Raw genomic sequence first — 72089 nt, 5'->3', positions numbered from 1 at the left:
CATAAGGTTTTTGGGCTCATAAATAAATAACCAGGCTATATTTTGCAGTCTCCGTTACCTGTTGCAAATGATGTATTATTACTGTTATTTATCCTTTTAGTTTAGCCTATTCTATCAATTAAGAGTTTACAAAGGAATAAATATGTGACTTGTGAGGGCTATGACTCCCCCTCGACCAAATCAGCAGATTGTTGTAATTAAAAAGCATGGTGTCCTATAGGCTAGTCCAGTGGTTCTCAACCTTTTCAGGCCGTGACCCCCAAAAAGAATCATATTTGAACTGGGGACCTTCCCAAAATAATCATATTTGAACTGGGGACCTTCCCAAAATAATCATATTTGAACTGGGGACCTTCCCAAAATAATCATATTTGAACTGGGGACCTTCCCAAAATAATCATATTTGAACTGGGGACCCTCCCAAAATAATCATATTTGAACTGGGCACCCTCCCAAAATAAAATCATATTTGAACTGGGGACCCCAGTTGGAATTGTAGGAGGACGTTTAGTTTGACTCACAATGTTTGCCTCTTTCTTATATTATTTGACAATATGGCCATGCATGTGGGGACCCCCCTGGGTGACCCCCCCAGTTTGAGAACCACTGGGCTAGCAAGTCACAAAGAGCCACAAACAAACAGAATTAGACCCTTAACAACACACTTGTTGCTTGGATGTGGTGGTCAGGGAGGAATGGTCCCCAAACCCCAGTTCATCCAGAAGCCCATCCAGGAGTTGGGCATCGGAACGTTCCAGAACATCGCCACGGTGCTGCAGACGGCCTCCGTCTATGACGCCCTCTCCATCTTCGTAGCCAGGAGGGTCTCTGCGCTCCCCGTGGTGGACGAACAGGGTATGGCACGCTGTTGAAACCAATGTCCTGTTCTAAATATAGGACTTTCATTGGGAGTGTTCGTTTTTTCATTGAGAGTGAACCAACGTTACCAAATGGACCACAGGGGTCCATTTGGTAATGTTTGTTTGTCTCTCAGAGTCAAACGGACACTGTATAGTAATCGTTATGAATACAAGAACGGTCGCCGCAAAACACGCTCGGCCCGGGTCAAATCCGGCCACCTCGGAACGGTCGCCACCAGGTATTCCTAAACATAACTTTATTCCTAAACTTAACCTCAGTAAAACTATGTCTAAACCTAACCTTATTCCTAAACATAACCTCAGTAAAACTATGTCTAAACCTAACCTTATTCCTAAACATAACCTCAGTAAAACTATGTCTAAACCTAACCTTATTCCTAACCTTAACCTCAGTAAAACTATGTCTAAACCTAACCTTATTCCTAAACTTAACCTCAGTAAAACCATGTCTAAACCTAACCTTATTCCTAAACATAACCTCAGTAAAACTATGCCTAAACCTAACCTTATTCCTAAACTTAACCTCAGTAAAACTATGCCTAAACCTAACCTTATTCCTAAACTTAACCTCAGTAAAACTATGTCTAAACCTAACCTTATTCCTAACCTTAACCTCAGTAAAACTATGTCTAAACCTAACCTTATTCCTAACCTTAACCTCAGTAAAACTATGTCTAAACCTAACCTTATTCCTAACCTTAACCTCAGTAAAACTATGTCTAAACCTAACCTTATTCCTAAACGTAACCTCAGTAAAACTATGTCTAAACCTAACCTTATTCCTAAACGTAACCTCAGTAAAACTATGTCTAAACCTAACCTTATTCCTAAACGTAACCTCAGTAAAACTATGTCTAAACCTAACCTTATTCCTAAACGTAACCTCAGTAAAACTATGTCTAAACCTAACATTATTCCTAAACGTAACCTCAGTAAAACTATGTCTAAACCTAACCTTATTCCTAAACGTAACCTCAGTAAAACTATGTCTAAACCTAATATTATTCCTAAACGTAACCTCAGTAAAACTATGTCTAAACCTAACCTTATTCCTAACCTTAACCTCAGTAAAACTATGTCTAAACCTAACCTTATTCCTAAACATAACCTCAGTAAAACTATGCCTAAACCTAACCTTATTCCTAACCTTAACCTCAGTAAAACTATGTCTAAACCTAACCTTATTCCTAACCTTAACCTCAGTAAAACTATGTCTAAACCTAACCTTATTCCTAAACTTATAACCTCAGTAAAACTATGCCTAAACTAACCTTATTCCTAAACGTGTAACCTCAGTAAAACTATGCCTAAACCTAACCTCATTCCTAAACTTATAACCTCAGTAAAACTATGTCTAAATAGCCTGGTTCCAGCCGAATCTGCCTTTGCAAAATCGCATCGCACTTTAGCCCTCGGCAGATTAGGTCTGGCCCCCCTCCATAGAGATTCCATTTCTCTCCCTCCGCAGTGGTGTGGAGCCAACCAGGGCCCAGTATCCAAATGTGGGCGGGCTTATCACCTTATTTGGAGCAATGACGTACAAGGAAGCACTGCTCTGATTAGTTCGTGAACAAGGAAGCACTGCTCTGATTGGTTTAGGTCTAACCAATGGAGTCCGTTTGGATCTTTTTGTAACCGCCCCTTGGAATTTTTTTTATCGTTGATAGGGACCAGACTAATATCCACGCAGTGTGTCGTGTGATATTGTCTGGCCACACGAGGCTAATGTCTAAACCTAACCTTATTCCTAAACTTAACCTCAGCAAAACTATGTCTAAACCTAACCTTATTCCTAAACTTATAACCTCAGTAAAACTATGTCTAAACCTAACCTTATTCCTAAACTTATAACCTCAGTAAAACTATGTCTAAACCTAACCTTATTCCTAAACGTAACCTCAGTAAAACTATGTCTAAACCTAACCTCATTCCTAAACTTATAACCTCAGTAAAACTATGTCTAAACCTAACCTTATTCCTAAACGTAACCTCAGTAAAACTATGTCTAAACCTAACCTTATTCCTAAACTTATAACCTCAGTAAAACTATGTCTAAACCTAACCTTATTCCTAAACGTACCCTCAGTAAAACTATGTCTAAACCTAACCTTATTCCTAAACGTAACCTCAGTAAAACTATGTCTAAACCTAACCTTATTCCTAAACTTATAACCTCAGTAAAACTATGTCTAAACCTAACCTTATTCCTAAACTTAACCTCACTAAAACTATGTCTAAACCTAACCTTATTCCTAACCTTAACCTCAGTAAAACTATGTCTAAACTAACCTTATTCCTAAACTTATAACCTCAGTAAAACTATGCCTAAACCTAACCTCATTCCTAAACTTATAACCTCAGTAAAACTATGTCTAAACCTAACCTTATTCCTAAACTTAACCTCACTAAAACTATGTCTAAACCTAACCTTATTCCTAACCTTAACCTCAGTAAAACTATGCCTAAACCTAACCTTATTCCTAAACTTAACCTCACTAAAACTATGTCTAAACCTAACCTTATTCCTAACCTTAACCTCAGTAAAACTATGTCTAAACCTAACCTTATTCCTAAACTTAACCTCAGTAAAACTATGTCTAAACCTAACCTTATTCCTAACCTTAACCTCAGTAAAACTATGCCTAAACCTAACCTTATTCCTAAACTTATAACCTCAGTAAAACTATGCCTAAACCTAACCTTATTCCTAAACTTATAACCTCAGTAAAACTATGTCTAAACCTAACCTTATTCCTAACCTTAGCCTCAGTAAAACTATGTCTAAACCTAACCTTATTCCTAACCTTAACCTCAGTAAAACTATGCCTAAACCTAACCTTATTCCTAAACTTATAACCTCAGTAAAACTATGCCTAAACCTAACCTTATTCCTAACCTTAACCTCAGTACAACTATGTCTAAACCTAACCTTATTCCTAAACTTATAACCTCAGTAAAACTATGTCTAAACCTAACCTTATTCCTAACCTTAACCTCAGTAAAACTATGTCTAAACCTAACCTTATTCCTAAACGTAACCTCAGTAAAACTATGTCTAAACCTAACCTTATTCCTAAACTTATAACCTCAGTAAAACTATGTCTAAACCTAACCTTATTCATAAACGTAACCTCAGTAAAACTATGTCTAAACCTAACCTTATTCCTAAACTTATAACCTCAGTAAAACTATGTCTAAACCTAACCTTATTCCTAACCTTAACCTCAGTAAAACTATGTCTAAACCTAACCTTATTCCTAACTTTAACCTCAGTAAAACTAATACAAGAATCCAAGAACCGATGGGGACCAGTGGTCCGCTAAGAAAAGGGGGGGGAGTGTGTTTTGTGGCGAGCTTTCCAGTTACCATTGTTACAGTACAAGATGTATACTTATAGATGTTGTCTATATCAGTGGTTCTCAAACTTTTTCATGTCAAGGACCCCCAAAATGATTTGTATTTGGCCGCGGACCCCCATCTCAAAATATGTTGTTCCAGGGACCCCCCAGAAGCAAAGATTTGAGTTACAAATGTTAGCTTTAAAAACATATATATTCAAAGATTTGCACAAATGTTCACTATTAAAAAAAAAATAGCAGATCTACAAGCTCATAGCGTGGCACTCGGTGCCACGCTATGAGCTTGTAGATCTGCTATTTTTGAATAGCCCAAAGAATAAAATATGGATTATGGGGTTGAAATGATTGTGACGCTTTATTAACCAATTTAGCTGGGGACCCCCTGGTACCCATCACCCCAAGGACCCCTGGGGGTCCCCAGACCCCACTTTGAGAACCAATGGTCTATAAGTATAATGTTTTGTTCAGATAACTTATACTTTCCAAATGCTGTCTCCTCCCTCAGGCAAAGTGGTGGCTCTGTACTCCAGGTTTGATGTGATTGTAAGTAATTATTTTTATATATACAGTAACTTAATCTATTAAGCCGCCTCTGTCGGGTGGAAACCTGAGATGTCCAAAACGAAATCATCAAAAGTAGCAGATCTACAAGCTTGAAACGTGGTGCGAAGCGACGCGTTTCGAGCTTGTAGATCTGCTACTTGTGATGCTTTTTGTGTGATGCTGTAGCATGATCATGTAGGACAGAGGTGATGCAACTTTGATGATGGAGAGGGAGAGGGCCACTATATTTCCACTCCAGGAGGCCATATTGTATATTGTTGCTGTCTTGCAGAAACCTCTTATCTCCATATTTTAACTTAATTTATCTTGTAAATTAATGTCCTACTTCGTCATTCTAATGTCACTCAAAAGTAGCAAAAATAGCGTTTGAGCTTCGGCTATTTTTGCTATTTTCGAATTGGAAAAGTAACGTTTTTTATTTGATTTCAAATGCATAAGTTATACTTATGTTAACTTTATGAACTTAAATACAAATACACTGGACATAAAAAAAGACTAACATTGTAACACTAGTCATTAAGCTACTAACATAGACTGAAGTAATTAAAGCGGGTCATGTTTGGAATTGTAACAGCTGAAATCAATAATATATCAGTATTCTGATATATTATTGATTTCAAGGTGGGGGCCACGTGTGGGCCCCGGGCCGCCAGTTGTCCCATGTAAAGACTTTGGGAACCAAACTGTGATGGACCGTGTAACTGTACCTCTGCCCTGTGTGGCGAGTGAGCCCCGAACAAGCAGCGTTCTCATGTAAACGTTGAATGGACAGAACCTGGCGGCACAGAAGACCTACGACAACCTGGACATGAGCATGCAGGAGGCCGTGCGGAGGAGGACGTGCTTCGTGGAAGGAGTCATCAAGTGCTACCCCGACGAGGCCCTGGAGACGGTGTTAGAACGCATCGTCAAGGCTGAGGTAGCCTACTGTATGCATCTTACCATAATGTATTCTATGTGTCTAACCCTAACCCAATGAGGGCCTGCAGACGGTCTTAACACATTCCATGCCAGAGTTTAATCTCATAATGTACTCACCAGTGCCAGCGTTTTATTGTTGTTTTTTTGTTTTTTTCATGTCGCCACAGACCTCGCTAAATAAGTTAAAAGTGCGCGTTCATTTGGTTCTAAGCACACAGCGGATCTGTGAGAAACGGCCAGCGAAAATAGTTTCCAAATGCGAGCCGCCATCTTGAAGATACAGTGGATCAACGCTAAACAGTGATCAGCGAGGAGAAAAACAACAACCGAGAAAATCGAGTTTTAAACAGGATCCCAGACAGGAAGCGGATACGATCGAAAAAAACGGAACCCGAATAATTCTGTTTCCGACCGGAAACCGGAAACGGAAATGGATCAAAAAAATTCTGAAAGTGCACCTGGGGCAATTTCAATGGGAATCGGCGGTTCGCGTAGATCTACGCGACTGGCACGCTGCGGCTTTAAATAGGTTCGCGTAGATCTACGCGACTGGCATTCAATGTGTTAAAGGAGGAGTTCACCCAAAAAATGACTTATTTTCCATCAATTGCACACCCCATGAAGCCTTGAATTCATGGATTTATTTTGGTTTTTGTGGCATTCCTAAGACAATAATTTGATGACCGGGTGTGTATCCGGTAGGAGACACAAATAATCTACTTTGTGTCTCCTACCGGATACATTAGCCAGTAGGAGACGGGAATCAAATGATTAGCTTAGGAATGCCACAAAAACAAAAACTAAATCCATGGATTCAAGGCTTCATGGGGTGTGCAATTGATAGAAAATAAGTAATTTTTTTGGGTGAACTACTCCTTTAAGGTCGTAACACACGGCAAGCGGTTCACGCGGGCGGCACCGCTCGGACCAGCGGTGATCGCGCCGCGATCCTTGTTGTTTTTTTGTCCTCCTGCGCGGTGCGGTGAAAAGAAAAGCTCATCACAATCCAGCTCTTGCCGCCCGCGCGCGTGTGCACAAACGAGCACGCGCGTGAGAATTTCACCGGGCCGCGCCTCACCCGCCTCACCGCCGCCCCTCAACTTCTCCGCACGTCCCAAATAATCGCCCGCCTCTCATTGAAAATGAATTACATAAAGAGGGCACGGTGGCGCAGTCGGTAGCGCTGTCGCCTCACAGCTAGAAGGTCCTGGGTTCGATTCCCGCCGGGGACGCTGTGGGTGCTGGGGGCGTGTCTTCTCCTCCGCGTCATCAGTGCCCATACCCTAGGTGGGGTTGGTGAAAGGGCCTACTCTGTGTGGAGTTTGCATGTTCTCCCCGTGTCTCCTAGGGTAGTTAATACCCTCACAAAAACATGTAGTAATCCTGGTCTCTATACCGCCTCCCCCATGACAGCCGGGGCGCCTGATGGAGGGGAAGGGAACTGGTTGGAATAACGTGTTCCTTCCACGCGCTACGTCCTACCAGGGAAACTCTCCCCTGTCAGGTGACAAGAAGGTCAGTTGGCTCTCATGCATTGAAGGATGCATGAGCTCGGCCCTGGCCTCCCTAGGCTGGTGAGGGGAGTGTAGTGCCCAGGATCACTTAGAAAATTGGCACCGGGTGAAAAATAAGGGTTACAAAATCATGGGATAAAAAAAAAAAAAAAAAAGAAAGAAAATGAATTACATAGCCGCGTTGGCCGCTTGCCGTGTGAAAGGACCTTTAGACTGCAAAAGCTCAAAGCTGAGGGTACGCATCTTAAAAGGATCCCCTGGCTGGATCCCATTATATGCCTTGATGCATTGTAATTGCCCTCTATAACTACATTTTAAATGTATAACACCTTAAATTTATTTTAGAAACGGTTCACCCATTGATACCTGGAACGCATCTGTGTCACTTTAGATGTCTTTGGCTATTCAAAAATAGCAGATATACAAGCTCATAGCGCGGCACCGAGTGCCGCGCTACGAGCTTGTAGATCTGCTATTTTTGAAACGTCTTTTCTTTTCTTTTTTTTCAAAAAACTGTTAGGATTTAGATTTTTTTAAAGAATCGTCTCAGATCTTAACTCTCTCAGTGCCAGACCCAGAGTTATCCCGAGTTTTAGGGTTATACCCTCAGTGCCAGAACGAGAAATCCCGAGTTTAAAAAAAAAAAATAAAAAAAAAGGTTTTTTTTTTTTTTTGAAAAAAGTGTTCAGAACCCAAGATATCATTATCTGAAGATTTGCAGCTCCATCCACTCTTTGTTTAACCTATAACTGAAAAAGGCTGTATCTCGCTTCCTAAGCACTTTTTTTTTACTTTGAAAAAAAAAAAGAAAAAAGTTGGCATGGTTCGCAATATTTTTTTTTTTTCATTGGCACTGAGAGAGTTAATGGGTTAATCTTTTACTCAAGGGGGACAACAGCCGTCGCAACTAAGTTAATGATGTCATCTGTCCATGTGTGGTCCAGCCCTATGGAATACAACACACATGGAACAAGTTGACAAGGAACCATGTAGATTAGCAACAGTATTATGGTGCTAGTAAAGGGCCCCATGGCCCCAGTCAGAATTGTAATCCAGCCTACGCGGGGTGCTCTAATGTCCGTGCGTTGCTTCCCCCATGCAGGTCCATCGGCTGGTTCTGGTGGACAGGACGGACATGGTGAAAGGCATCGTCTCTCTGTCTGACCTGCTGCAGGCCATGGTCCTGAGCCCTGCAGGTATAGACGCCCTCCTGTCCTAACACCCAGGCCGTGGTCCTGACCCCTGACCCCTCCTGTCCTAACACCCAGGACATGGTCCTGACCTCTGACCCCTCCTGTCCTAACACCCAGGCCATGGTCCTGACCCCTGACCCCTCCTGTCCTAACACCCAGGCCATGGTCCTGACCCCTGACCCCTCCTGTCCTAACACCCAGGCCATGGTCCTGACCCCTGACCCCTCCTGTCCTAACACCCAGGCCATGGTCCTGACCCCTGACCCCTCCTGTCCTAACACCCAGGCCGTGGTCCTGACCCCTGACCCCTCCTGTCCTAACACCCAGGCCATGGTCCTGACCCCTGACCCCTCCTGTCCTAACACCCAGGCCGTGGTCCTGACCCCTGACCCCTCCTGTCCTAACACCCAGGACATGGTCCTGACCCCTGACCCCTCCTGTCCTAACACCCAGGCCATGGTCCTGACCCCTGACCCCTCCTGTCCTAACACCCAGGCCATGGTCCTGACCCCTGACCCCTCCTGTCCTAACACCCAGGCCATGGTCCTGACCCCTGACCCCTCCTGTCCTAACACCCAGACCATGGTCCTGACCCCTGACCCCTCCTGTCCTAACACCCAGGGACACGCTGTCTCGTCTCCTGCCACTCTTCCCCAGGCCTGAGCCCCAGTCCTGGAACCCAGGCAGGTACAGAATACATCTCGTTTCTAGCTTGTAGATCTGCAACTTTTGATGCTTTTGTGTGACGCTGTAGTATGATCAAGTAGGGCGTTAATTTACGGGAAAAAAAACACAAAGAATATGGAGATAGGTTTGTAACAACTAGAGGCCATAATAACCAGCAGCAGCTGCTACTGGATATTATGCACCTGTTGTGTCACCACTGTAGTTCCTGCTGCCACTTCCTATACAAGCTGCACCCCCTAGTGGCCACACTCACACACACACACACAAATAAACACACACACACACACACACACACACACACACACACACAAATAAACACACACACAAATAAACAAAAAAAATTGGTCTTTAAAGGAGTAGTTCACCCAAAAAATTATTTATTTTCTATCAATTGCACACCACATGAAGCCTTGAATTTTTGTCGCATTCCTAAGCTAATAATTTGATTCCTGTCTCCTACCGGCTAATGTATCCGGTAGGAGACACAAAGTAGATTATTTGTGTCTCCTACCGGAAATACACCCAGTCATCAAATTATTGGCTTAGGACTGCGACAAAAACAAAAACAAGGCTTCATGGGGTGTGCAATTGATAGAAAATAAGTACTTTTTTGGGTGAACTCCTCCTTTAAAGGAATTGATTTTTTGTTAGTTTTTGTCTCATTCCTGAGACAATAATTTGATGACCGGTGGTCTCTCCGGTAGGAGACACAAAGAGTCTCCTTTGAGTGTCCTACCGGATACATTAGCATCTTTCCGCCGGTCATCAAATTATTGTCTCAGGAATGTGACAAAGACTAAACCAATTACATGAATTCAATGCTTCCTTTAATGTTGATGTTTTTGCTGCTTGATTACCTGATGTGTTTTGTAGGCCTACATATAAACAGGGGCGTCAATTGTGTATGGCAAGATGGCAGGTGCATACTGAAAAAATAAATAATAATAATAATAATACAAAAATTAAAAAATTCTGAATAGTGGCCTAATGCAGGTGTAAGACCATTGTGTTTGTATTGTGTTATAGGTACAATGCATAGTTTTCTATGCATTTCCTGGGTTTTGGTGGGTTTGACCCCCAAAATGTTGTTCCGCCGCTCGACTTTGCCGCGCGCCCAGGATAGGTGTCCCTTATTTCAATCTCTGGGAGTTGGCAACCCTAACCTTGCCGTACCTTACCGTAGCTTTTGCTGATTATCAAGATTATCAGTTAATAAAGAAAATGCTTGCCACAAATCAGACAATGCACACGAATACGCAATATCATGCATGTATATACAGACACCATGCATAGACTTATGAAATCCTGTCTGAGAATTAATATGACAAACGTCCAATATTGTATGTAAATAAGCAATGTTATGTTGAAAACATGTAAATGTTCTTTGTCCATTATTCTTTGTCTGTGTTCTAGAAACAGAAGACGGTGGAGCTGAACTGAACCATCACAAGAACAGAAGCTGGATGAATTGTACCCTCGTTCATGAAGTCCTTTGTCATCATTAACAACGCATTAAGACCGACAAGCGAACGCATCTGTGTCATTTTAAGACGTCTTTGGCTATTCAAAGATAGCAGATATACAAGCTCATAGCGCGGCACAGAGTGCCACGCTATGAGCTTGTAGATCTGCTTTTTTTTTATTTTTTTAATTGTGTGCAAATCTTTGAATATATATATATATATATGTATATCATTTTTTAACTCAAATCTTTGCTTCTGGGGGTCCCTGGAACCAAATATTTTGAGATGGGGCGGTCCGCGGCCAAATACATAGTTTTGGGGGTTCCTTGACATGAAAAAGGTTTGAGCACCACTGATATTATAGCAGCATACGTTTTTCTTTTTAAAAAACACTGTTAAGATTTAGAAGACATGTGTAGAATCCCCATGAAGTAATAAGATTTGAGTTACAAATATTCGCTTAAAAATATATACCGGTATACAAATTATATTCAAAGATTTTCACACATTTTCACGTTTTTTTATTTTTCAAAAATAGCAGATCTACAAGCTCATAGCGCGGCACTCGCTATGAGCTTGTAGATCTGCTATTTTTTGAATAGCCAAAGGAATCTAAAAATGACACACAGACGTGTTCCTGGTCTTAATGGGTTTAAAAAAAGTAACATTGATAGTTTTGTCTGATAATGAGCTAAAGATTCATGGATATATATATATATATATATATATATATATATATATATATATAGTCTGTAATGGTTCCTAATGGTCCATAGGCAGCTACATTTGATCAAATTGATCAACATGTTTACTTGGTGTTGTATAATAAACATTTATATTAAAGGTTGTACGCATTGGACTGGTCTTTTCCATAGTAAACTGCAGTAACTAAGTATACATTTACTCAAGTACTGTAGGCTAGCCTACTTAAGTAAAGTTTTGAGGTATTTTTTACTTTACCGGAGTATTTCCAATTGTCTATACTTTCACTTCTACTCTTCACTACATCTCCGAGGCAAATATTGTACTTTTTACTCCACTACAATTATTTGAAAACTTTAGTCACTAGTTACTTTGTAGATTTGGATTATTATTACAAAACATACATTAACCACTTCAGCCCTATAAACATTTAGGCACAAAAGATTTTTATACATTTGAAAACTTGTGAAATGGAACATTTGCTTTTGCATAATGAGTACTTTCTACTTTTGTTACTTTAAGTTCATTTTGATATCAATACTTTAGTACTTTTACTCAAGTCAATTTTGACTTCCGGACTTTTACTTGTAACAGAGTATTTGTACATTGCAATATTGATACTTTTACTTAAAACAAATTTGACTACTTTTTCCACCACTGGTAAACTGTAGCCTTACATAACATTCCATCTATAGGCCACTAGGTGGCGTAAGTCAGCTGTTCTCCTCTGTCTAGCATGAAGACAGTAAACAAGGAAACACGTGACAGCTCTGTTCCTTCCATCCCATAGCCCAGAGGGACAGTGTTTGACAGCTCTGTTCCTTCCATCCCATTGCCCAGAGGGACAATGTTTGGATTGGTTCTGGCAGCTGAGCAAACACGACAGAACAAATAATACAATACATGAATGAGTATAAAACATTTATGTGAGGCATAATAATTGTACATATGTTTAATAGCATATGTCTGTTATATTATTGTTTAGGTTAACACAACACATGATGGAAGGAATCTCTATTAACTCCAATATTAATTTGTGAATTTTAGCTCATCAGACCTACACTAGCCTCGATCTCTAGGCTTTTATTGTTTAGTTTTGCTAAAAAATAAAAAGACCTACACTAAATAAAAGAATTACAATAATAATCATACTATTAATAGCCTAATAATAAACTTTATTTTATAGCACCCAATTTCATACAAAACATGCAGCTCAAAGTGAAGGAGGTTTAAAATAAAATTAATAATAATAAAATAACAATGATAACCATAATAAAAGGGATAAAAAGCAAGTAAGACTAAAAGCAAGACAAAAAGTAAAGTACTATGCGTTAATATTATGTTCTACATCTCTGCTATGGCGTCGCCCCGGACAACCAGCCGGCCAATCACAACGCCGGGGAGGAGACCGACCTGCCGGGCTATGGGGCGTAACCTCTGTACCTTCTGTAGCGTAATCCGTGACGAGAGGGGCTCGTCAGCGGGGTTGCCATGTCCGCTTATTATAAGCGACTTTTCTGTGAACTTGCCTGTAAATATTGGTAGTTTTTTTTTGGGGGGGGGGGCTTGTTTCTAAAGTTTAGTTGTTTTTTTGGGCTTCTTTATAAAGTGTAGTTGTTGTAAACATTTTCATGTCAAGGAAGATTATGTATTTGTCTCTATAACGGCTATCTGAAAATGTTTTGTGCCAGGGAGCCCCCTGTACCAGATCTGTGTTGTTTGAATGTTTCAAAAATCTTCTCAAGTATTTCACATTTCCTTTCAAGATTTTTTGAAAATAGCAAATCTACAAAGCTCACAACGCGTCATGTTGTGAGCTTGTAGATCTGCTATTTTCAAAGTATACAGTATGCTTTAAAGTGCTCATAATGGCCTATAGTATTAGTGCCCTATAAATGTCCAAATGATGTTTTGCAGAGTAGCGTATATTTGCCTGTCATTAATGTTTCGATGAATTGAGTACAAAAGGACACCAATGGAAACGAGCTATAGGCTTTCTTGGGTTTAAAATCCTCTTAGCAGACCTTGTATTGAACTGGACTTCTCTGTGCTTTTGTTTTTGCAAACTGCTAATAAAGTATTCAATCCAATCAATCAATCCAATCAATCAATCAAGCAATCTATCAACCAACCAACCAATCAATCAATCAATATTGCTTCTTGGTCTTGTTGTCCAGGCCTCCCTCACACAGTTAAAACAAGTGTTTTGTGGCTTCCTTATGCCTTACGTGAGGCATAAGGCCATTTCAATTCATTCCCTATGGAAGTCAGGGAATGAATTGAAATGGCCTTATGCGGCCTCACGTAAGGGCAGGCATACATACGGCAGACACAAAACACTTGTTTTAAAGGACGACTTCACCACTTTTCAACATATCTTCATATAATAGGTCCTCACTAATGCTCATGATAAAATGATTAAAAAAAAATCTGCTTGTTCTGTGTCTCATAGGAGGGCTGTGGACAGTTCAGAAACCCGTCTACCAGTGACATCATCGTTAGGCAGGATTTTTTTTTCTAAAAAGATTTAAAAAATTGTATTCAGATTTGTATTAAGGCGAGAACAATGGGATCTTTTATTGCATTGCAACTTTCCAGGAATACAAAGCCTGCAGTTTCTATTAGCTTGGATTCCCCATCGATGATGTCACTGGTAGACGGGTTTCTGAACTGTCTACAGCCCTCCTCTGAGACACAGACTGATTAGAAAAGAATTGTACCATTATATCATGAGCATTAGTGAGGACCTATTATATGAAGATATGTTGAAAAGTGGTGAAGTCGTCCTTTAACTGTGTGAGGGAGGCCCTAGACCTGGTTTGCTTATTTCTCTCGGTGCAAACATGGCAACACTTGCTCCGTCAGTCCCCATTCCATCCCATACCCCGTGATCTCCTCCAAAAAAAAAAACAACAACAGAAAAAGAAGTGTTAGCTGGAGAGAGAGAGAGAGAGAGAGAGAGAGAGAGAGGTGTGGTGGAGGGAGAGAACACACACAAACACAACCAAAACATAAACAATGGCGAGCGGAGAAGAAGGAGGAGAAGGTCTGGAGCAGGCCCTGTCGTTGTTCCCAGGAGGAGGAGGAGGAGGAGGAGGAGAGACCGTGGGCCTCCTCCTGGAGGAGGCCTGCCCGGGGCTGGACGGGGAGGAGGAGGACCGGGCCCTGGAGGCCCTGGGCTCCCGGGTCCAGGGCTGGCTGCGGCCCTACGGCGGCCCGCTGCTCGGCCTGCAGCGGCTGCTGGTGTGGGAGAGGCCGCTGTACAGCGGCTCTGTGGCGCTGACGCTCAACACGCTGTTCTGGTAAAAAGACAATAAAAAATAGCCATATAGACATATTTCAAATATAAAGTGCTTCCCTCGTGGCCACGGATGTTACAATTATATACGGGTCCTCAGAAGTGCCTGTATTTTACCGTATTGTTCAATAAAAATAAATTTAATCCGATCGGTGGCCATTTTCCTCATTGAGTTATGATGTATTAGAGTGCATTACACCTCCGTACCGATAGGGGCGCGAAGTTGAAAGCGCGGAGAAATCTCAGAGGAAATGGCCACCGATCGGATTAAAAAAGCTTTTTATTGAACAATACGGAATATACGGGTACTTAGACCCTGGCGTTTCACTTTGTTACATCCGTGGCCGTGAGTTAAGCACTTTATATTTGAAATGTGAAACGTTTATGAAGATGTACGGGTTGTAAATGGAGAAAGTTCCAACAACCAGGAACAAGTTGCGCCATGACGCGCTTTGTGACAGACGAGCCGTCATGTGAAACCATGGCTGTGTGCAAGAGCTAGATCTACAAGCTTAGCAACGCAGTCGCTTTAATTAAAGCGACTGCGTTGCTAAGCTTGTAGATCTAGCTCTATAGCCTTGTGATCGAGACTATCATAGATCTATTTTATTTATCGAGTCTGACTTTTTACTTGGATATACAAATGTCAACAATTTATTAAAAAAATACATCCATGGTGAGTCCTTGATCCAAGGCTATCCTCTTGTCCAGGGAGATCAGGCTTTTATTGTAGTGTTGAGGATTTATTATTATGTTATTGTATGTCTTCTTTAGCCCCTTGGATCAAGACTATCATAGATGTATATTTTTAATATTTTTGACTTTTTACTTAGATATGCAAATGTCAAAAACAGTGGTGGAAGAAGTACTCAGATATTTTACTTAAGTAAAAGTAGCAATGCCACAATATAAAAATACTCTGTTACAAGTAAAAGGCCTGTGTTCAAAATGTTACTTGAGTAAAAGTACAAAAGTATTGGCATCAAAATATACTTAAAGTATCAAAAGTAAAAGTACTCAAATGTTTGAAAATAGCAGATCTACTGTAGATCTGCTACTTTCAAATAGCCTAGGTATAAAACAGGGATAAAGTGGTTAATATAATGTCTTATAATATAATAATTTATATCTGCAAAGTAACTAGTAGTGACTAAAGTTTTCAAATAATTGTAGTGGAGTAAAAGTACAATATTTTCCTCAGAGAGGCAGTGGAGTAGAAGTAAAAGTATTGAAAATTGGAAATACTCCAGTAAAGTAGAAATACCTCTACTACCACTGGTCAAACGTCGATTAAAAAAAAATGATGGTCTTCTTGATCCAAGGCTATACTCGTGTCCAGGGCGAGTTGCACCACCTCACACTAAGTTAGCCTAGTTATAGCTTAAACACATTCAATCCGGGAAAGTATCTCTGTCATTTTAGATGTCTTTGGCTATTCAAAAATTGCAGATATACAAGCTAGATCTGCTTTTTTTTTTTTTAATCGTGAAAATGAGTGCAAATCTTTGAATATATATTTTATAAAAAATTATATATATATAAAGATTTGCACAAATTTTCACATAAAAAACAAAAAATCACACCCTGTGTGAAGTGGGCGGTGTCTTGCTAGCTAATCACAATACTGAATGGAGTCAACCAATCATGTACAAAAGATAAATACATTTATTGAAACACTCTTTATGATGGACGAAACCATAACTTGAAAAAAACAAATTTATGTTTTTTTTCAAGTTATGGTTTCTTATATAGGGCTATGCACATGTGTCATGTGACACTGGCCAATCACAGTCCTGAATAGATTGTGATTGGCCAATCACGGTGCAGGATAATTGTACAAATTTCCAAACCTCACTTATAGGGGCGGTTTCACAGCGCAGGATATTTGTACATTTTTCCAAACCTCACTTATAGGGGCGGTTTCACCGCCCAAAAATGACACAGATACTTTCCAGGCTAAATGGGTTAAATGGCTTTTTTAAAGGCCATTTAAGCTTTAACTAGGCTAAGTTTGAACTTAGTGTGAGGTGGTGCAACTGGCCCCCTGGTGGGGAGCTGAGGTCCATTTCTTTGTCTTTTTTGTTGTAGTGTTGTTGATGATTTCTTGTGTTATTGTCTGTCTTTAGCCTTGGATCAAAGCTTATCATACAGATGTATTTGATCCAGTCTGACTTATAAGCAAAGGTTAGACTCGATAAAATACATCTATGATGATTGATCCAAGACTGGTATATATTATGTCTTTAAAATGTCAAGATGAATTGAATACATAGAAAAAACACAATGGTAACGAAACAAGCCCTCTCTCAGGGGCTTCTATTGTGTTATCTTTTTTTTGGTTTATCTTTATATTGTATAATCGTACGGTTCGTACCACTGGTGTTATTTATTGTACAATCTGTTAATACAGTATTTGATCGATGAAAAGTCTACGTTTTAATAGGAGCGCAAAAGTTGTTGTTACTGTAAAAGTACAGAATTCAGTAAAAGTACCAAAGTTTTGGTATCAAAATGTACTTAAAGTACTAAAAGTAGAAAGTACTTATTATTCAGAATATCCCATTTCACAAGTTTTCAATCTATAGAAAATAGCCGATCTACAAGCTCACAATGGAAATTTATATAGGGTTTAAGTGGTTAATGTATGTTTTGTAATAATAATACAAATCTGCAAAGTAACTAGTAACTAAAGTTTTCAAATAATTGTAGTGGAGTAAAAGTACGATATTTGCCTCTGAGATGTAGTGGAGTAGAAGTAAAAAGTACTGAAAACTGGAAATACTCTAATAAAGTAAAAGAGAGAGAGAGAGAGAGAGAGAGAGAGTCTGAATGCTACCAGCAGACCTTCATGTCATGCTTACTGAGCCTTGTTCTGCTGTCTTCAACCATGTAATAACAATAATATTATTATTATGTTAAGACCGGGAACGCATCTGTGTAACCACTTTAACCATTATTTTAGGCTTTGGCTATATTTGGCTATACAAAAAAAATCTTTGAATATATCAAATTTTAACTCAAATCCAGGGTCCCTGGAATAATGAGGGGGGGAGGGTGGTCCACGAACAAATAATGAGAACCACTGATATATATATTTTTTTTCAAAAAACTGTTAAGGTTTATGAGGACATTTGTAGAATCCACCAGAAGCAAAGATTTGAGTTACAAATGTTGACTTGAAAAATGTATATTCAAAGATTTGCCTACATTTTCATGATTTCCCCCCCAAAAAATAGCAGATCTACAAGCTCATAGCGCGGCACTCGGTGCCGCGCTATGAGCTTGTATATCTGCTATTTTAGAATAGTCTATAAGATAATGGTTAAAGTGGTTGAAATCTAAAGTGACAGATGCTTTCCTGGTCTTTATTATATTACCCTACCTGACAGATGTTGTCCTATTCTATTCACTGTGTTGTGAGCGTAGCTGAAAGCTACCAGCAAACCTCCATGTCATGCTTACTCAGCCTTGCCCTGGTGTTCCATTTATTTTAATTTAATTTGTTTATTTAGACGTGACACTGCATATCAATGAACAATACATGTCAATGTAATAAATGCACCGGATTTAGCAAATTTACATCCACAGTTCCCATAAAAAAACACAAAAAAAACATAAAAAACAAGCAACAATAGACTAGAGTACGTAACATTATATTACAACAGGGAAAACAAAGCATAGATACAACAACAGAGGTTCAAAATAGGTGCAAAGTATATCTATTTAAGCCTAAGACCATCATGTCACTGACATTATTATTGTCGTTATTATAACCTAACTTTATTATTACCCTACCTGACAAATAGGGCTGTCACGATTACACATTTAAGTTGACGATTAATTGTCACACAAATAATTGTGATTAACGATTTAATTGTGTTTTTGCGTTGAACATTGAAACATGAATACAAATTTATTTTTGCTTCATAATCACAAACTGCACAGGCCAGAGATATGACACATAACTTAAACATACAAAGAAATTATTGACACATTTTATAATTTCATATATCTTTTTTTAAATAGCAGAAATAGCTGATCTACAAGCTTACTGTGTGTGTGTGTGTGTGTGTGTGTGTGTGTGTGTGTGTGTGTGTGTGTGTGTGTGTGTGTGTGTGTGTGTGTGTGTGTGTGTGTGTGTGTGTGTGTGTGTGTGTGTGTGTGTGTGTGTGTGTGGCTCAATGATAGTAAACCTTCATGTCATCATGCTAGGTGGCCCTAGCTGGGGCCATTATCATGTCACATTAATATCATCCTACCTGCCAAAATGAAGTCAATAAACAGTTGGGATTATATACTGTGTATGTGATAGGCAGTTCTTTCATTATATTCAGGCGTTATGTCACCATTCTACCAAATCCACCATTTGACATGACTCTTCCAGATCACTAACTGACCATTTTGCAAGGTTGCATTTTTTTGTTTCACAGAGTACAAGCTGTCTCCTAAACAAAGTATTCTGGTACTATGCTGAACCCCAGACCCTTTACAGATCAAGTAGCATGCAGGAGGATATATTTCACTTGATTTAAATAGGGAGTATTTTAAGCATTGGGCAACCCCCCCCCCTCACCCCCCCCCCCCCCTCACTAACACTTTGAACTTACTGTATACTGAGCATGGAGGTAGAAAGAATGTGTATAAACACTGGTAGAAAAAGCACTCGATTATTTTACTTACAGTAAGTAAAAGTATCACTACTGCAATGTAGAAATACTCTTTGGGGGATTCTACAAATGTCTTCTAAATCCTAACAGTTTTCTTTTTCTTTTTAAACATATGTTGCTATAATATCAGTGGTTCTCAAACCTTTTCATGTCAAGGACCCCCAAAATGATATGTATTTGGCTGCGGACCCCCATCTCAAAATATTTTGTTCCAGAGACCCCCAGAAGCAAAGATTTGAGTAAAAAACGTTTGCTTTAAACAATATATACATTCAAAGATTTGCACCAATTTTCACGATTTTTCTAAAATGGCAGATCTACAAGCACATAGCGCTATGAGCTTGTAGATCGGCATATGGGGCGGCAGTGGCTCAGGGGTAGAGTGGCTGTACTGGTAGAGCGGCCGGATGGAAACCGTGAGGCTCCCAGTTCGATCCCGGCCTCCTCCAGAGTTAGTGTGGAAGTGTCCTTGAGCAAGACACTGAACCCCTAATTGCTCCCGATGAGCAGGTTGATGCCTTGCATGGTTTCCTCCTCCATCGGTGTGTGAATGTGTGTGTGAATGTAATGCACAATCTATGTAAAACGCTTTGGATAAAAGCGCTATTTTACCATTTATATCTGCGATTTTTGAATAGCCAATAATGGTTAAAGTTGTTACACAGATGCGTTCCCGGTCTTAACCCATTAAGACCTGGAACGCATCTGTGTCACTTAAGATTTCTTTGGCTATTCAAAAATAGCAGATATGTGCCGCGCTATGAGCTTGTAGATCTGCTATTATTGAAAAATCTTGATTTATTTATTTTTCCAAAAAACATTTTTTTCCAAAAAACACTGATGTGCGGGTCGGGTTTTTTCATGACCTGCCCCGCCCCGCCACGGAACCCAACCCGCCTCAACCCACCCCGCGAACCCATATATAAATCTATGGGGGTTGAGCCCCGCAGGTCGTACCTATAATTCTGTAAAATCATGAAGGTTAGAAAGTAATCTTCAAGTATTCACCCCAAGTGTATTTAAACTGTTTTATTGTTATTATTCGTATTCTTATTCTTATTAGGAATAAAGACAAAACAAGAGCATGTGATTTTTTATATATTTTTTGCGTGTGAGAGCGGCTGACCCGCTCACCCGCAGCTTAACTGCCTCTGAAATCCTGACTCGACCACCTGCGCCGCGGGTTACGGGTTGACCCGCGGGTTACGGGTCGGCCCGCTCATCACTAGTTAATAGGTTAACCGCTAGGCCATCGGCGTCACTGAAATAGTGGGCTATAGTTAATTCTGTATATAATTGAAATGACGGTAATGCATCTTTCCTTTGCTCTTTCAGTTGTGCCTGTGTAGCTGGTCATCACCTCCATGGGGTCATAAAAATAATACTAATAATGTGATGATGTGTGATTGTGCCCCGTCAACAGGCTGCTGTCCTCCACCTCTCTGAGGCCTCTGTTCCTGCTCAGCGTGTCTCTGCTGGGCCTCATGCTGTTGGAGAGATGGAAGCACAAGTTGGCCCTCATCACCGGTGAGACCGACCTTTGTGTTTGAGAAAGTTTTAACTGTAAAAAAAACACTAATACGTGCAGTTACGGTACTGTAAAATGATCTCCATAAAATGTGTGCATGTAATGATTCACTCAACGAATCACTGCACTAGGTTTACGATACGATTTTTCACGATTTTTCTTAAACACAAAATTATTTTTCCAGACAAATGACTCAATGTTTTTTGGGATTATTTCTCTTACACAAATCCAGTATTTTCTTCTTGTATTTTTCTTTTTACAATACTGTGTTTTCTCTTATCCTCTTTTCAATACAGTAGCAAAGACTTATCAATTCTCTTACAAAGATCCTGTATTTCCTTCTTTTCTTTTTTTTACGTGCCCTCTGCTTTTTGGGTCGGGAGGGATATGTTTTTTAATTAAATCGATTCAAATAGACCATCGAAGTCCTGACGTCATTTGTTCATCCCCAGGTTTGCGGAAGTAATTTCTCTATGGAGAATAACATTGGGTCATCTTAGAATCGTCTCGTATAAGAATTGTGGTCCAAAAATAAACAAACTGTCTCGGTGATATTGTCAGGGAGGAGGTTCTGTATCGTTTATGATAGTCAGTCACTTATATTTGATACAGCCTGTTTCTGGCGAAAATGTAACTAATTCGGCGGAAGTAACATTAGTGTTTTCTCACCGTCAGTTGATGCTTCATATCCATAAGAGTCAAACCGCCGGGATCATTTGTTTATTTTTGCAACTCGGTTCTTATTTGACACGATATTAAATAAGTCTATGGGATTCAGAATGGGGGTGGAAAACTGCGAACCAGGTAGACAAACAAAGGATGTGTAAATGACGTCAGACTTCGGTGGTCTATTGTCACCAGTTTGAATCGATTTTAATCGATTTACAATAAATCGTTACATGCCTAATGAAATGTCAAATGATTTGTAACTTGAACAGCGCTCGGTATAAAGGTTATGCAAATATTGAACTTGAGGTGCTATGGCATCAGGAGAAGATAAGTAAACCCTCGGGGTCTACAATTTGTTCGGAAACCAGTTTATCCTCTAGTTTGAATTTCTTTAGGGATAATTCACTCCCCCCCCAAAAAAAAAATGTTTCTATCCATTAGTCACCCCATGGAGACTTGAATTCATGGACTTTTTGTCTCATTCCTAAGACAATAATGTGATGACCAGTGGACCGGTAGGCAACGGTTCTGGTAGGAGACACAAAGGAGACTCGTTGTGTCTCCTACCGGAACCGCTGCCGGTCATCAAATTATTGTCTTAGGAATGAGACAAAAACTAAAAAAATATCTATGAATTCAAGTCTCCATGGGGATAGGAAAAAAAGTCATTTTGGGGGTGAACTATCCCTTTAACTTCAATCTAACACTGCTGACTTGACATTCATTACTCAAGTGAATGTCGTGTGTTTTCGTTTAGCCGTTAACATGTTTTTTGTTTAGTTTTTGATGACGTGATTTGACAATTGTCTTGTTTTTGCTCTGGCCTGCAGTTCAACATGAGCCTGAGCCCAGCCAAGCACAAAGGTACGTTTTTGTGTGACGTCTCTCTTCCCTTAATTACATGTACCTCTGAACAGCTAAATGTAAATACATGCTTGTGTTCTTCTGCTTGTTTAATAAGAACACACATCTGTGTCATTTTAAGATTCCTTTGGCTAATCAAAAAATAGCAGATATACAAGCTCATAGCACGGCACCGAGTGCCGTGCTATGAGCTTGTATATCTGCTATTTTTTTTAAAAACATGGAATTGTTAAAACACATCTACAAGCATCTAAACGAGTTCAACTATTGGGATATCTAAGAATTCCATGTCATTTGAGCATATTTCAAGCTGGATGGCAAGTTGAAAACGCCTTAGTTTGAGGACAGTTTGCCCAAACAAAATAAAACATGCCTGAAATCCGCCTGCCCCTGGGTGACTAAATAAACTCCTCTGACATAAATATAGCAGCTACAGTAAAAAAAAAACACATCTACAAGCATCTAAACGAGTTCATCTATTGGGATATCTAAGAATTCCATGTCGTTCCTTTCTATTCTTCTTATTGTTATTTTCGAGCTGCGTTCGCTTCCCGCGTTCGCGCGTCTTACTTGTGATATGTATGTATCTATGTATGTACGTACATACATACATACATACATACATACATACATACATACATACATACATACATACATACATACATACATACACGTGTGCACACAATCACATACATGTGTGTTTTAAATTTAAAGCGAACATTTTTAACTCTGATCTGTGCTTCTGGGGGTCCCTGGAACAACATATTTTGAGATGGGGGTCCGCGGCCAAATACATATCATTTTGGTTGGTCCTTGAGTTGACATGAAAAAGTTGGAGCACCACTGATATAGCAACATACTGTTAGGATTTAGAAAACATTTTTAGATGTGTGTTCCCGGATTGAATGGGTTAACCCCTAACCCTGTCATATCATCATCATCATAAGCATGGACTCCTCCCCATGATATTTATGAGAATCCTAAGATGTTGCTATAAATATATATATATATATGTTATATATATATATATATATATATATATATATATATATATATATATATATATATATATATATATATATATATATATATATATATATATATATGTTATATGTTATATATAGCTCAAATCTAAAATGACACAGATGCCCTCTCAGTTTTAATGTGGCCATCGTGTGTGTGTGTGTGTGTGTGTGTGTGTGTGTGTTTGTGCATGTGTGTGTGTGTGTGTTTGTGCATGTGTGTGTGTGTGCTCTCTTCCGCCCACAGAGAGGCCGGTAGTGTGGCGCCTCGTCTGCTCAGTGTTCCGGAGCTCAGCCACCACCTGGCTGACAGCTACCTGACCTGCTGTCTGTACCTGCAGGAGATGCTGCAGTACAAACGCCAACACCACGGCAAGGTACTGGGCCAGTGTTGATTTAGTCGACTAAAACTATGACGAATAATGTTGGTCGACTGCCTTTTTTCACTGACGAAAACTAAATAAAAGCTCATTTATTATGACTAAAACTAAGACTAAATATATTGACAATTTCATCAACAAATAAAAACTAGATCCAGTAGAACTAAAAGACAAGTCATTTTATGTGTGGTTGCGCTCGGGTGTTGCGCTCTGAAAATAGCAGATCTACAAGCTCGCAACGCGTCGTGCTGCGATGCGTTGTGAGCTTGTAGATCGGCTATTTTCAGCATGCAATGAAGTGTAAAATCAGCCATTACGACGCCATCAAGCCACCCCCAAAATACATTTTAGTCGACTAAATCAACTGTAGATTTAGTCGACTAAAATCTTATGATGTTTAGTCGACAAAAATGTTGGGCTAATAGGTGTGTGTGTGTGTGTGTGTGTGTGTGTGTGTGTGTGTGTGTGTCTGGCTCATTTCACACTGTTTGACAAAGCGTATAGATCGGGACTTGGCCTGACAAAACCTTTCAGTTGTGAGATGTATTTATTTTTTTGCATTAATCCCTGATTATAAGCCCCTCCCATCTCACTGGTGATGAATAGTCATAATTAATATGTTTTGCCCTGAAGCCTGGATGTGCCTGTGACTCATGACAGGCTAATAACACAAACTTGGGAAAACAGGTGTGCGTGTCAGTGGTGCAAAAAGTACTCACAAAAGTATAAATACTGCAATGTAGAAATACTCTGTTACAATTAAAAGTCTGGAATTCAAAACGTACAAAAGTATTCATTATGCAGAATGTCCCATTTCTAGTTTTCAAATGTATAAAATGTATAACAATCATTTGAAAATGGCAGATCTACAAGCTCGCTTCGTGACGCATTGTGAGCTTGTAGATCGGCTATTTTCAAATGGCCGAAATGTATATAGGGCTGAAGTGGTTAATGAATGTTTTGTATTAATAATCAAAATCTACAAAGTAACTAGTAACTGAAGTTTTCAAATAATTGTAGTGGAGTATAAGTATTATATTTTGAGATGTAGTGGAGTAGAAGTAAAAGTACAAAAAATTGGAAATACTCCAGTAAAGTAAAAATGCCTCAAAAATTGTACTCAAGTACAGTACTTGAGTAAATGTACTTACCGGTAGTTACTTTACACCACTGAAACATGGATGGCTCCAAAGCTATTTTTGGATCATCCATTCTCTCCCCTTTTCACAGCATCGCATGAGGTGACAGAAACCAGCAGGCTGTCTTTTAATTAAAGTCATTTAATTATTCATGTTTGAAAATATACCAACCCTGTTCAGCTCAGTAGAGCCTTTATCACAAAGGTCTTTATCACAAAGGTCTTTATCACAAAGGTCTTTATCACACGGGTCGGCAACCTTTTTGACATGAATTGCTGTGTTTTTATTTTCTTGATAGTCGGTGTGCGTCAACATTAACTCATTCAGTGCTTGACTTATTTCTGGCAGTTTGGCTCTGAGTGCCAGAGCCAAAATTCATTGTAAAAAAAAGTGCTTAGGAGCCGAGATACAGCCTTTTTCAGTAAGAAGTTAAACAAAGAGTGAATGGAGCTGAACATTTTCAAATCATGATAACTTGGGTTCTGAACATTTTTTTCCAAAAACGTCTTAGACGTCCAGTGGCACAGGGCTTATGATACAACGGACGTCTTAGACGTCCAGTGGCACTAAATGAGTTAAAGGGATAGTTCACCCAAATAAAAACTTTTTTTCTATCGATTAGTCAGCTCATGGTAGGGCTGTCAACTTTCCTCAGAAATGATATTCGAACATTGGTCTTAACACATTGGGTGCCAGCATTTTTTCATAACAACTTACGTTGGGTGCCAGCATTCTCCCCATTGACTGCGCTTTGATGTTTAAAGCTCTAAACTCCACGAGGAGCAAATCCATGTAAAAAAAAGCATCCATTCATGTAGCGCGATGACCCTGGCTACAGCCTGGAACGATAACATTTCACTTGCGAGTTACAATGGGGGGGGATCGCGCATCGCGCATGACCGGTTTTCCCCACCGGAAACAGATTAGGAGATATAGGTGTTTTAAAGAAGGAAATAGACAGGAAGTGGATGGGAGCCATGTTTTTGTTTCCGGTGATCTATCTGGCCGATCCTTCTCAAGATCACAATGGGTACTCCCAGAGCTGCTCTAGCCCCGCCCGTGTGGAGAAAAACGAAAAAAACAAAAAGACATATTTCACGGTCTGGACCGTGTTCGGCACCAATGCGCTACTCTGTGAAAACACGGTCCAGACCGTGTTCGGCACCCGATGTGTTAAAAATTGGAAGATATTCGAATATATTCGAATATTATTATTATTATTATTATTATTATTATAAAAAATATATATTTTCTTTAAAAATATATATATTTTTTCTTTCTTTTTTTTGACAGAAACAGTACAAAAAAAGTGTATCGAGTGCTTGGATCCAATAAAATATATCTTTTGTTAGTTTTTCTATACATATTTTCCCCATATTCGATATTCGAATATTAATTCACCAGCCCTAGCTCATGGAGACTTGAATTCATGTATTGTCTCATTCCTAAGCCAATAATTTGATGACCAGCGGGACCGGTAGGCAGTGGTTCCGGTAGGATTGATTGATTGAATATTTTATTAGGCAAAAAATTTAAAACAGCACAGTTACATTTAAAATACTTTGTCTAACAGGTCCGTTCATAAAAGTCCTTGCGGACTTGTTTCCAATGAGGGCCTTGGTATTTAATTCATAGGCATATATAGTGGCACCACAGTTCAAATATCATTACAAAATAAACAGCCAAAAAAAATATATAACAAAAATGTACAAAAACAGGGGGGGGGAGGTTCTGCTGTCTAACTGGAAAATGGTACTACCTCCACCTTTGGCCTCCTGAAAGGTGATTTTTTAAGGCTCTTTTAAATGAGCCCAGCGAACTGCATTTTTTGAGGGATGGAGTTAGACTATTCCAATCCTGGGTGGCAGTGCTGTAGAAGGAGAATTTGCCCATGTTTGATTTATGGGTGGGTGGTACCAAATTGTTGTTAACGCTCCCTCTGGTATTGTGACTGTGGGTGTCGCTAACCTTTTGGAGGTATTTACTCAGATATGCGGGAATAGGGGGCATATCGGGCAAATTTGCATTTACAATTTTGAAGGCCAGTCCCATTTTTAGTTGTTTAACCCTGTCTTCCACCCTGAGCCAGCCTAGGCTGGCAAAATGGGTGGGAGAAAGGTGGGTCATGGGCCCCAATCCGAGGAGTAGCCGAATCAGTTTGTTTTGGGAGATTTGAAGCTTAGTCTTCAGTGACACTGAGGTGTTGGAGTACCAGGAGGTGCAAGCATAGTCAAAAAGTGGTTGAATCAGGGCCCCAGAGAGGGTCCTGAGGGCCTGAGGGTTGACAAAAGAGGAAACTCTGCCCATAAATTTGGTTCTCTGGTTTACTCTTTTGACCACCTTTTGTAGCCATGCTTTCACCTGTCAGGTATTTGTCAAGAACACAACCCAAATAGGTAATCTCTTCTTTGCTAGAGATAATTGTGTCATCGACTTTGACCTTGAAATCATTTACATCCATCTGTCTAAGGGAATGTTTGGTCCCAAAGAGAATGGATTCAGTTTTCCCAAGGTGTAGTGACAGTTTGTTATCGGTAAGCCAAGTACGGATTTTTGAGAGTTCGGAGCTGAGCGCCTCCTCAACTTGCAACTTGTCCTCTCCCGAGATCAGGAGTGCCGAGTCATCAGCGAACAGGAACAATTTGCAGTTACAGGCAGCACTCATGTCGTCAGGAGACACAAAGGAGACTCTTTGTGTCTCCTACCGGAACCGCTGCTGGTCATCAAATTATTGTCTTAGGAATGAGACAAAAAAATAAAAAATATCCATGAATTCAAGTCTCCATGGGGTGACTAATCCATAGAACAAGTCATTTTGTGGGTGAACTATCCCTTAAGTTTAATCATGACACCACATCAACATAAAACTGATTCTGATTGTCCATATACAGTAGGCCTACTACATAACCTATATATGTTTCCTTCTTCTTTAGAAACCCTTTCTTTCAAATCAGGATGTAATGATCATTATAACCCACCTAGCTTGTATATCTGCTGTTTTTGAACAGCCAAAGTATAAAATAGAACTTTGAGAACCAGTGTGCTATATATATATATATATATATATATATATATATATATATATATATATATATATATATATATATATATATATATATATATATATATATATATATATATATATATATTCTAAACCCGGTTTCCCAGTTCCCAGTGGGTTAACCCATTAAGACCTAGAACGCATCTGTGTCACTTTAGATTTCTTTGGCTATTCAAAAATAGCAGATCTACAAGCTCATAGTGCAAGCACTCGGTGCTATGAGCTTGTAGATCTGCTATTTGTGAAAAATCTTGAAAAAATAAATTTGATTATTTTTCAAAAAACTGTTAGGATTTAGAAAAACTTTTTTAAGAATCGGCTTCAGGTCTTAACTCATTCACTGCCAGATTTTTTTTTTTAAAGTACTCAGGAGTCGAGATACAGATTTCTTTTTATTTAATTTTTTTAATAAAATTAGTTTTTTTTACGTCAGTGGCAGTATTGGTTAATTACGTCAATTACGTCAGAGGCAGTGAATGAGTTAATGGGTTAAGATTTATCTTGGGGCTTTTATGCTTTTATTTATAGGACAGTAGGTTGACAGGAAACAGAGAGAGAGATGGAGGGTGACATGCAGCGAAGGCCGTCGGGAGCGGGACTCGAACCCGCGACAGGCTGTCAGGCTACACTGAGCCTATAGGTGCCTGGACCGCTACGCCAGCGGTCCGGGCCAGCCTTTTACTCATTTCATTTGAACTTTTGTTGACTGTTACGTCTCCGGTGAACAGCTGGTTGCCTCGTTCTCTCTGCATGCATCTCATCCATTGAGAAAAGCTCTGCCGTGCGTGATGAACACGCACCACACACCTGCAGAGAGACACTTCTTTTCTCGCTTCCTCTTTTTGTACACACTCAACCACTCGCTTCCTGTTCTGGTTTAAAAGTAAAGAAAAGGCCACACACTCGTAGCCACGATGCAGGATTTATTTGTATGAAAAAACAACGTTTCGACCTGGCAAGGTCTTCTTCAGGGAATAACAGCAGAAAAACAACCTCACATTATAGGGCGTTGAGCTGTGCTTGCAATCAATATTCAATCAAGCAGCCCTACCTGGGCAGGTAACAATGCCCTGGTACAGTACATCAAGAAAGTGCTTCTAAATGTACAGAATATATGTTTGTATATAACAAAACATTTTGAGATGCGGGTCTGCGGACAATTGCATATCATTTTGGGGGTCCTTGACATGATGGAAGTAAAAAAGAAAACTGTTAGGATTCAGAAGACAGATTTGTATAATCCCCAGAAGCAAAGATTTGAGTTAAAAAATGTTTGCTTTGAAAAACACACGTATTCAAAGATTTGCACTATATATTTTTTTCATAGCCAAAGAAGTCTAAAAATGACTTCTAAAAGATTCTTCTATGTCTAAATGGGTTAAGAGCGTCTGCTAAATGCCTAAATTGTAAATGTGGTTAAAGGTGCATTAACACAACTCTCTCTCTCTCTCTCTCTCTCAGTTCTGCATCATGACATGCAGTGGCTGTGCGGTGCTGGCTGTGGTAGGACACTATGTGCCAGGAATCATGATCTCCTATATCATGGGTGAGCCTCTCTCTCTCTCTCTCTCTCTCTCTCTCTCTCTACCACCTGTCTGACGGTGACATCCTAAACTCTTGTTGTGTCCCCGACACCATGGCACCGGTGTTGCCAGTTTTTTTTTACGAGAGAAAGAAACAAGCAAACCAGGTCTATGAAAACGAGCCCAATAGGACCTTTAGGCTACACGAGCCCTTGAAAACCTATATGCATCAGCTATTTGAAAATGGCCGATCTGCTAGCTCACAACGTGGCTCGGCCTGACGCGTTGTGAGCTTGTAGATCTGCTATTTTCAAAAAAGAATCTTGTAGAAAATCTGAAAATACATTTTCATATTTTTTAAAAACATTTTATAAACACAAACTTGTATGGGGGTCCCTGACATAAAACATTTTCAGATGGGGCTCATGCAGACAAATGCGTATTCATTTGGGGGGGGTTTCCTTGAACCACTAGTTTTACACAGCAAGCCCAATGATAAGCAACTACACTTTAGAAACATAAGCCCAAAAAAGAAAAGGAACCCGCAACTACCAATAACTTACAAGCAACTTTACAGAAACTCGCCCAGAGTGGCTTATAATAAGCGGACATGGCAACACCACTGCATGGCACAGCATTCCCAGGCTAGTTATCTTGTTACCTGTAACGGGCGTGGCTCCACTTGGCAACAACTGCATCGTTAGCAGACGGTACACGCTGTCCTAACTGCCTGTTGTTGTGATAGGTATATTTTTTTACATTCTTTAAATGGCTTAGGGAAAGCCTCTGCCAGACAGTAATCCTGACTGTCTGTGAAGTGTTTCTGTTTGTTAACACATCGGGTGCCAGAGGTTTATTAAAATATTATACGTTCAGTGCCTGCATTTCTTCCATCCACTTACGTTGATACGTTTCGTGCTGTAGAAGCCCCAACGCGGAAATGCATGTAAACAAGCGTGCGTGCGAGACGGCGGAGGGTCCCGACTAACGCCTGGAACAATAATATTTCTAACGCGATCCTCCATTGCAGAGTGATCGCCGATCGAAAGCAGCTCACTTCCACCACGTTAAAAAGAAATGGAGATATTAAGCTTTTAGTCAAGGAGTCAAGGCCGACCGGAAGGATTCTTTACATGGATCCACATCCGGCCTCTCCTTCTCAGAAACTCCTTGGATGATCCCAAAGTTTCGTTAGAGCGCCCCACGTGGGCCCCACGTATAAAAATAAAATTGGGTCAAAAACGGTCCGGACCGTTTACGGCACTCAATGTGTTAAATGAAAGAAATGGTAAATTTCTAAGGCGCCTTTCTCCGAAGTGCATTACATTCACACACAACTGCATTTTGGACACACACACACTCACTCACTATGTATTTTATTAAGTATGTCATAAAAACCTGATTAATCTGAAGTGTGTGTGTGTGTGTGTGTGTGTGTGTGTGTGTGTGTGTGTGTGTGTGTGTGTGTGTGTGTGTGTGTGTGTGTGTGTGTGTGTGTGTGTGTGTGTGTGTGTGTGTGTGTGTGTGTGTGTGTGTGTGTGTGTGTGTGTGTGTGTGTGTGTGTGTGTGTGCGTGCGCAGCCCTCAGTGTGTTGCTGTGGCCCTTAGTGGTGTACCACGAGCTGATCCAGAGGATGTACACGGGCCTGGAGCCCATCCTGATGAAGCTGGACTACAGCATGAAGGGAGGGGCTGAACACCGCAAGCACGACAAGAGGAGTGAGTCCTGTTTTCTGTTGACACATCAATTCAAGTGCCAGAGGTTTTTTAACACATTGAGTGCCAGGGTTTTTTTTAAACAGGGTACAGTCGGTGCCTGGATTTTTAACCATTTTTTAACCTTTTTCAAGTAGTCACAAAATATTTTCAGTATCACCGTCCTCAAGGTGATCCCCTCATTACACACATAGAGGTCTCGTACAATCGGGGGGAAAAAAATAAAAACATTAGCTAATCCATTCCATAGTTGCAGCCAGTTGAAAATAGTCAAAAATACATATTTTAGAAAAAAAGGAGCCGAGATACAGGCTTTTGAAGTCATAAGTTAACCAGGAAGTGGATTGGAGTCTAAATCTTCGAAAAATGATATCTCCTGGTGCTGTGAATAAAAAAATAAAAAAAGGTCATAACCGTTTTTGGCACACAACGCATGGCTTCTCAAAAACGGTCCGGACCGTTTTTGGCACTCAATGTGTTAAAACAGGGTACATCCAGTGCCAGCGTTTCTTACCGTTAACGCTGATGTGTTTTAGAGCTGTAGAACCTCCACGAGGACCTGGATGTAAACAAAGGGTGTCTGGGCGATGGCCCAGGGTCCCGTCTAACGACTGGAACAATAATATTTCTACCGCGATCCTCCATTGCAGAGGGATCGCCCGTCGAAAATGGCTTGTTTTCACCACTGTAAAAAAGTATGGAGATATGGACCCTTTTTCTCCAGATCCCATCATTGGAGAGGACGGAAGTGACGTTTTTTGGGCTCACGTCACATCCGTCCATTCTATTTTACAGGGACCTAGGATCATTCCTAATTTGTGTTAGAGCGCCCCTTGTGGAAAAAAAACACACGAAGATGTTAACACATTCCATGCCAGAGGTTAATCTCATAATGTACTCACCAGTGCCAACGTTTTATTGTTGTTTTTTTTTGTTTTTTTCACGTCGCCATAGACCTCGTTAAAATCCTTAAGATTGAGCTGTGCACTGTTTGTAAACATCGCCCAGATCTCCCTGCATCTACCAGTCCAAACCACGTGTCAAACGGACCTCCATTGTTGTAGTTAGAACGGTTTACGTTAAACAGTGATATGCGAGGAGAAAAAACTACAAGGAGAAAATGGAGTTTCAGTGTGCGCTTTAGAATGGGGGCCGACGGGATCGGCAAAACGGGATCCCGAATAGTTCCGCTTCCGGTGGTGTTACAATGAAATGTGCCGTACCTTTTTTTTTTGAAAAAAAAAATGGAAAAAAAACCACTTCACGTAGATCTACGCGATTGGCACGTGGCGGCTTTAAATAGGTTCGCGTAGATCTACGCGAGTGTCACTCAATGTGTTAATGGCACTCAAAGTGTTACCCCATCCAAGCCGGGAACACACAGCTGTGTCATTTTAGATTTTTAGCTATAACCATTATTTTATACTTTGGGCTATAGAGGGTATGGGTGTGACATCATCATCAAACCCGGACGTTATGCAGGAATGCCTACTGAGTGGCAAAAAAACAATTTTCTGGCCTTGAAACGCATGCATCCAAACATAAAAGTCCTATCTGATTGCATTAAACAACGTTAAACTCACTTTGCATGTTGCTATGCCACTCGATTTGCCACTCGATGTGCTATTCACTTTAATGCATGCGCATACCCTCTATTCAAAGATAGCAGATCTACAAGCTCACGTTGTGAGCTAGTAGATCTGCTATTTTCAAACATTTTGGTACTTTTACTTTTGGTACTTTAAGTATATTTTGATGCCAATACTTTTGTACTTTTACTCAAGTAACATTTTGAACACGGGCCTTTTTACTTGTAACAGAGTATTTTTATATGGTGGTATTGCTACTTTTACTAAAGTAAAACATTTGAGTACCTTTTCCACTGGAAACGTTTTAGCTGGAATAACGACTACATTTGGGAGAAAAGAGGTTAAAAATAAATGAAAGATATTCACACAGACTAAGTGGTGACATTTAGCCTCTCTCTGGATATGGTCACATTTCCTCTAAACATCTTTAATCACACACTTCAGCAGTGTTCCTCCTCCTCGTCCTTATTTACTGACGTCAGACGCTGTGTTGACTGAATAACTAAAGCCTAAAGGGAAGAGGAATGGCCTTTTTCTCAACACCATGTAGACCCCATGTGTTGAATTTAAATCAGTGGTTCTCAAAGTGAGGTCTGGGGACATTTGAGTTACAAATGTTGGCTTTAAAAAAAAATATATAGGCCTATATTCAAAGATTTGCCCACATTTTCATGATTTTTCAAAAATAGCAGATCTACAAGCTCACCGCACTATGAGCTTTTATATCTGCTGTTTTTTTGAATAGCCCAAAGTATACAATAATGGTTAAAGCAGGGGTCTTCAACGTTTTCAGGCCGAGGACCCCCTAGCTGAGAGAGAGATGAAGCAGGGACCCCCTACTCTATATTGTATAAAATTGTGTTTCAGATTAAAGTTATTTTTTTAACTTAGTCTGCTCTTTTTTCCCTCTACACCTATAGCCTCTTTGCCAAAAATAGCAGATCTACAAGCTTGTAGATCTGCTATTTTCGGCTAATGTTCCCCTCAGAAAAGGAATTCTAGGGTTCAAGTGGTTAATGTAAAAAAAACTAAATCCTATCACACAAAGATTTGGCGGACCCCCTATAGTAGCTCTGAGGACCCCCTAGGGGTCCCTGTTGAAGACCCCTGGGTTAAAGTGTTTAAAAATTATTGTGACGCTTTATTAACTTATTTAGCTGGGGACCCCCTGGTACCCCCGCCAAGGACCCCCTGGGGGTCCCCGAACCCCACTTTGAGAGCCGGTGGTGTAGGTGACACCGTACTGTATGTCACCAGACACACACAGGGCCATCTGTGACCTATAGCTGATTAATGACACGTCTTCGGTGTACTGTCTCAGTGGTCCTTTTTTGGGGGCTCGTGGACCCCCTGTAAATCATTTGATCATCCACGGGGCACCCCTGTTTTGCATTGTTACTTCATAGCACCTTATATCTATAGTACCGTATGTTATATTACAGTATGTAAATATGTAAACCTAAGATACACTATGTGTCCCGAGGAAAAACGTTTCCATTAATAGGACGGGATGAAAATAACTTTATACTTTGACGTTTAACCACTTGAGCCCCATCGTCCCTATTCTGGGGGGGGGGGGGGGCATTCACCAAAAATAGTGACACTTTGTGAGCTTGTAGATCGACTGTTTGAACTAATTTTTTTTTTTTTTCTCAAAATAGTCAAAAAATGTCAGAGTTTTGGCATAATGGTCTTTGGTGTAGATTGTAAAAGAATATTGCAACTCGGGTCCATTTTTACTAAGGATAGAGGTTAAACTGAAGGGATATAGAGCACCGAAGTCTGACGTAATTTACACATCCTAGGTTTGTCTACCTGGTTTGCGGTTTTCCACCCCCATTCTGAATCCCCATAGACGTATTTGATATCGTGTCAAATATGAACTGTGTTCTAAAAATAAACAAATGACCCCGGCGGTTTGACTCTTATGGATATGAAGCATCAACTGACGGTGAGAAAACGATAATGTTACTTCCGCCAAATTAGTTACATTTTCGCCAGAAACAGACTGTATCAAATATAAGTGACTGACTATCATAAACGATACAGAACCTCCTCCCTGACAATATCGCCGAGACTGTTTGTTTATTTTTGTACCACACTTCTTATATGAGACGATTCTAAGATGACCCAATGTTATTCTCCATAGAGAAATGACTTTACGAAACAGGGGATGAACGAGTGACGTCAGGACTTCTGTACTCTATTGATGAAATTCTTATCAAAGTATTCTAGCTGCGGCACCCCTGGACTTGCGAAACCTTTTCATGTCAAGGACCCCCAAAATATGTACATTTGGCCACAGACCCCCGTGCCAGGAAGGGACTCCCAGAAGAGAAGATTTATGTAAAAAAAAAAAAGAATCAAAATTTGTGAGGAAAAAAAACCATTCCAAACATTTCCGATATGAAAAAGATATCTAAAAAGATATCTAAAATAGCAGATCTACAAGATTGTAGCTCTGAAGCATTAAGGCAAAAAAAAAAATCCAAAATGTTGGAAGATATTCACATTTTCATGATGAGAAAGAATGTAGATCTGCTATTTTTGCTGTCACTGAAAATCCACAATTATTATTAAGGAATAATATATGGTCTGTTTTAGCCATAATATAGTACATTAATATTGTTGGTACAGCAATTCCTGTTGCCTAAAAAAAAGGCAAAGAAAAACATTTCATTGTTATGTTCATTCATGTTCCGGGGTTGCTCAGTGCCAGAAAACGCAATTAAATCCTTAATCCCATGTATTAGTGTGACAGCTTCATAACAGCTGATTATGTACATGCACTTACATGTCGCCTCTGTCGGGTGGAAACCTCATATGTCCAAAACTGTACGTTTTATGGATTGAAATTCAAAAACGTCAAAAGTAGCAGAACTTCAAGCTCGAAGCGCGTCGCTTTGCGCCGCGTTTCGAGCTTGTAGATCTGCTACTTTTGATGCTTTTTGTGTGACGCTGTAGGATGATCAAGCAGGGCGTTAATTTGCGAAAAGACACACACAAAGTTAGACTATGGAGATAAGAGGTTTCTGCCCGGCAACAACGCTATGTTTCCCTCAGGCCTGACGCCGTTGAACTCGAGATAGTTCAACGGTTTAAGGCAGTCGGTCACAAACTGTTTTATCTCAAGACCCAAAAGAGAAATGAAGACTGTTTGTTTGCCCGGGACCCAAACTAGTAAAAAATAGCAGGTCTACAAGCTCACAACACGTCACTTCACGCTGTAGACCTTGTGGAGCTTGTAGATCTGTTATTTTCACTACACAGATATTTTCACTACTCCTTAAACTTTTTTTCTCCATTTTTTTTTAATGGAAATGATTAGAATTTGTTTTGTTTTTTCATTCTATTTAGGGTTAAACTTAATTTATTTTGTATTTAGAAAAACACAAAAAGTTAGAATATAAAGATAAGAAACCAGTTGGATAAATAAGATTCATATTGTAGGCCCTTGATGTTATCTATGGTCAGGTAACGAATGCTCTTTTGTTCGCTGTTATTTTTTATATACCTATGATACGGTAGATGATGCTGCATTACTGGTTTCTTTTTGGTTTGTTTTTTTATCTTGTCAATCCTTCTTTTCTTTTTCTTTTTTAAATATGTTGTGCTCTCGTATGTAATGTGTACTATTGTTGTTTGTGGTTATTTTTCTTTTGAATATGAATTTTATTACGTGTTTATTTGTATATTTGTTTTATTATTTGTTCTGCTAAAAGTAAAACTCAAATAAAGTTTTGATCATAAAAAAAAAAGAATATGGAGATAAGAGGTTGTTCATGTGTTCATATGTGTTCGTGTGTGTGTGTGTGTGTGTGTGTGTGTGTGTGTGTGTGTGTGTGTGTGTTGCAGTCATCGCCCTGTTAAGAGAGGTGAAGAAGGAGCTGGAATCGGGGGATGAGCCTCGGGCGGAGACGGAGAGCGACAGCGAGGAGGAACTGTCCTGCTTCGCTCCCACGGTGAGTTCTACACGTTACTACGCTCTCACGCTGCCCTAATTACTGTGTGTGTGTGTGTGTGTGTGTGTGTGTGTGTGTGATGAGATTAGAAGAAGAAGAAACATAGTCTATGGTGCCCTTTCCAGCGATTTCCGAGTGTTTTCACTAACTTTGAAAAATCATAGTATATTATCCTTCACAACGATCCACCCGCCGCCCCACAATCTACCCAATGGCTTTAACCCTGTAAGGCATGTGTGTCATTTTAAGATTTCTTTGGCTATTCAAAAGTAGCAGATCTACAAGCTCATAGCGCGGCACCGAGCTTGTAGATATGCAATCTTTTTTTTTTAATCCTGAAAATTTGTGCAAATCTTTTATATACATTTTTTTACTCAAATCTTTGCTTCTGGGGGTCCCTGGAATAAAATATTTTTAGATGAGATGGGGGTCCGCGGTCAAATACATATTATTTTGGGGGTCCTTGACATGAAAAAAGTTTGAAAACCATTGATAATATAGCAACTTAAGTCAAAAAAATAAAAAATATATAAACTTATATACTTTAAAAAGTATATATATATATATATATTCAAACTAAAGATTTGCACACATTTTCAAGATTTTTCAAAGAAATAGCAGATGTACAAGCTCATAGCACTCGGTGCCGCGCTATGAGCTTGTATATCTGCTATTTTTGTATAGCCAAAGAAATCTTAAAACGACACAGATGCGTTCCCGGTTCTTAAAGGGTTAAAAGACGTAGCGAGGGTCTCGTAGACTCTGAGAAAAAAATGTGTTGCCGCCGCGGTAATCCATTCCATGGTTGTGGCCAGTTGAATGTGGGCTGGTTTTCACCAAAAAGCAACAGAAAAGCAGAGAACATTAAATTTTTATAAATGCAATAATACTAAACAAAACCAGCTCCATTTTGTTGCTTCATCATCTTCATCATCATGATGATTCACAGGCTGCCCTCTAGCGTACCCCACTGAAAACGTTGTGGAATTGTGTATTCAATGAATCAACATGGCATGAAAATAACACCAAAATACAATGTCAACAACGAATATAAAACACTATGTGTACAAAGTAGAAAAAGGAGAAAAAAAGTGGGGAAAAAACTGTAGGCCATCACCTTTCTATGGTAGCAGTGAGTTTACCTCCTTTTGACCTCCTGAAAGATGGATTTTCTTTTATGCATGGTGTCAGGGCATTCCACACTCTGGTGGCAGTGCAGTAGAAAGAGAATTTACCCATGTTTAGTTTAGTTTAGTTTAGTTTATTAGCACATTGTTATAACAAATATAGAAACAATACATATTGAAAGACAAGCTGCTGTGCAAGGAAAGGAAGAAGCCGGCTGGCGTATTTGGAATCCTTTCCTTCATGGGAGAGTTCATTAAAACAACTGGATTAAAAGTTCAATAAGAACAATACAAAAAAAAATACAAGTTTCCAAGGGGAGCAGTGGTGCAAATAAAGAAATAAAAACACAAAAACTGCTCAATAGAAGAAAAAGACAAACGCAACAAAAAAAAAAGAATAAACAATTTAGTAAAGATAACTAAATCAATGGACTATAGTAAGGAAGAAATGAGATATTGTTTTAAATGTTTCTTAAATATTGGGAAGGATAGTGAAGACTTGAGTGACGCATCTAGCGAGCTCCACAACTGAGGGCCTCTAAATGTGATGAAATGTTTATGTTTCGAAGTACGACAAAAAGGTAAATTAAAATCATCTCTTTGCCTTGTGGGGTAGGATGTTTGTTCTATAGACCAATTATTTGTTTACAAACATTGAGACTGGACGCACAGGTGACTGTTTCATGTAATCAATTCCCAACAGATCCCCAAACCTGTTGTGTGTAGGCTAGTGAGGCGCGCCCTAGCGAGACATATATACTTCACCCCGCAACGGTATTGCGCGCCGAGAACAGCTGACATACAAGCTCACAACCGCGTCGCAGGTGAGACCGTTGTGACTGTGAGCTTGGAGGTCTGCTGTTCTCGGCCGTTCTATGCGCGCGACACCTTCGCGGGACGGAGCATAAATTAGGCTTGACGGCTGCAGCTGCATGCGCGAGCAAGAGCAGGTTCTGGTGCCTCTCCGTTCTTATGACAGCCACTGGAGGCGTGGTTTTGAGGACAACTGCTTTGAATTGTTATTATTGTTTACACACAACAGTAACCAAGAAATATATATTTCAAGAGCGAGAGATCACAGTAAAAATCCTAAGTATTCTTCCTCCACACTGGGAGAAAATCAGCATCTGAAAGTTTGATGGGATGCATTTTTACACATGAGTGCAGTGACCACTTTAACATTGCATCTTACGAGCGGCGGGGTTCATTTGGTGCCGGCCTGCACGCGCATATACTGGTTCTTATCAGTGTGACGGTGTCTGTTAAAGGGACACTTCACCCCAAAAAAACTTTGTTTCAATGGATTAGTCCGGTCCGCTGGTCATCAAATTATTGTCTTAGGAATGAGACAAAAACTAAAAAATATCCATGAATTCAAGTCTCCATGGGGTGACTAATCCATTGAAACAAAGTTATTTTTGGGTGAAGTGTCCCTTTTTAAGGCGTCTATTGGAGGGTGGTAACAGATCGTTGTTGTCGCTCCCTCTAGTGGTGTGGCAGTGGGATGTCACTCACTTTGGTGAGGTAGTTAGTTAGTCAGGTATGTGGGTAATGGAGGGCATTGCGGGCAGAGCCCCCCCCCCAACCCCCCCCCCCTTTGCCCGTCTTATGTCACGATGTCATCCCGCCCAGGTGGACGCAAAGACCACGGCGCTGGCCATGGCCATCACGGACTCCGAGCTGTCGGACGAAGAGGCGTCCATCTTGGAGAGTGGAGGCTTCTCCGTTTCCAGGGCGACGACTCCGCAACTCGCCGATCTCTCCGAAGGTAAACGACCACACCCGCATCGTCTGAATGTGTGTTTAGTGTGTTGAACAGGTTCAGTGTCTGGTATTGGGTGTTTTTAGTTTTTTTTAGTTAAAGAGACCTAGTGCCTCTTAACCTCTAAAGTAGAGCCATATGAAATCCGTTTTATTTTTTTCCCAATTCCGTTTTATTTTTTCCCAAATTCTGTTTTTTCCATTTTAATATTTCTGAATTCTGTATTTTGCTTTTTTTACACCACTAACAACATTAATCAGAGTTTATTTTTAATTCACGTGTGTTAATTGTGTTACCCATACAATCAGGTCTGCTCACGTCACGTTTCAACTGCGCAGACGCTAATGGCCCTTGTTGTGTTATACGCAAAAATGTTCCCAAAAGAATTCGGTCTGAGCATGCGCAAAATGGCGTCGCCCATGTATTATTATTTCTATCGTCTCTAAGACTATTTCTACGTGGATTTTATTGTTTATAAAGTAGGATGTGGCCATGCAAAGTGGTGGTGTCCCGTGGATTTGTAAAAATTTGCGGTAAAAAAAAAATTTTTACCGCAAATATTTTTTTTTCTCCAAATTCTGCAATATTCCGCGTTTTATTCCAATTCCATTTTTATTGGTCATTTCCGCGATTCCGTCCACGATTCCGTTAACATGGATTTCATATGGCTCTACTCTAAAGCAGGGGTCTTTCAACGTTTTCAGGCCAAGGACCCCCTCGCTGAGAGAGAGATGAAGCAGGGACCCCCTCTACATATTGTATAAAATTTGAGATGCAGATTAAACTTTTTTTTTTACTTGGTCGGCTCTTTTTCCCCTCTACACGATACCTCTTTGCCAAAAATAGCAGATCTACAAGCTCACAACGCCTCGCGCTGCGAGGCGTTGTGAGCTTGTAGATCTGCTATTTTTGGCTAAAGTTCTCCTCAGAGAAGGGATGCTAGGGTTTACGTGGTTAATGTAAAAAAGAAAATCCCTATCACACAAAGATTTGGCGGACCCCCTATAGTAGCTCTGAGGACCCCCTAGGGGTCCCGGACCCCCTGTTGAAGACCCCTGCTCTAAAGACAAAATCGCAGGAAAATTTCGCAATTGCTTTACTTCATCGCAAAAGAATGTTGAAGTAAAAAAGAAATGTAACCACAATGTTATTTTGACTGTGAGCCATTTCTCTGTTATTGTTTTGCTCTGACGGCTCCACGCTGAAAGACTTTCTCTGAACTGAACCGGCTCAACCGCTTTTTCCCCACACTAAATCAATGGTTCTCAGAGTGAGGTCCAGGGACCCCCAGGGGTCCTCGAGCGGTTCCAGGGGATCCCCGACAAAATAGCCTTTGAGGAGTTAAGGGTCTGTAACTCTGAGGGTGTACAAATGAAGCCTTACGGGTCCATTTGGTTCCATTTGTACACCCTCGGCGTTCAATTAACGCTGAGGGCTTTACAGTGTAGTTTGGGGTCCGAGAGATATAAAAAGAAAACTGGGGGTCCTTGAAATTAACATGAGCAAAAGAAAAGAGTCCGCACACCGTCTTAATGCTCCCGGCAATTTTATGAATATATAACAATATAACAACGTTTCGGCCGATGTGGCCTTCGTCAGGTATACTGAAAAGTGTGAGGAGACCGGTATAAAAAGAACAGAGGAGGGCAGGAGACACTAATCACTGAGTGCAAGCACCCGGGGACAACACCCCGATTTGAGAGTCTATGACTCACAAATGAACTCACAGACCTATGACAATTACGTAGAATAGCCATTATCCTTTAGTGGCCATCAGGAAAGAGGGAAACATTTTTTGTAAATATTTGTCTATACCCTATACAAAATACCAGTCTACCACAATGTATAAACAAAGCTCCCTGAACCATAAACAGAGAGACCACACTGTCAGATATATATATGAACATTAAACATTAAAATTGCAAAAAAGCAAATAAAAGACAAGACTGGTGTACATGTTACAGAAAAGGTTTGATGTCGAATTCCTCGTTTAACCCGTGAGGCGCCATAGTATTTAGAGAGTAAATATGGAACATTTCACGTTGTAGCAGGCGGCGCTCTACATTTGCCTCCTCCAGGAGGCTGTGACACCTTTGTTTTCAATGCCTGTATAACGGAAAGTACTGATGCTGTGGCCTGCCTGTTTAAAGTGTAGAGCCACAGGATTGCGTCCGTCCCCGCATCTAATGTTAGAGCGGTGCTCGCTGATGCGAGTGCGCAGGGGTCTGTTGGTCTTTCCTCCATACCCCAAGCCACAGGGACATTTAACACATTGAATGCCAATCGCGTAGATCTACGCGAACCTATTTAAAGCCGCAGCGTGCCAATCGCGTAGATCTACGCGAACCGCCGATTCGCGTTGATTTTTCCCCAGGTGCACTTTCGGATTTTTTTAAATCCATTTCCGGTTCCGGTTTGAAGACCGTAAACAGAATTATTCGGGTTCCGTTTTTTTCGATCGTATCCGCTTCCTGTCTGGGATCCTGTCTAAAACTCGATTTTCTCGGTTGTTGTTTTTCTCCTCGCTGATCACTGTTTAGCGTTCACACGCTGTATCTTCAAGATGGCGGCTCGGATTTGGAAAAGGTTTTCGCTGGCCGTTTCACACAGATCCCCTGTGTGTTTAGAACCAAATGAACGCGCACTTTTAACTTATTTAGCGAGGTCTGTGGCGACATGAAAAAAACAAAAAAACAACAATAAAACGCTGGCACTGGTGAGTACATTATGATATTAACCTCTGGCATGGAATGTGTTAATAAGATACACCACATTTATGGTACTACAGGTAATCACACCGCGTATCTTGACGGTTTTACCACTGTGGGGATGTGTGTAGGTTTTGCACTTAGTCGTGAAGCCACACTGGGCACAACTCCCACACCTGTAGTTCCCATCGGGAATGTCATCCAATAAAGGTGCTTTGTTTCAGTTCGGGCGTATAAGATCTCACCAGCTGGTCCCTCAAATTAGGAGGGCGTTTCCTTGAAATTAACCCATTAAGACCGGGGAACGCATCTGTGTCATTTTTAGATTTCTTTGACTATTCAAAAATAGAAGATCTACAAGTTGGTGCCGTGCTATGTGCCGTGCTATGAGCTTGTAGATCTGCTATTTTTTTTAGAAAAATCGTGAAAATCTTTGCAAATATTTGAATATATGTATTTTTTAAAGCTTTGCTTCTGGGGGATTCTACAAATGTCATTTTTTTTAAACAAAACTTATGTTGCTATAATATCAGTGGTTCTCAAACTTCTTCATGTCAAGGACCACCCAGAATGATATGTATTTGGCCGCGGACCCCCATCTGAAAATGTTTTGTTCCAGGGACCCCCCCGGAAGCAAAGATTTGAGTTACAAATGTTCGCTTAAAAAAAATACATATGTTCAAAGATTTGCACAAATTTTCACGATTAAAACGTATTTTTCCTTCTTCTCACACGTCAGATCTGCTGGACCAGCAGAGTCTCCACAGCGACCCGGATGAGTCCTACCTGAGGGACCAGCCCGAGTTCCCCTCCGTGGAGGAGTTCCCCTCCATCGACCACAGCCTGTTCCACTTCCCCCTGCGTGCCCCGCCCCAGGGCCCCCAGGCGGACGGAGGAGGAGCCCCGGGGGCCCAGGCCTCCTCCTCCGACGGGGAGGCCCTGAGCCCCGCCAGCCTCCTCCTCCTCCAGCACCTGGCCTCCCCGCTCCACTTTGTGAACACGCACTTCAACGGACACGGCCGGCCGCCGCCCGGGGGCGACGGGGGGGCCGCCGCGCTCCTGGGGGCCGTAGCGGAGGAGGAGGAGGAAGTGGGGGGAGAGGGAGGAGGAGGAGCCTCCTCCGTACCGCACCACCGGTCTCTGGAGGCCCTGAGCGAGGAGATCGTGAGCACGGCCATCTCCACCGTGGTCCAGAACACTCTGTCGGCCCTGCTGCGCTCCAGCGAGGAGGAGGAGGAGGAGGAGGAGGAGGAGGAGGAGGAGGAGGAGGAGGAGGAGGAGGAGGAGGAGGAGGAGGAGGAGGAGGAGGAGGAGGAGGAGGAGCCCTCCTCCCTGGAACAGTTCCTCCCCACGGAGACGGCCTCCTCTCCGGACCGGCTCCTCCCCACAGAGACACGGCCCGGCGCGTTGGAGACGACCGTCGCCGATCACACGACTACGACCGCCGCCGTGCCCGAGGACGAGCCGGAGCCGACGGTCGTTGCCGCCGAAACCGAGACGGACCGGCTCCTCCCCACAGAGACGACCCCCTCTCCGGACCGGTTCCTCCCCACAGAGACGACCCCCTCTCTGGACCGGTTCCTCCCCACAGAGACGCCACCCGGCGGCGCGCCGGAGACGACCGTCGCCGCTCAGCCCGCGGACGGGGAAGCCCGTCGCACCGCGACCGCCGACGCGCCCGGGGACGAGCCGGAACCGACGGTCGTCGTTGCCGCCGAAATGCCCGACGACCCGCTGGCAGCCGCCGAGGACGAGGACTTTGAGCTCCTGGACCAAAGTGAACTGGAGCAGACGGACGAGGGGCCGGGCCTCGGCTCTGGCGCGCAGGCATTTGTGGTGGGAGGGGCCTCGGGCGCCACAGACACACCCCCGTCTCCCCAGCACCAACCGGAGGAGTCCTAGCTTCCCCGTTGCGTCCCCCCTTTGCCCCACCCGAACCCGACCCGACCCCCACCCGACCCCCCCACCAATCCAAAACCCGTTGTTTTAGTTTTAATCTGTACGTTACAACTACATTTATATACATACCTACTGCTATAGATACATGTATCACACAGACATGGGTGGGGGGTGGTTGAGATGACTGCTGTTGCAGTGACACTGTCAGTGGCTTGTTCAGCTTTGGGTGCCTGAGTTAGGTTGCTTCCGGTCGAGGAAAACAGCCAGCAAGCAACCAGAAACCGGGCCTGTGGGCTGCCCGTCAGACGCACGCCGCTCAGCGTGATATAAGTTGGCAGATCGGAGCGCTAATGTTAAAACCACTGAAATCCTATTATACTTCAAGTCAATAGCGAAAACAGCCGACCGACAAGCTCACAGCACATCGCTTTGGCCACGCGCTGTGAGCTTTGCACACTGGATGTTTTCTCAGAATGTTCACCTATTTTTTTTGCAGAATGTTCGCCCTATTACTACGACATGCCCCAGAATAGAGACGCTAGGGTTCTTGTGGTTTAAAAAAAAAAACCTGAAGACAGTTTGATTGTTGTTAGCTGTACCTCCGTCTGAGATTTGTTCTGACCCATAATGCAATATGTTTGCTAACGGCGCGTCACACTGAACGCTGTTGGCCTGGTTGTAAATGCGTCGTGTCAGAGGAGGGCGCGTTTTGGGGGAGAGCGGCTTTGTCCTCGGGTAAAACTAAGTGGTCATCTTCATCGTCATGGACGTGCGTCGTGTCTTACCTCCAAAGTTTCACAAACCTGTGTTTACCTTTCAGCTAAAGATTCCATCAGTGAGCACAGTGTGCTTTGTCTGCTGTCAGAATTCAGCGTCCTTTGACCATGACGATGGCTCAGTTTTACGTCATGGCTAAACCTAATCCCATCTGTGACCTCCCCCTGTGCTGTAGCTCCTCCCCCTGTGCTGTAGCTCCTCCCCCTGTGCTGTAGCTCCGCAGCTCCGTCACGTCAAGTCTGAAATTCTGACACTCTGGTAAAAGTCATTGGCGCGTCGAATCAGCCTTTCCAATCTGTTGGAGACGCATTCTTGATTGGAAAAGGTGGCTCCATGTTAAACATGATGGGAAACGGGCCTCCGTGTTAAACTCGACGCAGGCTGGCAGAAACCCCATTTTAAAACGGTTGTTTCAAACAGTCGACTAATTTCACCCAGAGCGTCAGAACCACAGACATCTGTAGGATACCACAGCTATATATCTTTTTCCTTTTTTTATTATACGATGTTCAGAAATAGGTAAGACGTTTTCATCGGTCTTCAGCCAGAACTTTTTGTGACGAGTCCCGGAGCTACAGTGGTTCACAGATGGGGATGGCCAAATGGAGACATTTTATTAACCGATTACCGTTAGGCCTTAACGATTAATTAATCGATAACCGTTAAGAAAAAAATTGTGTAAATATTTTTTTTTTTAAAGGCCAAAATACATTTTATTTCAAAGGGCCACGTCTACACAGTTTGTTTTGTGTCTCCAGCAGAGTTTCTAGTGTCTCTATCTCTCTCTGGAAGAGGTTGCACATGAACTCTGCAGCCGCACTGAGGCGCTCCAACACAAACAATACCAATACAAAGACGAGGAATAAGAAGAATAAAGTGGAAGTTACGTGTGGTTGCAGGTGTAGACTTGGCCAAAAAACTATTAAAAACATTTTTGGCCCTTACATTTTTTTAATCGTTAGTATTAATCGGTTGGCGATTTAACGGCGGTTAGCGGTTATCGGTTGGCCATCCCTATTCACAGATGGGGCAACGCCAGGGGTTCTCAAAGTGCCGGTCCAGGGACCCTCGGGGTTACCTTGACAGGGTTCTAAAATGGAACATGGAACCAAATCCATTTGGTTAAGGAGGGGGGGTCCTCGAAATGATAACGTCTGAGAACCACTAGGCTAAGCTAACCCAGCTACCACTCCGTTTTCAGTGGCTTACAGTTGGTCTATTCAGAAGGTCTTACCGAGAGAAGGTTGAGATGTTGGGATTATATAGCTATTAATATATAATATAAATTATTTAATTTAACGGTCAGTGTGTGTTGCGGCACTTCATTGTCGCCGTGAGGTGGGTTGGGGGGGGGGGTTATGTCGTCCGGTCACTGTTGGTGCTCGGATGACATCGTGGGTTTGATGGATAATGCCCCTGGAGTTTAAAACATAGCTGAATATTCCCAACGCATCTGTGTCACTTTAGATTTCTTTGGCTATTAAAAAATAGCATATGAGCTTGTAGATCTGCTATTTTTGAAAAATCTTGAAAAAAATGATTTTTGATTTTTTTTCCCAAAAGAATTGCAAGTGGCCCCACAAATAATTGGCAATATTTTTTGTTTTGATAATATAACATTAAGGGTGTGGTCACACTGAACTTTGATTCTGCCAATGCTTTTCAATGGGAACCGAGCGGTTTGTTGCCATTCGCGGATTTCCGCCAAAAAAAGGAAATCAAAAAGTTTGCAGTGACTGCATCCTAATATAAGAATCAAATCATGTAAAAAAAAAAGCTTGAAAAGGAAACTCAAACTAGGAACATAGAAACTTAAATTATACTACCGGTACGTTAGTAGCAACAAAACACGCTCTGAAAATGTGTGCTCTGGTCCAGAACGGGTTGGGAACGGCTGTGTTAAGAGACAATAGTGTTATTGTTTGGGCATTATCCGTCCATCCAAAATGACGAAGTTGGGACTCATCTGTGTCGATGGGATCTTAAAGTTTTGATGTACACGGGTGTAGCTCTTCTTCACCCATAGGGCATAGCGGTGGCGGGCCGTTCTGTGGTTCCACAGATAGAAATTCCATTATTCTCTCTTTTCCCATAGAGATTAACGAAAAATATTTATATTTTATTATTATTTATATATCATATTTTAAGCCTAGAACCAAGCCATCCAGGCTCCAAAATGGCCGCCACCGCCTATGCCCTATACACCAAAGCAATGTTGACGTGGCAACATGAAAGCATCGCTCCACGTTTACTTTCTAAGTTGTTTGAGGCCTAATTTTGTATCGAATATATATATATATATATATATATATATATATATATATATATATATATATATATATATATATATATATATATATATATATAATTTGAATGTTGCGTTCTTAAACACCCTTATTGTGTTCCAGTGTTTATTCTTCTCGCTCTCTAACCTTGTCGAGCGGAACGAGGCGCTCTCCGGCAGAAAGGCCCGCTAACCACACTAACTAACCGTTTTTTTCCGTACGTGTGTTACTTATGTTCATTACAGGGACGCGTAACTTCGCGCAAAAAAAAGGGTCTTTTACTTTGTGCCACTACTACTCCAAACCCGCGCATGCCCATGCATCACGCATGTATATACGTATACACACCACCGTTTAATATTTGAGAAATCAAAACCTTTTTGAATCGAAAGAATGTTATTTTCTTACTCGAGAAATGTCTTTGGAAAAGGAGAATTGCCTGGAGGTTAATTAACACCTTATGCATCTGGGAACTCTGCTGGACATTTCACCCGATTAAAAAAAACCATTAAAATACAGTTCTAGCTGTATGAAGAGGCTGTTTTTTGCATTGGCGTCAGGGCTGGGCGATATGACTTCAAATAAATATCATGATTATTATTTATTTTTTTGAGGAGTCTAAATAGATCTATAAGCTCACAATACCCCGCATCGCGACAAGTTGTGAGCTTGTAGATCGGCTATTTTCGTACGCCACCACTGTACAACGAATTACAGTATAAGACAGGGTCAAGGGATTCATCAGACTAACCAATTTAGTGGCAGATTATTCAAAATCTATAACATTTTTTTTCGGGTCAATTATTCTCAATTTCTTAACTATTCGATTAACCTACAGGAGCAAGATTAAGTCTTGTTATTGGCTCTAAACATGGGTTTAGATATATTTTTGAGTTAATTGCTCAGCCCTAATTGACGTCACTAACTCAGCATCTGTATCTCAGGGGTGGGCTGTGCCGACGTGAGCAGGACATTGTCCATCCTCCGCCGTCTTGTCATAGTGCACCGTGTTTGTACGACTAACCATCTGTTCATAGTGCACTGTGGTTGTACTTAGGCCTGTCACAATTATTACATAATCGCCTGATCGCAATTATTTTTGCATAATCGTCAATCGTTTCCATGTTGAACATTTTTCATATATTTTCAAACATTTTCCAAAAATAGCGGAAATAGCAGATCTACAAGCTTACATTGTAAGCTATTTCCGCTATTTTTAAATTTTCTTTTAACTCATTGAGTGCCCAAATTATTAATATCTATTTCTGGCCATTACGATTTATTATTTTTATTTTTTTTCAAAGTTAAAAAAAAGTGCTTAGGAAGTGAGATACAGCCTTTTTCAGTTATAAGTTAAACAAGGAGTGGATGGAGCTGCAAATCTTCACATAATGATATCTTGGCTTCAAAAGCTTTTTTTTTTTTTTTTTTTTTTTTTTTCAAAAACACGTGAAACACGTTAATGGCACGTTGCACCATAGCGCTAAAACACGTGAAACACGTTAACACATTTACCGCCGGGCCCGTAGTTCTACGGGCCGTTAAATCCAACGGTTAAGCGCCAATCCCGTAGCCTACGGGCTGTGGTGCTTTTTCCTTTTTTTCGATTTTTTTTTTTTTTTTAATTTTCTAGGGGGACCATTTTCAGTGTAACACCACCCGATCGGACCGGAAGTGCGATCACGTTTTTTGTTTCCCGTCTGTCTCCATTCTAAGTCGTACACATAAACCCCTGTAAAAGCTGTACAGGACATGTAGTTTTTCATCCTCGCATTTCCCATGTTAACTTAAACGATCAGAACTCAAACATGGCGGCTCCGTTTGACACGCGGTCTCGACGAGTAGACACCAGGACATGTGCCCGTTGTTTACAAACATTGGATCGGGCAATCTAAAGGATTTTAACGGGGCCTATGGCGACCTGAAAAAAACTAAAAACAACAATAAAACCTTGGCACTGGTGAGTACATTATGAGATTAGCCCTTGGCGGTGGATGTGTTAATGGCACTCAATGAGTTAAAGGAGAATTCCGGACAAATTAAGTGTTATCTTTGATGTCTCGTTACTCACCTACCGATGTGAAAAGTAGCGTTCTTTTTTTTCATATATTCCCCTGTCGTCATTTTTTAAACCCCCTCCGTTGTCATAATGGGAGCGCGTGGCTAAGGGAAATTCGTCTATTATAACCGACGCAAAGTTGTTTTTTTCACTACTAGTATTCATAGTAGAGTCTCATGATAGTCAAACATGCGTTGAAACTATCTGCGAGGCTGCCGTCAATGGCGAACGATTTAACACTGGTTGCTTGTTTCCAGATTCTGGCAACACGAGTTGCCAGGTTCTGGAAGAAACAAGCAACCAGTGTGTTTTTATTCATATGTTCCAATGTTCAACACGACACGCAATTAAATCGTTAATCGCAATTATTTTGTGTGACAATTAAACGTCAACTTGAATTTATAATGGCGACAGCCCTAGTTGTACTACTAACCACAGTGCACTGCGTTTGTACGACTAACCGTCTTGTCACAGTGTACCGCGTTTGTACGACTAACCGTCTTGTCACAGTGTACCGCGTTTGTACGACTAACCGTCTTGTCACAGTGTACCGCGTTTGTACGACTAACCGTCTTGTCACAGTGCACTGCGTTTGTACGACTAACCATAGTGCACTGTGTGTGTGTGTGTGTGTGTACCACTAACCTCGCCTTTTCTCTGTAGTCTCATTTATGCTTAGTTGTGCGACAACCGCCGGACACCGTCAATGGCACATCTACCAGCTTGTGTATGTTGTGAGTGTGTAGATGTGCCATTTTCAGTCGCGCGATACTGGCGCGCAACTAAAAGGTCTTTGCACATCGAAAACATTTAGTATTTCACGTGGGAACAATTGACTTTGTTTCCGGAATAAAAAATGTCATTGCTTTATCACCACGTAATATTCACGTTCTGTGGAGGTAGTCGTGACACAAGCGATGGCTTGGGAAAATATTGTTTTCGAGCTAATTAATTAAAAAAGAAAGAAACAAGAAAGCGCCGATGTGTGCGGACCTTTAGTGTGAATCTGGCTTTACAAGTACGTCTTTGCCTCCTTGTGTATAAAGACCCTCTAACGGAACGTTTTGATATTCTGCATGTAAAAAAACAGCACTCATCCGCTGGTGTAAACTGCACAGTTAGTGACAAACATGCAATCCGAGGCTTTCAGGTCGAGCGAGCCCGTCGGAAAACGTGTAACTTGTCGTTTAATATACCGTTTTTAACGCACCTGCATTTTCTTTTTCAACAACTACTCCCCGTTGTAAATTAATACAGGCAAGTCGTGACGTCAAATTTAGAGAAGGATGTTATTAACAGAGACTAGTTTGTGTATTTGTAGTAGTGTGTTTGTTTTATGCTTAAAAGTATCGCTTCTTGAACTATAAAGAAAAAGGCACTTAATGAGAACTGTACAATTTTAAAAACAAGAAAGAAAAAAAAAGAAATCTATTTTCTAATTTCTCCTTTTTTTTTCCAGAAAGCACTCAGTTTGATCTTTTACATAATAATATATAAATGTCAACAACCAGGGACAAAGTTTCATAAAAGCTGAAATACATGTATTTGCCATTAATACAGAAGTGGTTAAAGCAGAACTGCATCTCGACATGTGAAAGTTTAAAACGGAATAAAAGAACAAACTGAAACCTGTGTGTGTTTGGCAATTCATTTCACCGCCTGTACTTGACCCTTTGACCCCTGACCTAGTGACCTGAGCGGTACCTACACAGCGTACGCGTCGTTCGCCCGGCCGCTGCAGAGGTGAGAGAGTGGAACTGGAACACTACAGTAGGTTTCATTGAACTGAACTGGCCGTCCAATATACAATGTAGGGTTTACCAGATCACCTCTGTCGGGGCCTCATATGTTCAAAACTGTTACTTTTCAGGATTCAAAATTCAAAAGTAGCAGATCTACAAGCTCGAAACGCGTCGCTTCGCGCTACGTTTCGCGCTACGTTTCGAGCTTGTAGATCTGCTACTTTTGATGCTTTTGTGTGACGTTATATGATCAAGTTTTTTACCAAAAAAAAACAACACAATAGTTAGATTATATGGAGATAAGAAGCTCGAGTCCGACAGCAACGAGATGCTCTTAAAGGAGGAGTTCACCCAAAAAATGACTTATTTTCTATCAATTACACACCCCATGAAGCCTTGACTTCATGGATTTGTTTTTGTTTTTGTGGCATTCCTAAGACAATAATTTGATGACCGTGTGTATTTCCGGTAGGAGACACAAATAATCTACTTTGTGTCTCCTACCAGATACATTAGCCGGTAGGAGACGGGAATCAAATTATTAGCTTAGGACTGCGACAAAAACAAAAAAGAATCCATGGATTCAAGGCTTCACAGGGTGTGCAATTGATAGAAAATAAGTCATTTTTTGGGTGAACTCCTCCTTTAAAGACAGTCACACCAAGTGCTATAACTATAAATATGTAGTTTTAAAGAACTCTTAACTCACACCCCAACTATAACAAGGACGATGGTGATTGTTCCATTTAGATATAGTTATGGTGCTTGATGTGAAGTGAATATCCCTTTATCCAGAGAGACTGACGAGTGTCAGATCAGAGTAAATGGCATGATGAACCCTAACAAACACCTTGGGAGGGAGACAGTGGCGTGCACAGACATTTTGAGGGGCAGGTGCTCAAGTAAATTATACTTTTTTTTGTTTACTTGGTCTGCTCTTTTTTCCCTCTACACCTATACCTCTTTGCCAAAAATAGCCGTCGAGGCGTTGTGAGCTTGTAGATCTGCTATTTTTGGCTAAAGTTCTCCTCAGAAAAGGGATGCTAGGTTTCGAGTGGTTATGGTAAAAAGAAAAATCATATCACACAAAGATTTGGCGGACCACCTGTAGTAACTCTGAGGACCCCCTAGGGGTCCCGGACCCCCTGTTGAAGACCCCTGCTGTAAACGGGGCACTTCTGGTCAAGAGGGCAGGTGCTCTAGCACCACCTAGAGTCTATCTGTGCACGTCCCTGGAGGGAGAGGAGTCTAGGACATACGGAGCATTGTCCATGGTGTTTTCTTTTTTGTTAGAAAAGGTTTGAACAACATTCCCAGATAGCATGTTATGTAGACAGATGACTGATTCATTTGTAGACCTGACATCATCCTATAGTGTGAATAGTTTCAATGTACAGATTATGTTTTGATATTCTACTCTGTTTAGACTGATGATAGGTTCTTGGTTTACCTATCATCCTAGATGACTATTTCTATGCATTTGGTGTATAACCTACTATACCTTTGCTTACTGTAAATCACTCTGGATTCAGAGCGTCTGTTAAATGCCTACACTGTAAATTGTGTTATAGCTGAACTAAGTGAGCAGGGAGGGTTGTGGGTCTGGAACGTGTCCTGAAGGATTGGGGGTCTTCTTCAGGTCTTCATAACGCGCTTGGAAGCACATTCGTTTTTCCTGGAGAAGACAAAACGGTGAAGTTAAAGGGAGTAATATAGGCTCCATACGCACAGCAGCCATATTGTAAAGAAACCGGGCCTTTTCCTTTACTTCCTTCACAGGTTGTTACCAATGACACTAATGAAGGCTCTGTTCCATTCTGGTCAAACAGAGTCAGGGTGTTGACTCACTGGAAACACTCTGCTACACCAGTGGGTCTCAAAGTGTGGTCCAGGGTCCCTCATGGTTCCTTGAAGGGGTTCCAAATGGCCCCTTATACGGGTGTGTAACTCTGAGAGTGTACAAAAGTGTACAAACGGGGTTCCGTTTGCACACTCTCAGAGTTATGGGGGTCCCTAGTTCTGGCCCATAGCGTTAGAAGGAGTTAGAACTCCTTCTAACGCTCCATGGACCAGATCTAGGGGGTCCTTGACATCAAAATGTTTGAGAACCACTGCGCTGCACTAAATGGAACAGTGCCAGTGTTGCCAGATGGGAAATGTTGAATTATGGTACCGGAGGCTTAATATTATCGTATTTGAAATAAAACTATGGTACACAGCCATAAAAGAGATAAATCACAGGAGGTGTAAATGTGTAATTTCACAACAAACAGAAAAAGCGTATTTATTCAAGAAACAACATTATTTGAGACTCCTATGAGATAAAAACGCATCACAAGCAGGCAACTTCCTGGACCCGACACAAATAAAAGCCTTAAACTGCACTAGAAAGATGCGACCGGTGTTTTTAATCCCTCCACGTACAGATCTAGGGTCAGATTTACTGATTTAGTGACTTATTTTGAAAAGCCAAACCGGATCCTGAATCAGCAGCCAGGGAATTTAGTACATTCACACACTTTCTTGTGATGTGGCGAACTTATCGTACATTATGGGTATTTTTGGAATTATTGATCGTACATCGTACAGAGGGTAAAATTATTAATTATCGTACAAATACGATAATTATCGTACATCTGGCAACATAAGTATCATTGGTAACACCTAATGCTATTTCTAAACCATAGATATATATAAAGGCTAGATGGCTCAAGGGGGTGGCGCAAGCGTAGCTCAACCGCGGCCATCTTGAAACAGTCATTCATAACATTATGTCTATGGTGCATATACTTTAAAATAACCATAGCGTGCTCAATTTTCATCCGATTTTCAAGCGGTTTGGTGTGTTGTAAACACCAAAGATGTAGTTATGATACTGCATACTTATAATCATAATCATGTTTTTTTTATTTTATATAATTTTAAGTATGATAACTACATCTTTGGTGTTTACAACACACCAAACCGTTTGAAAATCGGATGAAAATTGAGCACGCTATGGTTATTTGAAAGTATATGCACCATAGACATAATGTTATGAATGACTGTTTCAAGATGGCCGCCATGAGGCAACGGCGTACTCCATTGGCCAGCAGCGCGGGTGAGTCATCTAGCCTTTATATATATCTATGTTCTAAACAGCCTGTAATTGCATGTGGTGTTGGGTGGGCGGACCTCTTTGAGTTCCTCTGCACAGCGCTGCAGCGCCCCCCTCAGGTCAGGTCCCATCACGGTCAGGTCAAACAGCGCGGACCATCCGCCACCGCTGAAGGTGACGGGCATGGAGAGGACCACGCCCTCTGGGAGGTCGTAGTGGCCTGCGGAACCAATCGGAAAAGATCAGCCGTACTTGAGTGGTAATTTCCTCGAGTAATTTGACAAAATGTCTACATAGAAAGAACCTGTTAAAGGAGTAGTTCACCAAACCGATTTTTTTTCTCTCGCATTCCTAAGCCAATAATTTGATGACCAGCGGTCTCTCCGGTAGGAGACACAAAGAGTCTCCTTTTGTGTCTCCTACCAGAACCGCTGCCTACCTACGCCGGTCATCAAACTATTGTCTCAGGGAGGAATGCGACAAAAACAAAAAAATATCCATGAATTCAAGTCTCCATGTGACTAGCCTCAATCTCCAGGCTTTTATTGTTTAGTTTTGCTAAAAAGAAAAGCCTGGACCAACGCGTCGGTGTACCCGGTATGAGGAAGTGTTCATTTCCCCAACCAACCAGAGTGCAGTGGGCGTCGCTCGTAATGTTGTGTTGACGAGGCGGGGGTTGACGGACAGATCGGTGAACCAATGGGATCAGGCGCAATCTCTCGCCGGCTCTATACACCCGCCCCTCTATACACGAAATCAGGAGCGTTGGGGCAGCCTACCATGTGACTAATCTATAGGAAAAAAAGTCATTTTGGGGGTGAACTATCCCTTTAAGTCGTGTGTGTGTGTGTGTGTGTGTGTGTGTGTGTGTGTGTGTGTGTGTGTGTGTGTGTGTGTGTGTGTGTGTGTGTGTGTGTGTGTGTGTGTGTGTGTGTGTGTGTGTGTGTGTGTGTGTGTGTGTGTGTGTGTGTGTGTGTGTGTGTGTGTGTGTGTGTGTGTGCGTGCGCTAGTACCTGGACACAGTACTCCCACAGAGAGGACCTGGTCAGGGTTGGAGGAGGTTCCGCTCCAAGCCTTCAGGACATGGAGGATGCTATTGGTGGCTGACATGGAACCTGTTCTGTGGGCTCTAGAGGTCATGGTAGAGGTCACGGATGATCGCTGACGACGAACCAAGGCTTGTAAGTCTGTGTTCACCCATTTCCTGGGCAGTAGAGCCGAACGGGAAGGTGATTACATTTGGTTTTCATGTTTTTCTTTGACAAATACACAGACGATATGAACAACGGGCAGAAACCTCTTCATCTTTATATTTTAACTTTTTTGTGTTTTGTTTTCCTAAATTAACTTACAGCACCTTAACTGATATATATTAATTTTATTTCATTCTCATTATGTTAGGTTAATTGGTGTAGTTTCTCCCACCTGTCATGCAGCACCTCTAGAACTGCTCTGGAGAAGAAAGCTGGTCCTTTGATCGCGCCGTCATAGTTGAAAACCTTCGCCCTCTGCAGGTCAACGTAGGAACTACCGCTGATGTTCCCCCATACAATGACATCTGAAACATCTGGGGGAAAAAAAACATTTGATTTGTCAGAAGGAAAGGAGTCCATGGCCTGGTTGAAGGAAAGGAGCCCATGGGGCCTGGTTGAAGGAAAGGAGTCCATGGGGCCTGGTTGAAGGAAAGGAGTCCATGGGGCCTGGTTGAAGGAAAGGAGTCCATGGGGCCTGGTTGAAGGAAAGGAGTCCATGGGGCCTGGTTGAGCACTAGAGACATTTCACATGAATTGCTTAAAGGAGAATACCGGACAAATTAAGTGTTGTCTTTGATGTCTCGTTACTCACCTATTAGCCTCGGAAACCCAGGCTTTTTTTTTTGTTACAAAAGAAAAAAAGCCTGGGGGAGCGATGCATGAACGATGGTCTTGGACCTTGTTATCTCCTAACCAATCAGAGTGCAGAGGGGCGTCGCTCTAAATTTGGTGACGTCAGCGTGCTCCGTGCACAGGCCGAGGGGGGGAGGGGAGGGGAGGCGGGGACATAGATTGGTGAAGCAATCGGAAGCCACGCACAAATCCATGCGGCTGTGTTTGGGTCCGCCCTTCAAGACCATGGATTGAGCTCGTAGCCTCAGGCTACTCACCTATTGACGTGAAAAGTGGCGTTCTTTTTTTCCATCGATTCCCCTGTCGTCATTTTTTAAACCCCCTCCGTTGTCATAATGGGAGCGCGTGGGTTAGGGAGATTCGTCTATTATAACCGATGCAAAGTTGTTTTTTTCTCTACTGCTAGTCATTGTGGAGTCTCATGATAGTCAAACATGAGAGTAGCTAGCCTGAGAGGCTAGCGCTACTGCCGAACGATTTAACACTGGATGCTTGTTTCTTTCCAGAACCTGGCAACTCGTGTTGCAAATTGTTGAAAATGTGGGCAAATCTTTGAATATATATATTTTTTAAGCAAACATTTTTAACTCAAATCTTTGCTTCTCGGGATTCTACAAGTGTCTTCTAAATCCTAAGAATTTTAGAACAAACTTATGTTGCTATGATATCAGTGGTACTCAAACTTTTTCATGTCAAGGACCACCCAAAGATGTTCACGATTTTTCAAGAATAGCAGATCTACAAGCTCATAGCGCGGCACTTGGTGCTGCGCTATGAGCTTGTAGATCTGCTATTTTTTAATAGCCAAATAAAATCTAAAAATTACAGACGCTTAGCCGGTCTTAAAGGGTTTTAAGGACCCCCAGTTTGATATGCATTAGGCCTCGGACCCCCATTTATAGGATTGTTATCCTCAGTGTTAATTTAAGTAGTGAACAAATGGAACCAAATTTACCCTAAATGGTCCATTTCTCATAGAGTTACTTATAGGCCCATAAGGGTCCATTTTTAACAATCAATTCATTTAGCTGGGGACCCCTTGGATCCTCCTTAATGGCCGCTGGGAGTCCCTGGACCCCCAAGTTGAATGAAAACCACTGTTCTAAGACATGAGAAGAAACTGTATTGTTGTCCTCCAGTGCTCAAAACCAACACATTGTTTATAGTAATACTGTCTAATACTGTATACAGTAGTAATATTTGCAACTGTATTTGTTTGTATGTTTTCTTTTTTTTGTAAGTGGACCCCAGGAAGACTAGCTGGTTGCCATGGCACCAGCCAATGGGTTCCTTAATAAAGTCCAAACTACCTGAGGTCCTGACGTTCAGCTTCTTAGCGATGTGGGCCCTGGCTTCGTACTCCAGCTGCGTTGCCACGGCGACGAAGCGACGGCTGTCGATGGAAGGGGCGTGGTCCAGGAGCAGGGAGCACTTCAGGTTGATGAAGGTGTCGCCTGTAGGGGGCGCAACAGTTCATCCAAATGATACAAAAATATTAACGCTAATCGATAAAGGAATCGATTTTCAAAAATAGTGAAAATAGCTGTGTTGTGAGCTTGCAGATCTATGTTTTTTTGCTATTTTTGCACAACACTTCTTTATCTACAAGGTAAATATTGATTATAAAAAAAATCTTTTAAGAAAAATAATGTTGATTCATTAATTAAAAAAAAGAGGAAAAACAAATGCAAAGAAAAATAAATGTTTTAAATGATTCAATTAATCAAAAGTTTCATGGATAGAACAAAGGCTCAGAACATAATGGATAGTTTCAGCCCTGCTTGCCTGCTACCAGCACCATCACCTCCCTGTGGGCCCTCCCGTCCATGAGGCGCCCGTAAGCTTCGTAGCGCACCGAGGTCCTTCTCAAATCCTTCTTCTTCTTCTTGGTTTCCTCGTCATCCTCCTCTTCGCTCTGTACGTCGCCATCTTCAGGCCAGCGGTCGTCCAGCAGTATGACGAGGTCTGCATCTTGGAACGCCCGCTCTAAGTCAACGTGAACGCTTACCTGTACGTAAACAGATATACTATACTGTAAAAACTGGTCAAACATTGGCCAAATTGTCAAATAATATAAGAAAGAGGAAAAATATTTGAAAATAGCCGATCTACAAGCTCACAACGACTCGGCTTGCATCTGTTTAACCGAGTCAAACTAAACTGAATGCATCAACTCCTACAGTATCGTATCGTATCGCTGTTAAAATTTATCGTTACACCCCTAATATTAACACATTCGCATCAGCATAGCGCATAATATTCCTACAGTTCAGTAAATGTTAGATACCTGATGCAGTAAGGGGAGAGCCAGGTCCTCTATCTCCATCCTGAGGCCATGCAGAGCCTCCTCCTCAGCCTCCAGGTCCAGCAGGTGGAGGCTGATGGTGGTGGAGACCTGAGGGAACAGCTGACTGGACAGCAGGTGGGGGAGCAGGCTTTGGCAGGTCGGGTTCAGAGCTCTGATGGAAGACATGAAGGCCGTACGTTAGTTAGTTCCACATGGTGGAAGATGCACTTCTTATTAGTCAGTGTGCCATATCAACATTAACCCGTTAAAAAACGGGAAAGCATCTGTGTCGTTTTAGATTTCACTTCATGCCGTGCTATGAACTTGTAGATCTGCTATTTTTGAAAAATCGTGAAAATCTTTGTATAGTTTTTAAAAGTTAACATTTTAAACTCAAATCTTTTTGAGCTTGTAGATCAGCTATTTTCCAAATAGTCTAAGTCTAAGATGTGGTTAAAGTGGTTGCTGTATTTAAAAAAAATTCTGGGGACCCCCTGGAACCCCATCAAGGACTGGGGGTCCCGGGATCGCACATCATACATCCCACTGGGTGTATATCGTTGCTGTCAGGCAGAAACCTCATATCTCCATGTTTTAACGTTTAACGTTTGGTGTTTTTTTCCCCGTGAATGAACTCCCCTACTTGATCATACTACAGCGTCACACAAATCTGCTGCTTTTGCTATTTTTGAGTTTGAATCCTGAAAGGTAACAGTTTTGGACATTATAGACTAGGTCAGTTTTCCAAAAATCTTAACCCCGAAGGCAAATCGTGTTAATTTATGACACACATGTTTTGTAGGGGTATTAAGGTGTGCTGAATCCAAATGTGCTGTGTGTCAAGCTCAAAAATGGCCGCTAAGCCCTCAAAATGGACCATTTAAAGATGGCGGCCACCACTATGCTGAAACATAATAAAACACTGTATGTTTGATTAAACAAGGTAGAAAATAGACTGAAATGTCCTTTTTTATGTTTACATATATGGGGAATACAATGAAATATTCTGATATAAGATCAATTGTGAAGGAACCACTTTTATATAATTTATATTGTGAAAATTGGCCTCTTTGGTAATGAATAATGTTTTTTTCTTTTCCTTTTTTTTGGGTTGTTAATGAATAATTGCTTTAAGATGTATAATTGCCTTAATTTGTGTTTCTGACTCAGGACACAGGACTTAGTCCCAGTCATCCTCAGTGTTCTGGCAGGTGTTGCCAAGTTTCTTGCAATTACACGCTTCAATGCACTCCATACGTATTTTCCTCCACAGCGTTGGCTGAGACATCCCTTTGTGCAACTGCATGACGTGATCTCCCTGCTTGCTTTTGGCATAGGTGGCAGAGAAAGCAGCCGTGGCACCAACTGACCATTCAGGTGCATCCATCCCATTTCGGTCACTGGAGGAAGATCAGGATGTGGCAAGTGAGCTTGGTTCCAGACAAGAGCTTGATAGTGGGCATCTGAGGTTGGTGGCAGAGTCTCTTCTGCACGACCTATACAAAACAACTTGACTCTTGCTTCATTGCATGTATCAACTTCAGGCACACTGTATATCTTACAGATGAATTTCTCTGTTGACCTCGCTATGTCTACTGTGAGAGGGCCTTTTCCAAGCCCAATGAGATCTGTGTGATGTTGCTGGAACACCTGCCAGGCTGTTTTCTTACTGTGGCCACTGAACTGAGACACGCTGTCACAGCCAGTGACAGCATGGAAGGCAAGTAGTGTGTCAACTTGATCAGCAGAAAGCAACATGCGAATTTCATGTACTGGAAGATACTTCGGAGCCTTTGATGTCCCAGCTTTCATGTAGACGCTTACATTGCATTCTGTCATAGTGTGCCAGAAGTAGAAGAAGCACATCTGTATCTCATGCTGACACAACTAGTGTTTCCATTTGAGCATGGATGCAATGCAAAATCAGACGTGTGTCAGCTTCCTCGTGGTCAGCACTTAGAGAAGAGACTTCAAGATCTGGATCCGATGACTTGACAGTGGTCACTTCGGCAAACCCCCCTGATACAATGATGGTTAGATTATTTGGGCTGTGTTTAATCAGATGGTTTGAAAGCAATAGAGCAAGGTCTGCTTTATTTTCCTCAAGTGCCATGAAGCTAGACCAGTCTGGTGGAAGAGGAACGGACTCGTTCTCTATTTTACGACGTATTGGTCGGTGGCGCTGCTTGCGTTTAATCCTTGTGCCTGCTTTGATCGTTAGCTCTTGATACCTGTCAAAGACTACATCAATCCTCTGGCAGTTTTCTCCCATTTTAAAAACAGCTCCAGCAAACATGTTGGCATATTCACCAAATGTTCTAATGCCAGGTTGCTTTCCTAGTGCCATCACGAGTGCTTGGCCATCAATGAGCAGGCAGCTGGAATCATCAAGTGTAACTTTTGCAGGGGTTTGGACTTGTTCTGTCAGTATGTTTACTAGCACAGATTTGTTTGTGGAATGTAGACTACCATTAGTTGTCGCCAAAGATAGTGGGATGTCATGAGTTCATGTGTAAGGATGTTTTCAAGGTTTACCTGGCGCACTGCTCTGTAAGCTGTAATGAGCCTTTGTAGTATGTTCCTATCCACTTTGATAGTGTTTTGCTTGCCCTTGGAAAGTTTCTCAACTTCATATAAAGAGGCAAATGTCTTGGCCTTATTTTTTCGAATAGGTGATTTCAGAGCCAGGTGCTGGTCACTATCTGGAGGCTCACATAGACGTTTCTCGACAAAGACTTTCATTTGTGCTTGTCCAAGTTCTTCTGCATTAAGCAGAGTTTCCTGAATCTCAGATGTGACTACATCCTTGTTGATCATGTTTTTCAATGTGTCTCCACCATCTAGAAACACACCATGCTGTTTCAATGACACAACTATTCTGCCTTCATCAGAATCTTCATTGCCTGATGTCATTCCTAGCAAAGCTGTTGTCTGAGAAACTATGTCTGTCCTCAGATTATATGACAATGTCCATCTACTCCGTGCAGACGCTATTCTGGTAATACCTACTAAGCCTCCACTCTTCTTTCCTGTAGCATTTAGCCATTCTGTACTTTGGTCCGCTGATACCTGATTGAAGTGTCGATCAGTGCGTTTTACCACAAAGTTGCCTTCCTGGAACTCAAGGAGGACCTCTGGTGGAAGAACTGACATCTCAGCCAGGTATACAGTACCCCATCTGGCATAATTAACATGATCATACCTGAAGAAGAATGGCAGCATACGTTTGAATGCATATACAGTAGGTGGAGATCCCATAATCCATCATGTTGTGCTCTTGTGAAGCAGAGTAGGATGCTGACCATAGTCATATAGTTCTACCAGAACTCAGCATTTGGGTCATCAACTACAAGAGCTGCAACAAAATCTTTCAAGGGCTGCTGAAATCTGTTGCTATTCAGTTTGTCGATCATCTGTGCAATGTGGTCGGCATCTATGGATGTACAGACATCTGACAGTTCGGCTCTCAGTGTAACATCAATCTCATCCAGATAAGTATATACACGTGCCTGCATACCCCTTTCCTGCCATGACATGTTGTGCAGCATTAGCTCCCAAGAGATCACACCCTACCCATAGCTCACTCAGGCCAGAATCAGCCATGTGTCGTTCTATTATACCAAGAAAGTTCATGGCAATATGAAGGCCTCCAAGTCAAGGTATAAGCACCTCCTTGTATTCCTCTACTGACCACTTCAGCTCCATCAATTTTGAATACAGTGCCTCATCCACAGTCAGAACAACATGCTGCTGTTGGCAACATGGATCACTTGCTTTACGACTGTGTTCAGTGTATCGAGTTCAGATGCAGGAGTCTGTATGATAGGTAGGTACCCAACAGTAGTTTTCTCAGGGTTAACTGTGCTTGCCTGTTGGTTGTAAAATGTCCAGGATGGCATAGGTTCGTGAGATGTCCTAGATACGATGAAGGCCATGTCAGCAGCATGTGCTTTCTGTGCTGCAGGACATTCTTCAGGTGATTGTGTGAAGCAGTCAGCTGCCATCACACCACCAAACGTGTGTGTGTGTGTGTGTGTGTGTGTGTGTGTGTGTGTGTGTGTGTGTGTGTGTGTGTGTGTGTGTGTGTGTGTGTGTGTGTGTGTGTGTGTGTGTGTGTGTGTGTGTGTGTGTGTGTGTGTGTGTGTGTGTGTGTGTGTGTGTGTGTACAATTGTATTGTGAACAGTCGTTTCTCTTTGGAGCGGATAAAGTTGGTTGGAACAATATTCACCAATAAATGACAATTTTCACAATATATATGAGTTTTAAGCAGTTTCCTCACAATTGATTTCAAATCAAAATATTTAATTGGATTCCCCATTTAAAAATAGATTTAAAAAAATAAGTTTCTACCTTGTTTAGTCAAAAAGATGCTTTGTAATATATTACAGCATAGTGGCGGCCGCCATCTTTAAATGGTCCATTTTGAGGGCTTAGCGGAAATTTTTGAGCTTGACACACAGCAGATTTGGATTCAGCACACCTTAATACCCCTAAAAAACATGTGTGTCATAAATTAACACGATTTGCCTTCAGCACTTTAAATAAGCACATTTTCTGAAATCCTGCCTAGTCTATTAACCATGGTTTTAACCTGACAGAGACCATAATTATGTTTGGTGACAATCTGGTGATTGTTTGGAGCTTTTTCCCACCCAGTGATCCAGATGTGTAGAGGTTGGATGAGGCTCACCCAGTGATCCAGATGTGTAGAGGTTGGATGAGGCTCACCCAGTGATCCAGATGTGTAGAGGTTGGATGAGGCTGACGCGACGCTCCTCTTCCTCCCTCAGCTTCACCTCGCTCTCCAGATTCTCCGCCGCTATCTTCAGCATCACGTCCGTGGGCATGTCTGACGTGATGCTGTAGTGCTCCTGTTGAAAGACCACAGGTTTATTTATTTACCCTGGTCTCCACCGTGTCTCTTACCATGTGTCTTAACTTCAATGTAAGTCGAGGTTCTAATCTTACACCGAAGTCCAGTGGTGGAAAGTAACTAAGTACATTTACTTAAGTACTGTACTTAAGTACAATTTTGAGGTATTTGTACTTTACTTGAGTATTTCCAAATTCCAATACTTTTACTTCTACTCCACTACATCTCAGAGGGAAATATTGTACTTTTACTCCACTACATTTACTTGAAAACTTTAGTTACTATTTACTTTTCAGATATAAACTATGATATAATGAAACATACATTAACCACTTTAACCCTATTTTATACAATACAATACAAATATTATGCAATTTGAAAATAGCTGATCTACAAGCTCACAATGCGTCGCATCGCGACGCGTTGTGAGCTTGTAGATCTGCTATTTTCAAATATTTAGTACTTTTACTTTTGGTACTTTAAGTACATTTTGATGCCAATACTTTTGTACTTTTACTCAAGTACATTTTTAATTCTGGACTTTTACTTGTAACAGAGTATTTTTATATTGCAGTATTGATACTTTTACTTAAGTAAAGAATTTGAGTACTTTTTCCACGACTGCCGAAGTCCTAACCCCTGGGTCACGGAAGTACAGTATTTTCCCCATAGAAATTCCCCGTAGAGAAATCTTAGATCGCGTCATATAGGAACCGTGTTCTTCAAAAATAAACAAATCACCCCTGCATGCACCTCATGGTAGCCTACTATACTGTAGCACCTCAAAGGCACTAAAATCAAAACTACAAACCTCTCAAAACAAACTAGTCGATGGCTCAGAGTAATGAGGACAGTCTGCTCTACCTGCAAAACATCACATCCAATCTAACTTCACTTACGCAGCACAGTGGCCTCCAAACTGGGGGTCCCCAGATGATTAGCTTAATGTGTAACATTGTTTTCTCACTCAACAGTAAACAACCCAACATACAGTATAAGTGTATACAGGGTATCTGAACATTTATAAAGTGATACTTTAAGACCTTTTTAATACCAAATTGGCCAAGTATTACGTAAGAAAGAGGCAAACATTGTGAAAATAGCCGATCTACAAGCTCACATAGATCGGCTATTTTCACAATGTGGAACCGAGTCAAACTACATGTAATGCCTACAACTCCAAGTGCTTGTCAAGGTGGGGGGTCCCCAGTTCAAATATGATTATTTTGGGGGGGTTCCCAGGGTAGAGGACAGCAACGAGAGTACAGCAACTTGCAATGGGCCTGATCTTCAAGATACTCAATGGACCAGAGCCCATGTACCTGTCTGACTACTTCATAAGAGGGAGTTCCACTGATCTCATTCCCCACCAGATTCGGCACAAACATGGGTATTAATTCATTCTACAATTATGCCACCAAAATGTGGGGAAAAAAGGGACTCCCTGTCCTCCCTCAAAACTGCATAAAAGAGCATCTGTGTGCAATTTGCAGACAGATGGGGGCCTAGATAAGTCTTCTAGCTTGCCAAAAGAAATGACCCCCCACTGTTTTTTTGTAAATATACTTTTACTGCTCCTAGTATTGATGATTTCTTGTACAGTATTGTATGTCTATGTCTATATTATGTCTTTATGAATTGAATACATACTTTTTGTGTTGTCCTTTTAGCATTATTGTATAAATGTACCACAGAACTTTTTGCAAACCGTTAATAAGGTATTCAATCGATCAATCAATCAATCAATCAACCCGTGCTAACCTGACAGTGCTCCAGGAAGTCACTGAACCCTCCCAGGTACATGGCTCTGCCCCCACGGTGGATCAGCTCCCTCCACACCAGAGGAGAATGCTGGTGTCTCCATCCGTTGGCTCTGCATGTGGCCTCCAGCCAATCCTATTATAGTATAGAGATGCTGCTCAGTCACATGATACACATCAGTGCTTTCCCAAACACTGGGTGGGGATTATTATATTATGCTGTATATTGTACCATTCTTGATTTGCCATGTAAATGTTCTTGAATTATATAAAAACAGTAAAAAAAAAAATAGTCAAGTCAAACATATTTAAATATCAAACAATTTAGTTTGTGTGTGATGATACAGTAGGTGTCCAGTGACTTTGACTAGTTTTACTTTCAAAACCTTTGCATCGTGCATGTCACACAAACAGAATGCGATGCGTTTTGTTGATAAAACAAGTGTGTTCATATAGAGTTCTATCCACAAATCCACCTTTTAACTTCCACAATCTACATGATCAAAACCATTGGTGTTGTGTGAGCATTCTGTTTGTGTGACATGATGCATGATGCAGAGGTTTTGAAAGTGAAACTGGTTAAAGTCACTGGCCACCTACTGTAATGCATGTTTACCTGCCATCTATGTGGATGAATGGAGATGTTATGAATGGTTTACCTGCCATCTGTGTGGATGAATGGAGATGTTATGAATGGTTTACCTGCCATCTGTGTGGATGAATGGAGATGTTATGAATGGTTTACCTGCCATCTATGTGGATGAATGGAGATGTTATGGATGGTTTACCTGCCATCTATGTGGATGAATGGAGATGTTATGGATGGTTTACCTGCCATCTGTGTGGATGAATGGAGACGTTATGGATGGTTTACCTGCCATCTGTGTGGATGAATGGAGATGTTATGGATGGTGAAGTGAGGCAGAGTTCTGTGCAGCAGCTCTGCTAGATGTTCTGCTTTGGCGTAATAAGGACAGTCCGCTCTACCTGCAAAACATCACATCCAATCAAACTTTACTTAGGCAGCACCGCGGTTCCCAAACTGGGAGACCCCTGCCATACAGCACATGAAATGTGATTCACAGAAAATAATAATCAAAAAGAAAAGAAACAAACTAATAAAACATACAATTAAAATAAAATGTAAAAATGATAGGTCTACATACAATAAACACAATAAGTAACATCTCTTAGAGCGAAATTCAGTGGTTGAAAAAAGTACTCAAATGTTTTACTTAAGTAAAAGTATTAATACTGCAATGTAGAAATATTGTTACAATATATGTTACAAGTAAAAGTCCGGAATTCAAAATTTACTTGAGTAAAAGTAAATGTGTTGGTATAAAAATGTACTTAAAGTACCAACAGTAGAAAGTAGGCTACTCATTATGCAAAAAAATCCCATTTCACAAGTTTTCTAATGTATATAATTTATAGATAGCAGATCTACAAGTTCACAATGCATCGCATCGCGACACATTGTGAGCTTGTAGATCTGCTATTTTCAAATGGCCGAAATGTATATAGGGCTGAAGTGGTTAATGTATGTTTTGTAATAATAATCAAAATCTACAAAGTAACTAGTAACCAAAGGATTCAAATAATTGTAGTGGAGTAAAAGTACAATATTTGCCTCTGAGATGTAATGGAGTACAGTACTTCAGTAAATATACTTAGTTACTTTACACCACTGGCGACATTGCCATTTAAAACATACAGTAAATGTGTTATTTTGACATCAAGTTAACCAAACGAACACAAATCTTCACTTATTAGTCTCAAAACTTAAAAGTATTTCTTACCAGCCAGCACAAACCTGGCCATTTGTCTCTGGATGGCGTCCATCCGTTGCTAGGCAACCATCAGTGTTACCCTAAACTGTGTCCGACCAGGAAACAAGCAATGTATCACCACAAGAAGAAGTATTAGATAAATAACTACAGACTGCTAACAAACTACATAAAAATATTTTTACCACTATAATATACACTGTTATGAATTATTATAGTATCATTTTGAATTTATATCCATGTAATTAAATAAATGTTTGCATAACAGAGTCGGGGGAACTATAATGGCAACGCACACGAGCAGCATGGGTGGGGGCTAGCCCTGAAACATGACAGTCATGGATGAACTTCAACCTGGTGTTTGCACTTTTTCTATTTATGACCCGTACATTTACATAAACGTTCACATCTCAAATATAAAGTGCTTACCTCATGACCATGGATGTTACAATTAAGTACGGATCCTCAAAAGTACCCGTATTTACCGTATTGTTCAATAAAAAGCATTTTAATCTAATTGGTGGCCATTTTTAATACATAGTTATAATGTATCAGAGTGCAATACAGCTCCCAACCAATAGGGTCATGTGGTTGAAAGCATAGGGAACAAATGGCTGCCAATCGGATTAAAAGGCTTTTTATTGAACAATACGGAAGATATGGGTACTTTTGAGAGCCATTACATCATTCTAACATCCGTGGTCATAGGTTAACAACTTTATATTTGAAATTTGAACGTTTAAGTAGATAAACGGGACGCAAAGGGAGAAAGTGCAAACACCAGGTTGAAGTTCATCCATGACTGTCGTGACAGACGATGACTAGATTGGGGGCGTGGCTGCATGGGGTTGCATAAACATGCTGGAGGGAACATGGACACCAACTTGGCTCTGTTAGGTAACTAAAGTCATGCTTTAACTTGATTTTTATCATCATATAGACGTATCTATCTGTTGATCTCATGTCAGGCTGGACCCTACACTACAGCTGCTTTTAAATCATGTTATTCCATGGCTTTTTGACCCAGATTGAGGGAGTTGTACCTGTATGTTTAGTTGTATTTTCATTGTGGTTGCTTCTATTTGCTACCAGACTTTACTAAGATCCTAATAGAAAGGCTGTTTTGTGATCTTGCAAATCTGCTGCAACCTGTTAGTGTATTATAAAACATACATTAACCACTTTAGCCCTATTATATACGTAGGCTATTTGAAAATAGCAGATCTACAAGCTCACAACGTCTCGCATCGCAACGCGTTATGAGTTTGTAGATCTGCTATTTTCAAATATTTTAGTACTTTTACTTTTGGTATTTTTAAGTATATTTTGATGCCAATACTTTGGTACTTTTACTCAAGTAACATTTTGAACACAGGCATTTTACTTTTAAGTAACAGAGTATTTTTATATTGTGGTATTGCTACTTTTACTTAAGTAAAATATCTGAGTACTTCTTCAACTACTGCCAATGTGTGTTGTGACAAAACTGTTTCTTGTGAATTTAGTAGACCCTCACTGTGGTCTTAAGGGTGGTCCTTTATTTATAATGATGATAATAATAATAATGTAATATATTATTTAATATAATTTACATATTTATATTATGGCTGGAGAAGGATCATGATTCAGTTTGAGAGAGTACCCATTTATCATCTTAATTATTGTAGTGTTATTCTAACCAAAGAAAATCACTTACCTTACCTTTAATTTGTAGATTAAACACACACAGAAAATAATATATAGTACTGTTACATTACAAGACCAGGAGGTACTAACTCCACATCACTGTTCAAAAACCTCCTACAGATATATAACTCCACTTCAGCTGTATGTGGGTAAAGTGATGATAATATAATATAATATAATGTATGTGGGTAAAGTGATGATAATATAAGGACACGTTCAAGCATCTGACAGTGTTTAAAGGCACCATACCAACTTTGATGAGGCAGTGTTTACAAAAAAACTAAAAAAAACTCTTTATTTTCAGGTTTCAAAATGTTGTTAAACATGGCATACAATCAAATGGTACAAAAAAGCAACTAGAAAAATAGCAATAGAAATAAGGCAAAACATACAGATAATCATACAAACAGATAAACAAAAAGAAAAACAAACAAAAAGAGGTCATGGGACATTCGGTACCAGTAATAGAAGCAGAAAAATGTTAACAGGATTTAAGACCAAATACAACAGGGAGGATGCAGCCAGCCATCATCAGAGATCTGGCCCCGCTATCTAAATAGTCCAGGCATTCCCCCCATCTTTTTTCACCCAAATCCTTTTTGGAGCCTCAAAGAATAGGTCATCTGCTCTAGGAGATGTAATTGTCTCACAATAGTGACAACTAGCCCCATAGTAGGGCAATTTTCCTGCAATCAGTTCATTGTGATAGCTTTTTTTGCTTGCTGCAAGTAGGATGTTAAGTGAATAAGAGTCATCCTGACTCAGTCCATCCGGGGTTTGTCCAAGATACAAAGATTCAAATGTAGTATTGATACTGAAACCCAGATTCTTTTTTTGATAAGTGTTGCTACTCCAGAAAAGGTTGAATTGCAGGACAAGACCAAAAGACATGTGCACGATCAACCATAGTATCTCTCCACATTCTCTCCAGCAGTCCAGCTGCTTCCCAGTTTGTTTAGACTCCTGTTTGGGAGTGATAAAGAAGCGGATTTGTTTTTTTTCCAGCAAAAGTCTCTCCAGGTCAGGGAGTTAGTGGTTGTTGAATGTGTTTCCCTGTATTTAGGCCAGCTGCTGGACATCAAGGCAAGAATCAAGGAGGAAAGGGTAGAACATCACCACACCGGTTTTAAATTTGATTTGATGACCTGCAGCGGTTCCGGTAGGAGACACAAAGAGTCTCCTTTGTTTCTCCTGCCGGAACCGCTGCCTACCAGTCCGCCGGTCATCAAATTATTGGTTTAGGAATGAGACAAAAACATAAAAAATATCCATGAATTCAAGTCTCCATGGGGTGACTAATCAATAGGAAAAAAAATATTTTTTGGGTGAACTATCCCTTTAATGGTGTAACGTTTTGACCTTCAAGGTCTTCATCAGGCAAATATGAAACGTTAAATAAAATACATTTGGGAGCTTTAAACCAGTGTACGGATGTTTTACCTTCTTCTCCATGATGTACCCATGATGTAGACTTGCTGAACTGACTGTCATCGTGTCCATTCTGTCTCCAGCGTTGGTGAAGAGACATCACGTGACTCAGTGAGGACGATCATCACAGCCCTACTACTATCAGTGGTGGAAAGTAACTAAGTACACGTACTCAAGTACTGTACTCAAGTACAATTTTGAGGTATTTGTACTTCACTTGTGCATTTCCAATTTCCAATACTTTTACTTCTACTCCACTACATCTCAGAGGCAAATATTGTACTTTTACTCCACTACAATTGTTTGAAAACTTTAGTTACTAGTTACTTTGCAGATATAAATTATTACATTATAAAACATACATTAACCACTTTAGCCCTATTTATTACATAGGCTATTTGAAAATAGCCGATCTACAAGCTCACAACACGTCGCATCGAGACGCGTTGTGAGCTTGTAGAGCTGCTATTTAAAAAAAAAATCAGTACTTTTACTTTTGGTACTTTTAAGTACATTTTGATACTCATACTCAAGTACATTTTGAACACCAGAATTTTTACTTCTTCTACATTGCAGCATTGATACTTTTTACTTAAAGGAGAGATCCGGCCATTTTAAGTGTTATCTTTGATGTGTCGCTAATCACTCACCAACATTGAAAGGGACGTTGAGTTATTCCAGAGAGTCCCCTGTCGTCCAGTCTGGCGACCCCCTCCGTTGGCATAATGGGAGCCGTGTGAAAATCGTCTATTATAACCGATGAAAACTTATTTTTTTTCTACTACCACTCATGGTGGAGTCTCATGATACTCAAACATGTGCTGAATGTCGCGCACGAGCTACCGTTCGTGCAGAACGAGATGACGCTGGTTGCTTGTTTCTCTCACAGAAACAAGCAACCAGCGTCATCTCGTCACTCAACGTCCCTTTCAATGTTGGTGAGTGATTAGCGACACATCAAAGATAACACTTAAAATGGCCGGATCTCTCCTTTAAAGGTATCATGACATTCATTTTCACTTTTTTTATTTTCAATGTTTTATTTGGGGTTTTATGACCTCAATTACACCCAAAAAAACTGAACTTAGAACATTCAGTGGATTTTCTGTGGTCTGGGGTTTTCTGAATAATTAGGCTGAAAAGTAATCTGAGCTTGGCCCTTCGACAGTGAGGTCACAGTCGATTAATCCCGCCCACTCTCCTCCTTGCCCCTCCCCTCCCCAATCCTTTCCTTTGGGGGGGGCGGAGCAGAGGCGATGATTGACAGGCAAAATCCCTCACCAGCGACACCCGCAGGCAAAGATTTCTTTTTTCATTGCAGTTGAAAAGGCTTTAGAAATGTGAGAGAAAAACACCTGCTATGGATCACTGGAATGGAATTTTCACTTAAAACTTTTTGTACACTTTTGAAGGACCAGGACAAAGACTTTGAATGTGGTGTAAAAGTGAATGTCATTAAACCTTTAAGTAAAACATATGAGTTATTTTTCCACCACTGACTACTGTGAGCACATCTCTCTCTCTCTAGGCAAACAGGTGACAGCGTCCCATAATAATGTCCGTCCAGGTGACATCAGGAGGAGCGCAGGTGGTCCGCTGCGCTCGCCGCCTCTCCTCCTCCTCCTGCACGTCGTCTCTATGGCAACGGCGGCGTGACGGCGGCCCCCAGACGGTGGCGCCGCCACCGGCCAGGCACCGCTCGTTGTCTTATTCCACGTCGTCACGCAGGTGGAGACACACCACCAGCTCCATCAAATACTACTCTCAGGTAGTGGTGGAAAAAGTACTGACACAAGTAAAAGTATGGAATTCAAAATTTACTTGAGTAAAAGTACAAAAGTATTGGTATCAAAATGTACTTAAAGTACACAACGCTCACACAACGCTCACACAACGCACACAACGCACACAACGCTCACAACGCGTCGCGATGCGACGCGTTGTGAGCTTGTAGATCTGCTATTTTCAAATAGCCTAGGTATAAAATAGGGCTAAAGTGGTTCATGTATGTTTTATATCTTCAAAGTAACTAGTAACTAAAGCTTTCAATAATTGTAGTGGAGTAAAAGTACAATATGTGCCTCTGAGAAGTAGTGGAGTAGAAGTAAAAGTATTGGAAATTGGAAATACTCAAGTAAAGTACAAATACGTCCACATTTTACTTAAGTACAGTACTTAAGTAAATGTACTTAGTTACTTTCCACCACTGCTCTCAGGTAAG

At 41.1% G+C, this 72089-nt stretch overlaps 4 protein-coding genes and 1 long non-coding RNA gene across 8 annotated transcripts in view; 3 read left to right on the top strand and 2 right to left on the bottom strand.

Moving 5' to 3' along the window:
- The window catches only part of prkag3a (protein kinase, AMP-activated, gamma 3a non-catalytic subunit), a 19550-nt gene extending 10880 nt beyond the window's left edge, over positions 1–8670 (top strand). For 3 of the 4 annotated variants that reach the window (XM_080423047.1, XM_080423046.1, XM_080423045.1), the window contains exons 9-12: positions 690–855; positions 4746–4783; positions 5577–5723; positions 8342–8670. In XM_080423047.1, the coding sequence (XP_080279173.1) occupies positions 690–855; positions 4746–4783; positions 5577–5723; positions 8342–8458 (468 nt within the window). In that variant the 3' untranslated portion in view covers positions 8459–8670. Of the gene's footprint in view, positions 1–689; positions 856–4745; positions 4784–5576; positions 5734–8341 lie in introns of all 4 variants that reach the window. The other variant, XM_080423048.1, reaches the window with a different exon arrangement.
- Positions 8671–14243: 5573 nt separating this feature from the next.
- On the top strand, positions 14244–45655 carry retreg2 (reticulophagy regulator family member 2). The gene is made up of 10 exons (XM_080422545.1): positions 14244–14586; positions 20673–20776; positions 22277–22310; positions 23580–23709; positions 29374–29458; positions 31016–31153; positions 36595–36701; positions 39461–39596; positions 43038–43529; positions 43854–45655. Exons 1-10 carry the CDS (start codon positions 14303–14305, stop codon positions 44198–44200), a joined length of 1857 nt encoding a protein of 618 aa, XP_080278671.1. The 5' UTR covers positions 14244–14302; the 3' UTR covers positions 44201–45655.
- A 2419-nt stretch (positions 45656–48074) lies between these two features.
- Positions 48075–50935, bottom strand: LOC308080799. The gene is made up of 2 exons (XR_013932746.1): positions 49852–50935; positions 48075–49743 (listed from the first exon to the last, which is right to left on the bottom strand). It is a non-coding gene; the product is annotated as an uncharacterized lncRNA (long non-coding RNA).
- Positions 50936–52636: 1701 nt separating this feature from the next.
- On the bottom strand, positions 52637–66788 carry mdh1b (malate dehydrogenase 1B, NAD (soluble); the record flags this gene model as incomplete). The annotated part of the gene is made up of 11 exons (XM_080422013.1): positions 52637–52735; positions 54235–54377; positions 55171–55286; positions 55583–55724; positions 57354–57497; positions 57829–58051; positions 58331–58502; positions 63060–63202; positions 64966–65100; positions 65839–65951; positions 66767–66788. The coding sequence occupies 11 exons, from the start codon at positions 66786–66788 to the stop codon at positions 52637–52639; spliced, it is 1452 nt and encodes a 483-aa protein (XP_080278139.1).
- Positions 66789–71423: 4635 nt separating this feature from the next.
- LOC308080236 (FAST kinase domain-containing protein 2, mitochondrial-like) overlaps positions 71424–72089 on the top strand; it is a gene marked incomplete at its 5' end in the record, with an annotated part of 16153 nt that continues 15487 nt past the window's right edge. The window contains one exon of the mRNA XM_080422012.1: positions 71424–71636. Within this exon, the coding sequence (XP_080278138.1) occupies positions 71424–71636 (213 nt within the window). The remainder of the gene's footprint in view (positions 71637–72089) is intronic.

Source organism: Gymnoscopelus braueri (genome assembly GCF_963280865.1).
Source record: "Gymnoscopelus braueri genome assembly, chromosome: 24".
Taxonomy (NCBI): Eukaryota; Metazoa; Chordata; class Actinopteri; order Myctophiformes; family Myctophidae; genus Gymnoscopelus; species Gymnoscopelus braueri.
This window is presented reverse-complemented; position numbering and strand designations above follow the sequence as displayed.

Bases quoted from the DNA above. Each gene is read 5' to 3' on its own strand.
- retreg2 (XM_080422545.1), top strand. From the start codon at position 14,303: ATGGCGAGCGGAGAAGAAGGAGGAGAAGGTCTGGAGCAGGCCCTGTCG. The intron at 22,311-23,579 runs GTACGTTTTTGT...TTCCGCCCACAG, and splicing joins GAGCCCAGCCAAGCACAAAG to AGAGGCCGGTAGTGTGGCGC. The intron at 39,597-43,037 runs GTAAACGACCAC...CTCACACGTCAG, and splicing joins ACTCGCCGATCTCTCCGAAG to ATCTGCTGGACCAGCAGAGT.